The sequence below is a fragment of the Macadamia integrifolia genome, chromosome 2 (assembly GCF_013358625.1).
Source record: "Macadamia integrifolia cultivar HAES 741 chromosome 2, SCU_Mint_v3, whole genome shotgun sequence".
Classification (NCBI taxonomy): domain Eukaryota; kingdom Viridiplantae; phylum Streptophyta; class Magnoliopsida; order Proteales; family Proteaceae; genus Macadamia; species Macadamia integrifolia.
The window spans coordinates 17267999-17339825 of record NC_056558.1 but is presented as its reverse complement, the minus strand read 5'-3'; the positions used below and the strand labels follow the sequence as shown (position 1 = coordinate 17339825).

At 37.4% G+C, this 71827-nt stretch overlaps 5 protein-coding genes, 1 long non-coding RNA gene and 1 pseudogene across 10 annotated transcripts in view; 4 read left to right on the top strand and 3 right to left on the bottom strand.

Annotated features, from left to right (window-relative positions):
• LOC122088026 (putative pentatricopeptide repeat-containing protein At3g47840) overlaps window positions 1-11710 on the top strand; it is a 12203-nt gene extending 493 nt beyond the window's left edge. Inside the window, exons 1-4 of one of the 4 annotated variants that reach the window (XR_006142953.1) lie at window positions 1-2205; window positions 2966-7553; window positions 11426-11563; window positions 11655-11710. The exon at window positions 1-2205 is cut by the window's left edge and continues 493 nt beyond it. Coding sequence is in view for 1 of the 4 variants with exons in the window: in XM_042657175.1 (XP_042513109.1) it covers window positions 19-2175 (2157 nt within the window). In the remaining 3 variants the exon portion in view is untranslated. Of the gene's footprint in view, window positions 2206-2482; window positions 2867-2965; window positions 7554-11425 lie in introns of those variants that run through there. The other 3 variants (XR_006142950.1, XR_006142949.1, XM_042657175.1) reach the window with 3 other exon arrangements.
• Window positions 7199-7855, top strand: LOC122088045 (annotated as a pseudogene).
• Window positions 11711-24434: 12724 nt separating the features above from the next.
• On the top strand, window positions 24435-27566 carry LOC122072047. Its single transcript, XM_042636571.1, has 7 exons — window positions 24435-24817; window positions 25218-25893; window positions 26024-26146; window positions 26241-26312; window positions 26396-26461; window positions 27104-27136; window positions 27223-27566. Exons 1-7 carry the CDS (start codon window positions 24504-24506, stop codon window positions 27385-27387), a joined length of 1449 nt encoding a protein of 482 aa, XP_042492505.1. The 5' UTR covers window positions 24435-24503; the 3' UTR covers window positions 27388-27566.
• A 5024-nt stretch (window positions 27567-32590) lies between these two features.
• On the bottom strand, window positions 32591-33513 carry LOC122057761. Its single transcript, XM_042620013.1, has one exon. The coding sequence runs from the start codon at window positions 33341-33343 to the stop codon at window positions 32819-32821; it is 525 nt and encodes a 174-aa protein (XP_042475947.1). The 5' UTR covers window positions 33344-33513; the 3' UTR covers window positions 32591-32818.
• Window positions 33514-40897: 7384 nt separating this feature from the next.
• On the top strand, window positions 40898-64093 carry LOC122067580 (plant UBX domain-containing protein 7-like). Of its 2 annotated transcripts, none has more exons than XM_042631418.1 (10): window positions 40898-41217; window positions 45770-45897; window positions 46313-46423; window positions 48125-48320; window positions 55285-55362; window positions 55456-55524; window positions 60109-60252; window positions 60426-60528; window positions 61194-61241; window positions 61384-62971. In XM_042631418.1, exons 1-10 carry the CDS (start codon window positions 41116-41118, stop codon window positions 61530-61532), a joined length of 1128 nt encoding a protein of 375 aa, XP_042487352.1. In that variant the 5' UTR covers window positions 40898-41115; the 3' UTR covers window positions 61533-62971. The 2 variants fall into 2 exon arrangements, with proteins under 2 accessions (XP_042487352.1, XP_042487345.1); XM_042631411.1 differs by lacking the exons at window positions 61194-61241; window positions 61384-62971 and adding exons at window positions 62978-63249; window positions 63671-64093 and having other exon boundaries at window positions 40914-41217.
• Window positions 49112-51649, bottom strand: LOC122067591. Its single transcript, XR_006136792.1, has 3 exons — window positions 51536-51649; window positions 50313-50381; window positions 49112-49236 (listed from the first exon to the last, which is right to left on the bottom strand). It is a non-coding gene; the product is annotated as an uncharacterized LOC122067591 (long non-coding RNA).
• A 2801-nt stretch (window positions 64094-66894) lies between the features above and the next one.
• On the bottom strand, window positions 66895-67858 carry LOC122059029 (17.3 kDa class I heat shock protein-like). The gene has a single exon (XM_042621738.1). The coding sequence runs from the start codon at window positions 67575-67577 to the stop codon at window positions 67089-67091; it is 489 nt and encodes a 162-aa protein (XP_042477672.1). The 5' UTR covers window positions 67578-67858; the 3' UTR covers window positions 66895-67088.
• Between the last annotated feature and the right edge of the window lie 3969 nt (window positions 67859-71827).

Sequence of the window (71827 nt, the reverse complement as noted above, 5' to 3'; positions counted from 1 at the left end):
AGAACAATGCCATAAAATATGGGCACGACCTTCTTCCCCTGTATGGCAAGAAGGCCACATCTCAGGGGACTATTTACGAAAGCACGGATCTTTCCGTCTTCGTCTGATCACATTGATGTTGTGGGGATAAGCGAAGACATTTTAATCCAGGGAACCCAGGTGTTCTCTCAGGAACATATGTTTGAAACTAACACGCAATTAAAACAATTGATAAACACTGGTCATCTAAATGATGCAAGGCACATGTTCGATAAAATGCTTCAGAGAGATGAAATTTCATGGACTACTATGATCTCCGGCTATGTCAATGCGTCCAATGCCTCCGAGGCATTGATTCTTTTCTCAAGGATGTGGGTCGACAGTGCAATCAAAATGGACCCATTCATTCTCAGTCTTGCACTCAAGGCTTGTGCCCGCAATTTGGAACTGAAACATGGGATGTTGATCCATGCATACTGTGTTAAAACTGGTTTCGTGAACTCTGTCTTTGTGGGAAGTGCCCTTCTTGACATGTACACCAAAGCTGGATGCATTTCATTAGGTTGTAGAGTCTTCGACGAAATGCCTACAAGAAATGTGGTCTCGTGGACTGCTATTATTACTGGGCTTGTCCGCAATGGTTACAACAAGGAGGGTCTTTTGTACTTCTCGGAAATGTGGGGATCAGATGTTGAGTGTGATACTTACACGTTTGCTATAGCACTAAAGGCTTGTGCTGACTCGGGTGCTATAACTTATGGTAGAGCAATTCATACACAGGCAATGAAGGTGGGCTTTGATTCGAGCTCCTTTGTGGCCAATACTCTGGCCACCATGTACAACAAGTGTGGAAAATTGCATTATGGATTGCGCTTGTTTGAAAGGATGAGGATCCATGATGTTGTCTCTTGGACAACTATCATCGCTACATATGTGCAGATGTGTCAAGAGGAGGATGCAATTCAGACGTTCACACGGATGAGAGAGTCGGATATTGATCCTAATGAGTTTACCTTTGCTGCAGTTATTTCTGGCTGTGGTGCTCTTGCAAAGATAGGGTGGGGTGAACAATTACATGCCCATACTCTATGCACTGGTCATATTAATTCCTTGTCAGTTGCAAATGCCATCATGGCCATGTATTCAAAGTGTGGATGCCTAACTTCAGCTTCAAGAGTCTTTCACGAGATGAAGAGAAGAGATGTGATTTCTTGGAGTACAATAATTGCAGGTTATTCTAATGAAGGACACGGCGAGGAAGCTTTTGAGCTTTTTTCTTGGATGAGGAGTGAAGGTCTGGAACCAAACGAGTTCAGTCTAGCTAGCTTGTTGAGTGTTTGTGGAAATATGGCAATTCTAGAGCAAGGGAAGCAAGTCCATTCTCATGTCCTGTCCGTTGGTTTAGAACTTGATATCATGATAAATAGTGCTTTGATAAATATGTATTCCAAATGTGGGAGCATAGATGATGCATCATGGATTTTTTATTCTGCAGCAAATGAAGATACTGTTTCATGGACAGCTATGATTAATGGTTATGCTGAACATGGGCACAGCAGAGAAGCTCTCAATTTGTTTGAGAAGATGTCAAGGGTTGGGGTTAGGCCAGATTATGTTACCTTCATTGGTGTACTTAGTGCCTGTAGCCACGCTGGACTAGTAGACCGTGGTTTCCACTACTTCAACTCAATGAGCGTGGACTACCAGATTAATCCAGGGAAAGAACACTATGGCTGCATGATCGATCTTCTCTGCCGATCTGGACGGCTACACGAGGCAGAGTGCATGATAAAAAGCATGCCATTTGAACAGGATGATGTTGTTTGGTCAACACTGCTCAGGGCATGCAGGACCCATGGTGATTTAGAGTGCGGAAAACGAACAGCAGAGGTCATTCTTGAATCGGATCCTAATTGTGCAGGAACACACATCACGCTAGCTAACATCTACGCTTCAACAGGGAGGTGGAGGGATGCAGCGGATATGAGGAAGCTGATGAAATCAAAGGGGGTGATGAAGGAGCCAGGTTGGTCATGGATTAAGGTCAAAGACAGAGTGTCTGCCTTTGTGGCTGGTGATCGCAAACATCGTCAGGGTGAGGATATATATTCCATGTTGGATTTACTTGCATTGAAGCCTGAACTGGCTGGCTACTCCCTGGAAAGTGGTTGGTTGCTGCATGATATTGAGGATTAACACAAAGAGCTATAGATTATTGTTTACCAGGTAAGTCCCCCCCCCCCCCCCGGGTGCGGTGGGAAATCTCATTCATCTACAGATAAAATGAATTAATAAAAAATATTAAAAGAAAAAAGGGGAAAAATAACAAGAATGGATAAAACCTGGCAGAAAACAATTCTTTTTTTTCTATTAGGGAGCAGGTACTTGCATTGCACATTCTATCTTCTAGTAACAGAGATGAGATATGAGATTTCATTAGTATATAACAGATATTTGCATACATATACTAATCAAGGGAAAATGTTTTCTGAGCCAACTGCAGAGGGTACACTAGAACCATCTATGTGTGTACTGTTTTGTCGTTGCTCGCTCCATATGCTGCTTGCTCTGAGAACCATCTCCCTTAATTGAAATGAGAACTGTAAGAAAGTATATAGCAGAGACCAATTAGCGAAGTCCTTATGGTCAATTTGATGAGGTTCACCAAACACATTAGTTGTGCACTAGTGCTTTATGATTAATTCGGAAGCGGTAATCTGTCCCCTTGAAATTTTACTTACTTGTTTCTACCTTATTTAGCTTGTACTAGGCAGGGCCATATTAAAGTGGCATGATTATGTTGGCAATGCAATAGTGCTATGTCAGTGTGTCAATATTTTCAAGTTACCAGCCAATATGTATTTGACAGTGAATTTTTTTTCCTTTCTAGTCTGCTGTCATAATTTGAAATATTTTCTGTTGCTCCTTTCAGTGAGCATAACTGCTATCTTTGCTAAAAGCAATTAATGAATAAATAGAAATACAGAATTGGAGATTTTGGGGGCGGGCCTTGGCGCAAAGGTGTAAGGTTGCTCCATGGTCATGGGATCGAGTCAGGAAACTGCCTCTCCACGAATTGGGGGTAAGGCTGGTTACATATGACCCTCCCCAGACCCTGCAGTGGTGGGAGCCTCGTACACTAGGTGCACCCCTTTCTTTATATGTTATCTATGAAAAGTGCTACTATGCATTTTTTTCCTTGGACTATGAATGTTGATTCTCAAGCTATGGTAGCTTTAGCTAATTAATCATCCAAGTGACAGAATGGGTTGAATCCCTGCCACAACTGGTGGGGACCTATTTTGATAGGTGACTATTTTTCTTTTCTTTTTGGAAAGGGGGTGGGGGGGAAGAGTATATATGCGCATCTTTTCATTGTTATCTAGCTATGTATTGTGACCCTATGCAATTCAATATAGTACCTTTATTTACCCACAAAAAAAGAGGGTGGAAATCATCATAAATTAACTTTCCCTCAAAATCCTGTTTACAAATACAATACACTTCAGATTGTATTTATAGCCATTACAAAATATTGAATGATTATTATCTCTGACACTAAAAGTTTGTCATTATAGACATGGTGATGGGAATCCTTAACAACCTAACCCACCAACCTAGAGATAACTTAATAACACATCCACTAAGGGCAGTGAAAAGAAAAGAGACACTTAATACAGATTGGATTCTTATTCCAATACAAAAGTAAGCATCTCCATTGATGGTTAAATAGCTAATATGTGGAATAAAGGTATTAGATAAGACCAATTATAATCATGATTACATAACAGCTTATGGTAGACATGACACATTGACTTAGAAAAAGTACATCCTTAGTTGCAGAAGGGCAAATCAAGGTCTAAACAGCACCTGTGTTGGAACATGTATGATTCACAAATTGTCAAAATCATTTTTTAATTGTTTGCTACACAATTTCTAGATACTTTGGTAAGTTGTTAACTTTATGAGTTCAGATTACCAATCCGAAGAACTAATAGTCAAACTATAACCTCACCAGCTTGAGAATCAATCCAAGATCTACTCTGATTCACGCATTCCTACCTGACTCTGTGATCCGTCAAGTTGATTTTTTTCAGATCATTGAATTGCATAAGTTAAAGTCAACTGAAAGAAGATTCATATTTAAGTCAAGTTTCTTCTTCACACATTGACCAGAAAATACCATAGAACAATGTATATACAAGACTTGATCTAAGGAAAGTAACTTGATCTGGACCATTCAGTCAAGTGGTAACCTTTTGAATGGGTGTGAAGTACTGAAATTTCAATTATGTTAAGCTATTATGTAGCTGATAAGTTTATACTCTGGTTCCTAATATTGATCACACATTATGGTAAACAGTTAGAGGAAAAGTTTCACTGTTGGGGTCATTTTAAAGGGACTCTGCCTAATTGAACAGTTATCAGATTGATCTGTATTTTCGTTCATATTATTTATTCAAAGAAAGAAAAACTATGATGAATTTCAGATTCGAAATAGTTGATGATAGGTTTGAATAGTAACAAAACAATGTCATTGAGGTGAACAGAATTCACGAGGACATTTCAAAATAACATGCAAGGTTGGAGGAAACCACTCTCCTAAAGGATGTATAAATTAATATGAAAGTCATGATCCATAAGATAGAAGAGTAATATGGATATAAGAGTAATGATCTCTTTCTCATAAGTCATTGGCGGAGGAAGAAGAGTAATAAAGCAGTCATTGTTGTACAAAGAAAATTGTCTGCATAACAATAGATAATTGAAAGAAATTACTTTTCATAAAGAAAGAACTGGCAACTGCACTTTCTATAAATTCCTCTAGTATATATATTGACCTATATTTTGAGGAAAATTTCAATGAAAGGTGAAACTTGATCCATCTCACCTCTGGTCTTTGTCAATATCAGATGTCTTGTTCCTAGTTTTGGGAGGCATCTAGCAAAAATATTGTAATAACTCCATCTAAGTAGTCTCATGATTTCCCTAAACCATTTTTTTGAGAGTGGGAACTCATTAGTTTCTGTCAAGGTATGCACCCTTGAATCTCTGTTGCATATTCAGCTACTGTTGCTGGTTTTTTTTTTTTTTGGTGAATAAATAATTCATTACCAAAGGAGAAGAACATACATACAAACCCCAAATGAAGGGGAGGGAGAAGAGAAAGAAAAGGCAAATCACAGAGCTGGAAAGCTCTCAGGAAGCTACAATGTGACAATTTCTTGGGGAAGGGGAAGAGGAACAAGTGGAAGTAACTTTTGAGATCTTGGCTTTGACATCAAAGAAGATGGAGCTCCAAATCTTTCCGAGCTGCCGAGAGTTGGAGGTCTATTTCCTATGATTTCTCTCCATCCATATTTGATTGATAGTTGTGCAAAAGGCAAGCTTGCCCAATCGGTCAAGGAAGCTTCTCTGATTGTATGCCCCTAGGAATATCTAGTACTTTCAACTTCATGATTGTATTCTTAAAGGAGAAATTATTATTTTTGGGTGATTTTTTCCCCTACTAAATGTTTACAGATTGTAATCATAAGGCATTTCCTTGTGGACTCAATGAGCTCTAAAGTCAATGCGAGTTTGTAGAATCTGCCTTGTACTGTTTTATTTTTCTCTTCATAACTTTTCTTGATTTGATATAGAAAACTCTTCCTATGGCAAGAATAATTTTCGGCAATTTTCAACCATAACACCCCTAAAACTTCAAAGTATAGTGTCCCATTCCCAAATCCCAATAAGAAAATCTGAAAAGCATCCAAAAATTTCATTTGAATCCCTTCCCACCTTAACTGAGCTCTCAAAACTCCATCTCCCATATCCATATTTTCTTTTCCTGGCTGTAGAATCAATTTCTGTTCTTGTATTGTTTATGTTGATTGGCCTGTAGACTGTAGTTCCATTTTAAAACCCAGAATTAACCAGTAATTTTACAAAATATTCTGATTTTGTATTTTGTTGGAGTCAGTCCACTACCTTCTCGATTAATAGTTATAAAGCAGGTCTTAATTTTTTCTGTTAGTATCTAATGGAAATTTTACTGACAGAAAAGAATAAAGAATTATCCATGGAAAGAAGAGCAAAAGATTCAAAGGGGGAAGGAATTCCTGATATTTTGTGGAAATAGGTGCAAACAACAGAGAATCCTTGGAATCAGGCCTCTTGCTCTCAGAGCTATCCACTCCATGGATAATGATTCTTCTACTTCCCTTTGGCTTGACAACTAGCATCCCTCTGGGGTTCTCTTCTCTGTGCTTGGAGCTAGAGCTGTGTATTCTTCCGTGTTGCCCAAAGATTCCATTGTGGCCTTCATCATCCCCAATGGCTTTTGGACCCTCCCCCTCACCCCCCTCCCCTGACCACCGTAGTGGAGGTGATAGAACCACCCGGTCCCACTCCCCTTTTGGTACCTTCTTCTCCTCCTCTGCTTGAGATCTAATCCAGAACCGCATCCCCCCTTCCCTTGGGTACAAAATTGTCTAGTTTAAAGGTCATATTCCTTGCCATAGCTTCACTGCCTGGAAAGCGCTCTCCAGCTACCTCCCCACGCAATCCTTCCTCATTCACTGCCACATTTATGTTCCTCCTGCCTGCCACCTTTGTTAGAATGGGGTAGAAAACGCCGACCATATTTTTTTTTTTTTAGTTGCCTCTTTTCATCTTCTATTTAGAGAGAAGTCCTCGGTAGTTATTGGCCCTCTAGAAGGCACAACCTTCCCCTTTAGAGAGAGTGGTTCTGGATTGATATGACTTTTCCTGGGAACTCCATTTGTGATACTATTGGCAAGATCACCTTCTGCTCAACCATCAACCACATCTGGATGGAATGCAATTGTCGAAGATGGACATCCAACTCCTATTTTTATGATATGATTTGGAAAGTCATCTACTTTGCTATTAATTCTATGCTCCATATGCTCCCCCTAGGCCTCTTAGGGATTCCCCAAGGAACAAGCTTATTGTTGTGTCCTAGAGCCCTCCTCCACCATTCTCTCTCCTAACCCCACCCCCCCTCTTGAAAGACTGTCGTTGTTTTGTTTGTGGATTTTCTATTCCTGATTGCCTTGTGTAGGTTGTGTGTAAACCCTTGAAAAACACAATAATATGAAAGGAAAAAGTGGAAGACAAAATTGGGGTTGGGAGTTGGATTGGACCAAAGCTTTTTTTTTTTCTTTTCTCATATACAGCGTTTTCACATTGACTCTTCTCTTATTAGGTGTCAATGGCCATGGCTGATCCGTACGAGAGAGTGAAAGGAGGGAGACTGGCCTTCAAAGGTGAAGCTCTCGCCATGGTCAAATCAGTAGATAAGAAGAAGAAGAAGAAATCGAAGCAGAACCTATACGATGAAAATTCTCAAGCTTCGGAATTCGCCAGTGACGGATCCATTGCCAACATTGATGCCGTGAAATGGCCAGAGATTTTACACCATTGATGCTGCGAAGTGCTTGAAGTACGAGCAGCTCTTCCCCATCGAAGCGAAGAAGTTTGGGTATGACCCCAAATCAAATTTCAAGTCAATTGAAGAGGTTCTCGATGATCGAGTCAGAAGAAGGCCAATCGATACTGTAAATGAGGTGAGCGAATTGGGGCTAGGGCTTCTTGTTTGTTGTTATGATTCGAAGAGCGATAACTCTTTTTCTGTTTATTGATTTAAAAGCTTTATGCATTCTTTGATTTGACATATATTGTGTTCGAATTCTACAACAATGGGTTAAAGATCGGTGATTCATAGTCCATTGAATAGTTTTGCTGTTTCTGTTTCCTGGAAACTGCTTATGACAGAGTTCTTACTGATGAAAAATGATTTGATATTGGGGTTAACCTGTGAATTATATAATTTAGAATGAACTGGAATGAATGAATAAGAAAAAAAACTTAAAAAAAAAAAAAAGGATGAATCAAATCTTGTTGCAGCTCTTGGGAAATTACATTTGGGTTTTGGTCATTGTCATAAATATTTCAATCTAAAGCCATTATTCTAGTTTTGCATCTCTGTTTGATTCTTAGATGAGAAAAAATAAGATAGGGTTTCTATGCACCTGCATCTGTGATCCCTGCATTTATTTTTTTCAAGAACAGTTATTCATTCTATATATTGTAGTTCCCAGCTATACCTGGGGTACCTAAATCCTTTTCTGCCATTCTATCATCATTTATTAAATAAAGCATGTTGATTCAGCATATTTTGGAGAATAGCCTGGCATCACAATGAATTGAAATGGAATTTTGTGAAGGTTTTAACGGAAGCATGCCAACCTAATACAATCTACTTTACTTTGGGTTGCCATCAGCTGTGTAACTGTGTTTAAGTTCATGTACATATATGCATGCATCTTGAAGCAGAAGAAAAGCCATAAAATACCTTTGTATGGGGAGGAGAGAATGCCTTCTGGGAGATTATCTGATATGTTTTCAAAGATTACCAGTTTATTTAATTGCTCAGGCATTCCTTATGTAGGTTCCCATCTAGTACCACTTGAATATGCTAAAGTATTGCACATATGAGTTCCATGTACTACTTAGACTAATTCGATTAAGGAACACACCTTGATGGTCTAAATTTTCTCCTATTTAGATGCTTAGATTAAATTTTAAATACCAGAAAATGGCAATATACAAGGATAAACTGCCTCTGCTCTGCCTCTGCTTGGACCCATGTTCGCACCCCCTCCCCTCCAGTTCCGTGGCACAAACTGGTTTGGTTCAAAGGTCACATTCCCAGACACAGTTTCATCTTATGGAGATGTATGTCCAATTGTCTTCCCACCCAATCCTTCCTCATTAACCGTCTCATCCCTGTCAACCCCTCTTGTGGTCTCTGCTCTTCGGGTATGGAAGATACCCCTCATCTCTTCTTCTCTTGCCCTTTCTCTTCCCTTGTTTGGAAGAAAGTCCTATCCAATTGTTGGCCTTCCCACAGGACTATTCTCCCCACAGGACTATTCTCCCCCTTGATCAAATAATGGGTGTGGGTGAGTATGGAATTCTCGGGTCCCCATATTTGTAATACGATTGGAAAATTGGCTTTTTGTGCTACTATCAACCATCTTTGGATGGAGCGAAATATCCGTAGATGGACCCAAATCCCGATCTCAGGACCAGATTTGGAAAGCTATCTACTTTGATGTTACTTCCAAAGCCCAAGCCCTTCTCCACCGACACCAAAAAACTCCCTCATCATTAGCTCATGGAATCTTCAGGCTAATCTCTTTCAGCCTCCTTGAAGGCGTTAGTCATTGGTGTCCCCCCCCCCCCGGGTTGGTCGGGCTTGTCTCTACATTAGCTTGTTTTGTATTTTGGTTCGTTTTGTTTTTTGGTTCCCCTTGAGCTGGTTTCTCCTTGTTGGCTTAAGCCTTCCCCCCCCCCCCCCTTGTATATTCTTTCTCTCCTTGGTAATGAATTATTTATTCACCCAAAAAATAAAATATATACAAGAATAAAACTAGCCAGGCGGCTAATGGGACAGCCAAGCAACTTCTTTTTCTTCTCTTGTACTAAAACAGTAAAATTGGGCCAAAACAATATTTTAATGTGAGGAAAAGTAGAATTAAAAGCTACTATATGGTGAAAGGAATAAGCCAATTAACAAAAGTCTTTTTTCTTAGTGTTCTCTAATAAAACAGGATGGTAAAACATAATCTTACATGTGGAGCTCATATAGAACTCTACTCTTCCACCTCAAATAGAACTCATTGTATGGACAGCAGCAATAGATAAAATTTTAGCAGTAAGTCACATGATTAGTAGAGGTTGTATCTGCCAATCCATTGTACAAGCATGAATCACTGCCAACATGTTACTCATACAATGTAGTTTGGCAAGTGTATTTGGCTGCTCAACATGCGTTGGCCAATCCCTACATCTGTGATAAGCTACACTAACAGTGATATGGAAGGTGGTGCCTTTGGCTGTATTTTGGGCAATCTGATAGGCTAGAAATCTGTGAATTTTGAAGATCCAAGTGAAATGCTGATCAGGATGGACTGCAATGTACTCCTGCTCCTCCTATATTCCTGTTTTCTTGATGCATCAGTACACTTGTACCTTTCTTTAAAAGAAAAATAATCTCTATATGCAGTCATATTTTAGTTTTTGGTTATTCTTCTCCATTATGAAACATTTCTGGTTATTCTTCTCCATTATGCAGCATTTCTGAAAGAAGTTAATACTCATATGGACCTAAATTTTGCATATAAGGTACCCTTTCTTGTCTTATTGTTGATTAACTATCCACGGTGAAATAAATAGCAATATGGTTTATTAAGCTCTGATTAGCTAGAATCCAAAGAATTTAGACAACCTTAAGTAGAAACATACCTTTATCATCATTGTTCAACCCCCCCCCCCCCTTTTCTTTAAATGAATACGTGCATGTCACATTTGTTCTTCCCCATTCCAATTTGCCATGAAATTTTTTATTTTGGGGGGGGGGGGTGTGAATATGTAATTTTGGAGGGGAAGAAGAATTACAAGATGTAAAAAACATCCCAACCAACAAAACACTAAGGGCCTACATTAAATAATCAATACAAGGAAAGCCTCCCAAAAACGAACAAAAGCTGATTCAATTTTTAATCATAATCAGAACATCTTGCCAGAGCCTCTGTTATGGAATCCTTTCCATCTCTTTGAGTATATGATTACTAGATCCAATCAATCTCTTGTAAGAGTTCTGGCATATTTCTTTGAAGTTCCCAATAAATACATAGATTGTACTGATCCAATTCTACACAGCTAACCACATGAGGCCGCTTCTGGATATCTTGTACTTCTAATACCCCCACAGAATAGGCATAACCTTGGATTGTCCATTATAGCATCCAAACTGTGGATCAACATTTTTGACTGGGCCATGAACATCAGGTTCCATTGAACATTATTTTCTCTATTTTTCAGATTGACTGCTAAACAATAAATCCCAATATATGGTATATGACATGATTAAGTGCCTTTTGTGAGTGGTTTATCTGCTCCTGTTCCAGCCCAACTCATCATTTTGATATGTATTCCAGGTGCAGCAGCATTGACATTATTGCTTGAATGTTAGGCTAACAGACTTAGGCCTAGACTTTTCATTTATACAGGTAGAAAATACTCCTCGGGATAATATATACAGGCGGAAGATACTCCTCATGATACTCTGCCAAACTTGGTGTTTCTAACTCATTATAGACCATGTCAGTTTGTAAAGTAGCTGTATTGCCACTTGGTGTACTGAATTTAGTGGTAGTAAAATCAAACTTGGATCTTCTTAAATCTGGATCCTATAATCGTTCTCTCTTTCTCTACTGCTAAGTCATTCATAAGAAATATTCCCTTTGTATGTTGATAATGTAAAGCTGCAATTGCATATGAAATGTGGATTATGAAGCCACTGTGTCTCATTCTAAATCAGTTTTTTTTTCCCATGTGGTTTGGTAAAGAAAGTATATTAATGATTTTGTAGGTGCTGCAAGGACAACTCAGACTTGGAGAGTCCCCATCATCAAACAGGTTTGCCTAAACCAGTGACATGCATTTGCTTAGAGCAGAGAATTTTTAGCTCTCTCTTTTATGGTGACTTGCATGTTACCTGTCCATTTGGGTAAGGCGATGAGTGCTATTAATTCGATCTTCATTACAGTTTTCAATTTATATTTCTGACATTAGGAGTCATATATATACATATGAATCAGGTGTGACAGATCTGCTTACTGTTTTTGGTGGGATGAAAAAGCCTCTTTTGCTGCCACATTCTTTTCTGATGTTCCATTTGGGTGGTTTGGCCACCCCACCTAGCTTGACTGGATGGAACACCTAACTGTGCCGCATCGCATGTTAGATGTGGCTGAACTCTGGTGAGCAGTTAGAACGCAAGGCCTATGCTCATATGTGAAGTTCCTTTGCAAATAAATTTATGCAAGGCTGTAGCTGTCTTAAGGATGTGAATTTGTAACCAAAACCATTTACCGAAACCGAACCAATCCATTTACACCGAAACCGCAAAACCATTTAATAAATGGTGAGGTTATGGTTTCAAGTTTCAGACCAATTAGCTAAACGGGTCGTGTCGGTTTTAACCGTGGAACCCGTTGGTTTCAAACCGAATTGAAACCATTTAAACCGAATCGTTTAAAACCGTTTAAACCGTTTAAATCGATCCGATTAATCAGTATAACAATTAAATAAAGAAGGGGCAGTAATCCATATAAAAATTAACAATTAAATTAAGTGCCCATCCTGCTTTTGTATGATTTATTGCAATTCAGTTCAAGTTTAGGCTTTAGATCATGAACTTGTAATCCATATATGTTACTATGTTATTATGTTATCATAGATGGGGTATTTTGGCTGAATCACCTGTCATTTTAATATTTTATGCTGTATAAGGCTAGATTTGGACGTTGTATGATATTAGTTCTAAACGTTTGAGAATGACCATGCAAAGAAATAGCACTAAATTATCAAATTAAGACATACCATCGTTAATATAGAATCTCTTATTTGTGGTTGCCAATTTTTTTTTATAAGCTTATGATCTTCAGTTTAGAGATGGTTGCAAGTTATATCAAACCGATTGTGAACCGTTTTACAAACCGTATGGAATAAACCGAAATTGAAAACTGTTTAAAACCGTGAAACTGACACCGTTTAGAAACCGTGGAAACCGAAACCGTTTTCTAAAAGGTCACGATTTCAGAAAGTGGAACCGTTTAGTAAATGGTGCGATTATGGTTTTAGTCAAATAAATATGAATCGAACCAATTTGCACCGTTGAAACCAAAATCGAACCGATTAACACCCTTAAGCTGTCATATAGGATTTGTTGGAAATCAGTACAAATTTGTAAATGCCTAAGGTACTTCATTATTCTCCTCCGCATATAAATCAACAATATTTGAGAGTGACTTTTGAAATAGAAATCACCCCCATAAAATTTGGAAGAGCTTTTCATCTATTCCAGAATTTTAGTGAAATTTGGTTTCTATGTCACTAAAATAAGGTGCAAACCAAACAACTTTTGAAATAAAATAACCCCATGAAGTTGAAATAGAAATCATACTAAATCTGGCCTAAGACAAAACAAAATTAGATTTTTAAAAGGAAATTAATCTTCGTCACTGATACATGGAAACAGATGTTTTACTTTTCCTATCCAATCCATGGATAAGAAAAGATTAAGAATAATTAAGGGAAAAAGAACTCTGTCAGTCTTGCACAGGAAACACCCAAACTGTGCAGGGTGCGAAAAGACTGTACTACCTTCCTTGAAGTGCGCTAAATATGCTCCTGCACACCCTCCCATTGGTCCGTTAATCTGATTTTTCCTATGTTAGACGGACAGGGTTCTCACGCCCAATAAATAATTACACTTAACCACTTACTATATATATTTAAAAAAAAAAAAAAAACTCATGCCTTTTTCCAACATTCAGTTTTGCTTAGGTGAGTCACTTGGGATTCAGATCCTCTCCAGTGTGATAGTATGTGCAGTGCACATCCGATGGCTTGGAACGCCTCAGGCACTTAGGCACCTATTCCGAGGGATCAAAATCCTCTGTTTTTCTCATCCCTGTTTTTCTTTGTTTTGTTACCTGCAGAACACGACACGTGGACAATAGAGGATCCAACGGTCAAGGTTGGGTGAGGATTATTACATCTGGTGCGTTGGTCTTAAAGTTGTCCACGTGTCGTGTTCTGCAGGTAGCAAAAAAAGGAAAAACAAGGATGAGAAAAATAGAGGATTATTTTCGAAAAGGCCTTCTAGCTGTCGGATGTGCGTTGGGCTTTCTCTTATGAGGAAGAGGGTCTGGGTCCAAACTTCCAGCCAGGCAAGGGTTGTGCTGAAATCACTACCCTTTTCTCAAAACGCCCGTTAGATTTTTGCCAATGAAACAGGTTCAATTTTCATGCAATTACTGTTTGTGTAATACTTATCCATAAGTTGGGAAAGATCTTAGACATCATTCCTCATCCCTGGCTTGTTTGATTTTAACCTACTTATTGGCATCTATCATTCCTTATGCTAAAATAAGATTAAAATGAAGCAGAAAAGACGAATGCTGGCCAAAATCCATATAGCACAGAAGTCTTTTTAATCATAATAATTTAAAATGGTTTTATTAAAACAGGTGTTTTTGGTAAAATGCATGGTCGGCCTTTGAATCAAACAATAAGCTGTACGGCTACTAATTGAATCTCCTCATTGTAAAAAAGGTTTATGTACCCAAATTATGTACTTTGGTTAAACAAATTAATTAATAAGAGAACAAAAAAGATAAGACACCTACACCTACTCCACGGCCACCTAAAAAGTTAGAATATATATATTGTGAACTTTAAGTGGGTTATGACAAGGTGGATGGGTTTCCTTCCACACCCTTCGAAAGATATGCATCTCCCCATGATATGCAATTCCTCTACTAAGAGCCAAAGAGATGAGATAAGTTAATCTGGCTTGTAAGAGAGAGAGAGAGAGAGAGAGAGAGATTAGGGTTTCCTTCCATCACTTTCTTTGCATTTAGAAAATCTAATGGACATAATTAGTGGAACTTGATCAAAAGGAACCATGCATATAGGTGTCTGAATTTTGGTGGATAGGGATCCTGTAAAAACTTCTTTCGAGGAATGGGCTAGACTGGGTCATTTCTCAAGAACAATATCAAAGGGCCCTGAGACTACCACTTGGATTTGGAACCTACATGCTGATGCTCACGATTTCGATAGTCATACCAGTGATTTGGAGGAGATCTCCAGAAAAATATTGAATGCCCATTTCGGGCAAATCTCCATCATATTTCTTTGGTTGAGCGGCATGTATTTTCATGGTGCTTGTTTTTCCAATTATGAAACATGACTAAGCGATCCTAAAGTCTTGTGTGGCATGTGCCATGTCAAATAAAGCCCTTGTTTTGAATTGTCATGGCACTTTTTGGAGTCTTTACCCAAATGAGGGTCTTTAAATCTTGATGTTTGGCCAGATAAAGCCCATAACCAACACCTATAAGCTTGAAAATGAAAATGAAAGAAATAGATTAGTGAATCCAAGGAAGTGGTTTCCATTAAAGAGAACTTGGTTGTGGAGAATAAGAGTCTTGTTCACCTTTTTTTTTGGGTTAAATATCAACTTTATTGCCAAAAGAAGAGGAAAGAAGAATATACAAGAGAGGTGGCTACGACAATGATCTCATGGACCAACCCCAAGAGATCATTCACCTTTCTTATTGGAGAATTGAAGAGCTTGTATTATATTTATACATGAGATGGCTAAATTGAATAACATGGTGTAATCACGGGTATAAATACAATGAAACCTGACTTGAAGGTAGGGGAAGGAGATAGAGGGGAGGATCCAATGTTTGCAAAAGAAAAAGAGCTCTCTCAAATAAAATATATGAACAATCATAAAATATGATATAACATTGGTATCCAATATATGAATAATCATATCCAAAAAAAAAGAAAACAGACAATTGTAAGTGAAGGAATATAAGACATCGTATTCCAACATTTTTTTCTACTTTAGATCTAAAATTTTTAAAATCTGATTCCACGTCATCCGACCCAGTTCCACCCCAAATTTTGCAATGGTCCTAAACCAAGGTCCAAATCTGGTTAAAAGACAACGGGGTCGTATCATGTAGAACCAAACTGAAAACCCAAAGGGCAAAATCCCTAATTACAGCACTTCAATGCACAATCCAAACAGACCCTTAGAACATCTCACATCTCTCATCTCACATCTCACATCTCACATCCTATTGGTTTCTGAGAAGGATGGGTGTACAAAACAAAGGGCACAACCTTATTTGATTACCCTCTTTAAAGCCAATTAAAGGTCAGCAAGTCTTACCTTATTGGCCATACATCCCTGTTATTGTTGGATCAATAGGAGGGTGACAAGATTTTCTGCCTTGGCCCCATTCCCATTCCCATCTCTATCTTTCAATTATGATCATGCTGCAGGTCAAGTGGCCTGGATCATTAATTTGAGAACCTGGTTTGGTTGTGTTTGGACATGTCCTAAAAGCATTTAGCCTTAACGTTTTGACTTTTGATAGGTGATTAATTTAGGGAGGGACAGTGATGAAAACTGAATCGAATCAATAATTTTTGGAAAATTAAAAACCAAAGCCGACCTGATAAGGAAGGAGTTCAATCAGTTGATCCGATTCATTTTTATAATTGGTCCGTTCCAACTGGTTCATACTGATTTTTGACACCCCTATCATCATTAACATAACCCTTATGCAGTGCAGTATTATTAACGAGGATTAACTTTTCCTTCATTTGTGGAGAAGAGATAATCTCCTCGTTCAGTACTAGTGATGTGACTGTGATTGGTGAAAAAGTGTGAAACTACCCTTCTCGATTCTTGCTAATCAAAAGGTTCGAAATCTCCATGGTGAGGAGATCTTTCCTTCACCATGGATGAAAAACTTAATCTTTATCAACAAATAAAACAAGTATCAAAATTTTTTAAAATGACAACATGATAAGTTAATAGACTTATGTGATGAAGTTTTCTACCAATTTCATTGTCCCTTAATATTTCATCTACCGACTTGAGCCCTAGGAATTAAAATCAGGAAGAAGGAACAAAGAATTTCTCAAAATCTGTGATTTTTTTTAAATAAATTAAAAAATATATTTTAAACCTATGATGGATAACCAAAATGGATTCATGGTTCGATGTCTAATCAGGACAAGTAAAGAATGCCACTAATTCCTTAATTTAACTATAATATAGGTCTTATACAACCAAAATAAACAAGTTTTAAACATACCCAAATGCCTAAGGGCAACTTTTTTTTTAAAAAAATTAATTAAATCATTTTTATGGTTGACATAGGGTAAGCTTCCATCAAGGGGTCCACTGGTTCTAGTGGAGTTGGACTCATACACAAAAAGGTGACAAAATCCCACCACCAATCAAAACGAATTAAAATAGCTTCCTTTCATTGCTCATTTGCATAACCGAGTCAATTTGTATTATTTGAGGCTTTTATCTAATTTTTATTATGTGAGGTTGCTGGTTTGGGGTTGAAGGTAAAGAGCACTTTGCCTTTATTTCTCTTTCGTTCTTTTTTTAAAATTTATATTTAAGAGAAGGGAAAGGCTCGCGTGCAAATTGCACCATCTTAGCTTGTCTCATCTAATAACATTGAAAGGGAAAGGACCCCTCAGTGCTTTTTTTTTTTTTAACACGTGTCATAACATAGTCGCACTTGGAAGAACTTTTCCCGCCAAAAAGTAAAGTAGCCAAAAACGACAATAGAAGGGTTACCAGCCACTACACTAATGGAGCCATTAATCTTATTGGGTTCAGGCGTGCGCCTAAGAAACAATCTCTAATATATAGATTGTTGGTAGGTAGGGTTGGCAAATGGGTGGTCCGGTTGGACCAGTCCGGCCAAGTTGTTCCTGCCCATCTTTTGACACGAGCAATTTAGGTTGGGTAATCCAGGTGAACCTTTTTTTTTTTTTTTTCCTTTAATGGAAAGATACATAAGATCAAAAGAGAGAAATAAAAAATCATGATCTGGGTTACAGAAAGATAAGTTAAAGTTCCTGACCATAGCCATGTATTCTAGACGTTTGGAAAAAAAAAAAACAACCATATCATTCTTGGACTTGAGCCAAAAGGAGTGAGTGGTGAGAATGCTATAGGCATCGATAAAGAGAGGAACTATGCTTTAAGGTCATTTGGTGATTGTTAGGTCAAAAAAGATGTTCAAGATCACCAGAATTACTCTACACTTCCTTTATGCTCCAACTATTCACCTACGTTTGTTTAACCCCGAGGAGGAAGCCCCTAGTGGCCGCTTTGATGTATTTCATTGTCATCAAGTAGTCGATTATGAATGAGATACACTCCCCATTAAGAATGAAACAGTCTCCCAACCAGTTTAGGTGAACCCTTAAAATTACATACAGATATGGGTTAGGCTCTAAAGAGAATTAGATTGGGTTTAGCTAGCTAAAACCTTTAAAAAAAAAAAAAAAAAATCCAAGTGGGTTCAGGTGAATTTATGGATCAATTAAGAAACAACCAATCTACACCGACAAGCCGGGCATTGGTTGTCGAGAGATTGTCTGATTAAAGTGTACTTGATTCAGCTTCAATAACATTAACTCATAAAAATTGAGAAAGGGCAACCATTAATCCATGATGGATTAATTAATGTAGATGTGGAATTAAGGGAATGCTGGTATGGAATATAAAAATCTATGCGTACTTATATATTTTATCATTAATAAATGGCTACAATTTGTCCATGTAATCATACTTAGTCCAAGATAACTAGAGCTTTTGTATTAAACTAAGATTTTTTTGAAGTTGGATAAGAGGCTTTTAGAAGATTAATTACTAACTACCAAGTAATCAAATTTAATCGGAAAGAAAGTCATCAAAGTTATCATGTATTGTTGCCACCTTCTTAGTATCTTCCTTAACCTAATTAAAGGTAAACACATTTAACGATTGAGTTAACCCGCGTTTGGAAGTAATTAAGTGGCTAAGAGTTACCCAAATAATTAATACTAATAATAATAATAAGTGGCTAAGATAAAACCCAAAAGTATATTAACAAGTTAACACTAATGGCTTTTGAGTGTGAAAAGAAACCCTAGTGGAAGAATATGTCAAAAGGATTTAAATGACGTATAGAGTCACTTTAAAATAAACATTATTCACCTACTAAAACCATGGTTCCCTAACTTATATGCAAGCATAAGCCAAAACCTTCACCTTTAAGGGAATGAGATTATAAATTTATTAATTAAGGTCCTTTATTGAAATGGGGACTATGATTATAGTGGATCAACAAATCATCTATACCGTTTTGAGATCAATATTAATTTGTTTATTTTATAATTGAGTAGCTTAGGATATAGTGAAGTGATAAGCTGTATTATTGGCATTGATTATTAAGTAATTAGAGCGCAATAAGTTTTAAAGGTTATGAAGTTTTTGTTCTTCGGTCGCACGGTTGCCATGCAACAAGACAAATAGGAAGTGGAAAAGGAATAATTAATTTCCTCTAAAACATGTTTTGTATTTAATCATATGTAATTAAGTGGAAGGAGAATAATTAATTTCCTCTAAAATATGTTTTGTATTTAGTCATATGCAATTAAGTGGAAGGAGAATAATTAATTAAGGCAATGACAGTCCTTGGAATAATCTCTCCATGCATTCAGGAGGGAGGAAGGAGGACGGTTGGGGAAAGGGTTATTATTAATAGTTGTTTGTATGGATTGTTCATAGTTTTCATGGACCTGTCCAAAAATGAAAAGAGAGCAAATCTCTCTCTCTCTCTCTCTCTCATACATTATAAGCTCTATTTTTCTTTGTAGGATATGTATGTTTTGCTATGGATAAATAATGGCAATGTGACACTAAGATCTCATGCCTTCCAGAGTTGTATTTGCCACTAACACTAGGGACAAGATTTCTTTATTAAAGTTCAAGATTATCTTTCATAAGAATAAAATCCAAGATTATCTGTTGTGGACATAATGAGAAAAAATATTTGATGAATATTTTTTTTTAAATGTTTTTTTATTGATGGAGATATGGGAATGACAAGTCTGTTTTATTATTCAATCTTTAATTCTCGTCAACAAATAGAAGAAATTTAATTATTTGAATGGATATGCATGGGCCTTCATGAACAGTCCTTGGGTTGTAAAAACAGAATGGAAGGACTGCACTCCTAAATATGATAAAAGTCTTATAATGGTAAAAATGAACACAAAGAGGGGAAAATTGAAGTCATTTGACAAGATAGAGTAGTCTCCAATCTTAGTTGTTTTAAAAAACTATTTGCAATCTAAGTCATAATCACCAATCTCATCCAGCTATCTTCTTGCTATATTTAAGGACCTATACTTGTTCCTATCAAGTATGACTAATTAATTAAATAAATTAAATCACAAACATAGATGACTGAACTCCCAAACAACATGAACAAATCTTAAGAATTGATCTATCAAATCTAGGTACTTGCATTCATTTACAAATAGCTAAATGAGAACACAAGTCCAATTGAACAATTGATGACGTTCAACCCAAAAGCTCCAGCTTTTGCTTGGAGAGACCATTTTCCAATTGCTCTATTCTAGTTTATTTTTTAGCTTCATCAACTTGATACCAAATAAGTTTTGGTTCTTGAGCACCATAATGAGAAGAAATTTGATCATCATACTTGGACAAATATGGCCATTTCAAATTCGAGGACTAATTCTTTCAAGTGAGAATGATGACATAATCATGATGCAATGCACATTTTTGTTCATGATTCCACTCCCTTATCCCCACACCCCAAATAATAATAATAATAATGTTTTCTGAATATTGGGAACAATTAGTCCATTCTCGTTGGGTGGGGTACTCTCTAAACTGTCCACCACTGATCTTTACATGCTTTTTTATGGTGAATGAAGCTCTTTGAATTTCCTTATATTTCTGTTGTCTTTACCCTTTGAACTTACCCTACATCAATTATGAACCTAGCAATGAAGCATATAATCCTAGAGGATTAAAGCAAATTGAACAATTTCAGGGTCAGCTGTCCTCACCAAATCAGACCAAAGTAAGCATTATATACGCCTCCTTTCTTATTTTACTGCTTCTCTATTCATCTTTACCTATTATTCCAAGTCTAGAAATTAGTACTTTATAGTTGAATCACTGCATGAAAAGCAGGGGGGTGGGTGGAGTGGTATTATACAACTATAGTCTGTACAAGGCTAAAGAGGGGTAAATTAACCTTCTCTATGGCTAGTGAAGCTAAAGAATTAGAATTATTTTTTTTTTCTTCCTCCCTTCACCCTTCTTCTAATCCTCCAATCACAAACTTCTTCTTCAAAAAAAAAAAGCCTAGTAGGCAGGTTTGGCCTCTACATCCAGACACAGAAAGGGGTGAAATGCATGACCGTCTCACCCCGATGAAAAATAAAAATCCTGTCGATGTTGATGCTTTTGTATTTGCTCCATTGGTCCCTGTACTAGTGCAGCAGCCATGTTGCCCTTTAGGAAACCCTCTCCCAAAAAAAGGCAGTAAAACCTGCCGGTCTAACACAGGCAACACCATTACGCAGGACCAATGAAGAAGCATGCATGAGTATCTTTAACACACGGTAAAAGAGAACGCACAACAGTCTTTTTGTACCCACTCAATATGAGCGTTGCCTATGCTAGACCGGCAGCGATCTTTCCTAAAACTAATTACTGAAATCAGACCTGGATAGAAAATAGGAAAGTACCAAAAATAAGGAGCATTAATTGGGAGCATCACTCCCCATTTTCAACTGCCAAATCACTCCCATTATGTGTGGTCTTCCACCCATATTTCAATTGGCCTATCTCATTCCTTATTCACATAGTTGACATTGGCTCGACCACATCTGAGACACTCCTAGGTTATTTTGACTAGCCCATGATAAAGTTCTCAATTCCATTGTTGAATCTTTGCAGTGGATCCAACAGTGTAGATGCATGCTTTGATCATCCTTATACTGTTGGCCTTTCCTTTTAATCAACTCCTCATTATGTACTTTTTGCTCTTGCCCTTATGTACTATATTTCCAGTACATTGGCTTCCAAGTAGAATTTTCCAAGCTCAGGTGCCGAATTGGACTTGTAGTCCTAATTTTGTTACCTCTAAAATCAGTTAGTAAGTCTAGTATAGACTTAGATTCAGGTTCATGCATGTAGTTGAGATAGCACTTTTTTTATGTTTTTGTGTTAGAGAGTTCGCTGACGGCAATGCTGAAGGTGGTGGTCTATCCAAAATTTGAGTTTTCCTTTTCGTTAGTGATGGCTATGTCGAAAGTGAAGTTGTAGGAAACTTTTGTATTTCTTCTCAGTCTGGGTATGCATAAATTATAATCCCTTGCATCACTTTTTAATTTTTCTTTAGCATACTTTGCTGACTTTAAAAACTGAAAAATAATAAAAATAAAAATAAAAAGTCTATAACTCTATAAAAGCCCAAAATCATTTTTCTTCCTCATTATGATAAACCATTTAGAAAAACCACAAAAAAGAGGAACTAAATTCCTTGGAAGCCAAGACAAGCTAACCTTCCTTTTAAATCTTACATTATTTATAAGTTGGGAATCCTACTCAAAGTCCAGCAGTGGGAAACTTCCTAATGTGACCTCTTCAATGACGTTGAGGCAAGTGGTCACTCTCAAAGTATTTTCCTCATTGATTCATATGGTCGATCTATTTTTATGTTTATGAAAACTCATTTTTAGTACACATGTTGGGAGGGACCATTGTTTGATCATTTTGGTCTTTTGGGTTCCTCCTAGGCTAGCTTTTTTGGTTTCGTGTTGTACTTTGCTCTTTTGTTTTAATATATTTTCATTCATTTAAAAAAAAAAAAATCTTAATTCGTTTAGGGTTCTCGAAAAAAGGCCTGCATCTGAGCCTAAAACTCAAGCATAGATCATTTCCCTAAATTGACCATTAATCCAATAAGATGTGCTTTCGGTGCCATTTTATATATTTTTTTTCTTGTTTTATGTTGTAAAAAACAAAAGTATTTTGGGCTGTTTTGGTTTTACCATTCTTGCAATCAAGAAAATGTGTGTCGCAACCTAAAAGTACTTAAGTATGCTGTCCATTTACAATTGCCATTAACATCATTAGATACTTAGGTTGTGTTTGGCATGTATTCTTGAAATGCATCCTAGGTCAATAATGTATTCCAAGAAATCATATCAAAGGCAGCCTAAGTTTTCCACCCATGATCTTAAACATCTGAACTTACTATTCATCTAACATATATTTGCCATTTCATCTTCTCAATCTCATCATTTTTTTCTATCATTAAAAAAAAAAAAAAAAAAAAAAAAAAAGAATCTCAACATTTTGTGGGTCCCAAGTACCTATTCCTTCCGGATTTCATTTCTAAATCGTGGTTAAAAAGAATGAACTATACAACTATATTTTGAAAGTGATTGAAATCATTAATGTTTAAAATTAATGTTATGTATTAATATATGAAATGCGTTATCGACTTAGAATATATTCCAAGAACGAATACCAATCGCAGCAGCCTAAGTGAACCCACCTAATTTGAATGGGCCCAACAAACCTTTCAGTGATCCAAGCTGCCAAAAGCTTTGTTAGCTTCAACTCATTGACATACCCTTTGTTTTTGGCCGAGCTGGGTCTTTTCTCCTTTACCCATTTCCAATAACTGTTCAAACAATACTGTGTATGCTTACTATCATGTCACAACTGAAAAAATGATACTTGGATTCGTGAATCAAATCATTCTTTGGATTATTGTGTTGACTACAAAAGTTACAAGCAAGTATTTGAGATAAGGCTCAGTTGAGTTCAATATAATGGTAAATACCATGATAATGGAGAAGAATTTGTTACACAATGGTGTAGCATAATATGGTTGGTCATATAGAGATAATTTAGGAGATGGAGAAAGAGAAACCCTCCTCCCCCCGCTCTCCCCCCCCCCCAAAAAAAAAGCTCAAGAACGTTTGACAACTCGAGATGATTCTATTTGTTGATCACCACATCATGTACGTCATAGAAAAAAAAAATGAGAACTTAAAATGATGCAGAAAGGAATGGAAAACATAAATAAACATTTATATAATACAAATATACGAAGATTTACGTGGCTCATCAACAAGATTACCTAGTCCACGGTGAGACAAGATCTCTGCTTTACTATCAATGAAAAATAGTATTATACACACCATAGAGAAAAAACCAATGCTACAAATATATATTAACTAAACCCTATATAAGTAATTATCAAAACCCCATTAAATCTTAAACTTTCGGATCCTTGACCTCTTAATGGCCCTTTAGAAGTAATTCACTTTTGTAAATGATAGAATACAAGACATCGGCCCCCAACAATATGTTGAATTGGGCAAGGTTTAATTTACTCAAAAATTGAATAATTCTTCTTCAATCCATTCAATCAGTACAAGGCGAGATGGAGCTTATGTGGATTGGGCATTGATTACGTGAATACATGGCTAATCTAAATAATGTCGTACCGCCATCTGACCAGTAATGTTGTCTTGACACATGGCTAAAAAGAGAGAGTATTTCTCTTGACACATGGCTTAAAGGAGGGAGCATTCCAAGTGCTCATGCAAAAGATGCCCCCACCGTACCCGTCAAGTATTTCTTAATTTTTCCATTATTAAATCAATTCTCAGTTCATATAACTTAATAGTTCTTAATTCTCATCCTTATCATATAAGAGAGATCTAGAGGGAGAGAGAGAGAGAGTTTCCAACCCTAGGCTGCTATAATCCCAACCCATGATGGCCCCTCCTCCAGTATAATTATTGCCCACGACCTTAGTGGAAAAACTCAGGTTGCATTTTATATTGTCTGCCCTGAATATATATACTACAACTGTCTACAACTGTACGTCATCACCAACGGATATATACTCCTTAAATACCTAGGAGGAACCCAATAGCTTATCTCTCTCTCTCTCTCTCTCTCTCTCTCTCTCTCTCTTAGAATTCTTTTCAACCAAGTTATGGCTGAAGAAGGCTCTGAAGTCTCTGTTGCAACCCCTTCTTCCACTCCAAATTGGTGGGAGCTCCATGCTCATCACCACCACCCTCTATCTTCATGGAACAACAATACCACTCCATGGCAACCCATGAACCCTAACTCCAACTCTTCATGTGAGGAGGACATCTCAATCTCACCTTCATTCACCAATGCTTCCAATCAATCTGGCATAAGTGTTGATTCATCTCGCCAACTTGTGGAAACAGCTTCATCTTCAAGTGAAGTACTCATGGGAGAACCTTCATCAGATAATCAACTTTGGAGTGAAGTTTTATTGTAAGTTTCATTATTATTTTCACCCATCAAAAAAGAAAACAAAGAAAAAGGATTAAAATTGGATTTTTTTTTTTTTTTTTTCTTCTTAACTTTCCTTTTTATCTTAAGTTTGTCTCTATGCATATTATTGTTTAAATGGTGGATACAAAGAATCTAACAGCTCAATAGGTAGGTGCAATGGATGAATGTTCAAAAGCTAGAGTTCTCTTTCTTTCTTTTTTCCAATAACCACAATAATTGAAAAGAGAGGAGAGTGCAATAATGTCATGGAGTTTTGTTTATAATTTCTTTACAATAAATATTATGTTTCCGTTTGGGAATGCCTAGACGTTAATCTTGTACATCCTTATTCATTAATTTATTCTTTCGCCAACCTGAAGTTTTGATTTTGATTTTGCAGAAGCATTGGAAACAGTGGAGAGTTACAGAACAGTCAAGATGTAGGTGACAACGTTCTTGAAGTGCTGTCATCAAAGAATCTATCGAGAGAGATGTTCGAACCGGCCTTCGATTACTTGAAGAAAATGGATAATTGTTGGGAGCTCACCAATTCACCATCTTTAAACAACTTGGAGAAACAATTTAATGGTTATAATGGAAGCTTGTTGGAAAACCAAAGACTGAACTACAACTTGTCTAATTTATCCTTGAACAATTCTTCCATGGGCCAGTATCAAGAACCAGATTATCCTCAGATGAAGCAGAACTTTCCCAATTCATCCTTAAACTTTGTGGCAGGGAATAATAGAAGTTCTGCTTTCTTGCCATGTTATGGTCAAGATTTAAAAGTGGAAAGCCAACAAGAGATTGAATCCTTTAGGGCTTCATTTCAAGGGCCATTTAACGGTAATGGTTGTGTTGGATATCAAATGGGTCCTAAAAACAACTCAGTTATGAGAGAGAACAACAAATATTACTATGGGATTTCTAATGCACCGTTGTCTGGTACAAGGAACCTCTCATCTTTCACTGGCTCTTTAAATAAGCCACTAGTGGGTTTTCAGGCCTCTAAAGCTTGTATAAAACCCTTGAATTCGCCGAAAAGTGAGAAGCAAGGGAATGACTCATCTTCACTGGTAAGCAAAACTCTTTTCATAATTGTATTTATTTCTCTCATTCAATTTAAGATTCTGGTTTGTTGGTCACCTTTTATTTAGTCCTCTCTATTAGTGAAGTATGGCTAACTTACAAAGACCATTGATGCAGGCAAAGGGGAACGGAAGAGGAACTGGAATTACAAATGATGGGAAGAAGAAAAGAACTGATGATACTTCAGATGCTCCCTTTAAAAAACCTAAGCAAGAGAGCTCCACAACCTCATCCGCCAAGGTACTACTAGATGAAGTATTCATTAAAATATTTCAAGTCCAAGTTGTTGATGATCAATCACATACAAGATTTTTTTTTTTTTTTTTTTTGACAGACACAGGTTCCTAAAGTTAAGTTGGGAGATAAGATCACTGCACTCCAACAAATTGTGTCACCTTTTGGGAAGGTAATTAAACATGAAAATTATGAAATTTTTTATCTTAAAATGCATTCTTGATTATTATCTTTGGACTTTAATTTCTCTTCCAGACTGATACTGCATCTGTCCTGTGGGAGGCTATTGGATATATAAAGTTTCTCCAAGAGCAAGTGCAGGTAACTCTCTAATTCATCTTTCACCTACTTTATGTAATAGGAACAAGCAAATGGCTGAAAAAAAAATCCCATGTGTTCAAATTAACCCTAATGGTTCTTATCGGATTCAGCACTGTCTCCTAGATGGTTGAACCGCGATGAGAACTGATAATCCTCATCAAATGCAATTCCAACCAGTTGAACCAATATATCCAATCCCATAGATACGGTGAAAACCCATGTAAATTTTTCAATCCAAAAGTTTGAAGTGTCGGTTAAGGAAATTGTAAGCTAATTAGTAGCCGATGTGGAACTAAACTCCCAACAACCCCTGGGATTTTCACCATTGGCAAAAACAGTAACTGCAACTTGTAGGGAAAAGGAGTAATGATGATAATATTGAAAATAACAACTGTAGCTTCTCCTTCTTCTTTTGATGGCACCTTCTTGGAACAAAAGGAAAGGTGGAAATTATAGAAGTATCAGCATCAAAAACAACAGCAATAATATGCTAGTTGTAGTGTTATTAATAGAAAGAATTTTTTTTAGGTTGGTCATCTTAACACCCACATATGAATTCCCCAAGATTTAATTAGTCCAATTATATTTAGGTTATCCCCTACACAGATCAAAGATTAACAACCTTATATTTCATTTGTGCAGCTATTGAGTGACCCATACATGAAAACAAACAAGGTATGGTCAGAAATTTCATACAAAATGAATTTCTTAAGGGATAAAGAATGTCAAAATTAATTTTATTTTTGTTTTGGATTTCTCAGGACCCATGGGGAAGCTTGGAGAGGAAAGATAAAGGAGATCCAAAGATGGATTTGAACAGTAGAGGTCTTTGTTTAGTTCCTATTTCCTGTACTCCTCAAGTTTATCGCGAAAACACTGGATCAGATTACTGGACACCAACTTACAGAGGATGTTTATACAGATGAATAAAAAAAAATATGTATTATCAGATATATATGTGTTTGTTCTGAAAATCTGATTAATATAAATAAATAGGATATGGGAATGATTAAAGGACAATGCATCTCATCACAACATGCTAGATGATTCACATTCCTATATTTAGGGTTCATGTGTAGTTGTAAAACTATAATAATTGAAAGCTTTTCCACCAAGCATGCTTCAAGGCATTTCTTTTAGGGTAAGGGAAGGTTCCTAAAGGCTGTGATGACTCTGAAAGTAGGCCAACGTCATCACCGCCTTCACCGGAGAGGGTGGTGTTTGCCATAGCTTTCTAAACCATCACCATCATAACATTTGTTCATTCCTAGAATGTTCAGCCAAACTGATTTCCATATATCCTGGATGGACCACAAGCTCACTGAAGAGGGTTGATCTGTGATCCAGCTGGTTGAATAAGTATTGATTCCACTGCAACTTCCTTCCTTAAGTGCCATATACTCTGAGAGGAGAGTCCCCTAAAGTGGTCTGGACCACCACAGCTAACCTTGTTTAGGATTTGCAAAGCTATTAGCTCTAAAAGTATGGCAAGTAAAAGATTATGATAAATTATTTATATTAATTCTTGGGTTTAGCATTCCTTCTTGCACTAATTAAACCCAGAATAATCCTAACAATCCACTCATTGGGACCAAACGAATTGCTCAAGAAGATAGGGTTCTCTACAAGAACAGTTCAGAGGGCAGTCGCTTCTGAAGATTCAGGATTTGACACAGTATATAGATATATAACTCCAACCCTTTAAACACTTGCACATGATAAAGATAGAAAACGTGTTTAATTTCCATAGCTTGCTGCCACACCACAACCAGCCATTAATTCATAGCTGATTACAGATCGCAAATAGAATCTAATTCCACATTATAAGATTGTGTTTTGTGATTATAATTAGAAAGAGTATGATAAAGCAAAGGACCGAGTTTTCTGAGACCATGGGAACTGATGTCTGTTAACCGTGGCCCATCAGAAGCATGCAATAGTGGGGAGATGGGGAGATAAGGGGGACCATGTTTGTCATAAAGCAAATATATGATGTTTCTCATCTTATTTTAGGGAGGAAGAACTCTGTCCGTCCGTGTTCCCACGCTTAAATACATCTCCTGTTTTTAGGGGTAAAGATGTCTTTTCATAGCCCCAAAAAACAAGGGGTTATGTCAAGGCATGGGAACACTAGATGGGTAGCGTTTTTTAACATTTACCCTATTATTTTTATGAAATGTGCATCAGAAAATGTTTGATTTGAACCATAATAGTTTTCTACCAAAAAAATAAAAACCATAATAATTTGTTAGTCTATTCAGAATACACCTTTAGAGGTGGCTATAAAGGTTCCTTCAAACGGAACCCATTAGAGTAGGGGTGTCAAACTCAAGCTTGATTTGGTGAAATTGGATCAAATCAATTGGAAATTTTCATATGGGATTGATATGATTTATTATTAATTTTGCTTCAGATCAGGGTTTTGTGGGATCGGTAGAAAATTGGACCGCATTGAAATCATACCGTTTGTGAAAATTTGGATCAAAACCAAATCCAAACGGATAAGAAACAATATCGATTTAAAAATCTTTTTTTTTTAATTATAATAATTATGTATATACTATACATGGTAAACCAAACCCAAACTATACCGAACCAAATATCAAGCCAATAAAAGAAAGTGATAAGAAAATAAAACTAAATCGGATTGAAACCAAACCTTCCCTTATTGGTTTCGGATTCCATCAATACCAATTCAGCCCGTTTTAAACCGGACTAGAGATGGGCATATCAGCTCGAGAGTTGGCATTAAACCTTTGCTAGGGTATGAGTGAGCTCATTTGAAATGAACCCAACAACTTTTTTTTTTCTCCGCCAAAAGCTTTAAGTATTCCCTTTAATCAATGTATGATCCATGCAATCATAGCAAAAGAAAAGAGGAAAAATGAATAAGATCTCAAATCAATTCTCTTCTTTAATTGATTTGAAAACATAGACTTCAAACCTTAGCCACTATATATATACCTTAATATTTTTAAGAATTCAAAGCAAAGCTTCTGCAGAATATATGCTTAATTACTGCAACAAAGATGTCAGTCCAAACTTTTGAGTGCAATAAAGATCCAGCTCTTCTCCAGAAAACCTAGGAATCAGAGAATGATCCTAGAGCTGGGAAGACCCGGGCATATGTCCCTAGGTCACCCCAACCCTAGGATCAGTCTTTGGTTAATCCTTCGGCTCTACAGAGAAAAACCCAATTCCAAAACAATAAAGGAGAATAAAAGGATATGAGCGTGTGCAAAACAGCTTAAATGCTTTTCAACGTGGCCAGACATAAGCATAGCCTAGAAAACTTTCTCAACTTTTGAAATCGTTTCAACATGTTGAAAGGAAGAGAATGGTAGAATGGCAGAAGCAATGGTCAAAGGGGAGATGAGCAAAAAGTTGATTTTGGTGCTTCTAATGAGAGCCAAACAGACTCTTTGGGCTAGGGGTGTTAATCGGTCGATCCGGGCCGGCCTTGATTCCATCTAATCGAGTCTAGCGGTGTGAAATCCTTGCACTGTCAACGCCCGTTTACTTAAACAGGCATGAGTTTGGAGGGCATGGTACGATTTATAATCGGGTCAGTCAATGTCAAGCTTTAATCGGGCTACCTTAAACGGACCTTAAACGGGCTATGGGCCTATTTAATTCTAAACAAGCCTACCCTAAAATCATTTTTTAAGATGATTAAATTATTAGCTATAAAACTAATGGAGGATAACATTCACAATTCCGGAACCATATCCAAGGGAATCATGTTTTTAAAATGTAATATAAGTTACAAGAATTATACTCTTCTTAACAATTGAATGATCCAAGAACATTACAAACCTGATATTGGATTTTTGATTCACTGGTATACATAACACAATGAAAGAAAAAGCCTACATTGAGCAGTTGTCTTTCCCTTCAATTATTACACTACTTTGGGAGTTGTTTGACTATGTTAGTTTTTTATAGATATTCTGCACATTGTTTATGCTCAATCTTATTATTTCGATGAAAACCAAGCTGTCTGTGCCAAATGTTTATCTTTTCTTTATGTTGTCTTTCCTCACAGTGAAATCACATAGGTCACCATATTTCTCATTGAAATCCCAAATGTCCATTGTGTTGGAATCAACTATTAGTTTAGTCCTACCTATTCCTTACTCATATTTTGTAGTATTAGTGGTAGAATAGGTATTTACAATTTAAGCATTTTTCTAAAGGGGTTCGGGTTGGTCGGGCTAATTGAGTTGGTTCTAACGGGTTACTTAAGTGAGTCGGGCTAGTCGGGTACCCGACGGGCTACTACTTTGCACCGTAAACGCCTGTTTAATAAACGGATCTTTTCAGGTTGGGCCTTAAGCTAATTGGCCTGGGTCGGGCCTACCGATGCGGGCTTAATATTGACACCTCTACTTTGGGCTGTCTCTTTAAGTTGCAATAGGCTTTTTTCCATTTTTGGCATCTTAGATCCAACACTGTTCTTTGCCCCTTCATTAATTGCCATGAGGAGATTGATTATTTGTACTTTCAAACAATTAAAAAAAAAAGAAAAAAAGGTATTATTAGTGCATGAGAGTTTTCGTCATTGGGTATGGAAAGGGTCAAAACATATATGTAATCTTACCCCTTGCTTTGTGGAGAGATTGTTTTCTAACTTAAATCCACTATCACTAGATCACAATGAAGCAAATTTTACCATTGTACCAAGGCCTGCCCTCTACATCTATACTGCAGTAACTCTTAAAATTAACTCATGCAGGACACAGATCGAAATGGATCATCATTCATATTGAGTTAATGGCTGAGGATAACAGAAGTAATGACAACGGTAGGCTGAGGGAGTGAAGGAGTATTTTAGGAACTTCATCCAATAGGGAAAATAGGGAAAAGTAGTTTTTTCTAGTCAGATGGATGAATTTACATCACAATGTCTCATCATTGGTCTATTAATCAGAAGAAAAAAAAATTGCTATCAAATTAAAATATAAAGATATAAGACATATATTAAATGTTATTTAGAAAATTATATATATATATATATATAATAACTAGGTAATTCATCGGATTCACCTACTAAATCAACCAAATAATTGAGTCATTCTAACTGAGTTTACGACTCAGTAGAAGCCATTTGGCACAAAGCCAAGTAGCCAGGTTTGGACATTTTAGAAAGACTGTCTCAAGAGTCATGGCTCTCAACCGTCACACATCAACAAGGGTATTCTATTTTAACAAAGAGTCCTTAGACGCTTGATACACAACTCACCTAGCTCAACTACTAAGTCTTTTCCAAGTAATTAAATGAGAAGGGCTACAGAGAGGTTCTGTCGCCTATCCATTCATTCTCTTTGTAAAAAAACCATGTTTGTTGTCAACCCAAAGCCATTCTGAAATTTTTAAGGGTGGCTTTCTTAATGTTTTATAACTTATTATACAGAGGCTTATGAACGTAGTAGTTTACCCATCATGTTGATTACTTTTTCATTGATTGTTGTGTTGGGAGTTATAGAGTGATAGTCCCACATAAGTTTGTTCAGGTCTTTGGTATCTTCATATTTAGGTTTTGAGTTGAACCCTCCAATATTGTTTTTCACACATGTTTTTCACCTTTCCCCAAAACTCCAATGACTTCTTCCACCACAAATTGCACCTACTATTTGAGAACTTGTACCCAAAACATTTAACATGTTTTTCACCTTTCCCCAAAACTCCAATGACTTCTTCCACCACAAATTGCACCTACTATTTGAGAACTTGTACCCAAAACATTTAAGTTGCATCCACTCCAAAAAAAAAAAAAAAAAAGGCTTTAATCTAGGACTATATTGGAAGAAATATCTAACTTGGATAGATCCAATTATGGGTGACAAAAAAAGCCCGATCAGCCTGAATCCACCCTAAACCCAAATAGTAAGCCTGAAGAGGGCCTGAGCTGAGATTATAAACTTACATAGGTTGGACTAGGGTTGAGAATTTCAAATCCGAGGCTGGGTTGAGTTGGGCCTGCCTCACCCCAACCCAACCCAACCCAACCCAACCCACCAATCCTGAGTCGTTGATCCAATTTTAATATGAATAATAAGAAAAATGAAGATGTTACAAAAAAAAAAATGTAGGACAATTATTGGAGAAATTAGCAATAAGACTCTTAACTGAAGGAAGCCAAAAATTCTTGTTATTCATATAATTTATTACCACCCAAAAATTAATAATCTCAATCCACATTCAAGAATACAATATATTTTGCACCTATTGTACACGCTCAACAATTATGAAGAATAAGTAAACTTAACCTTCTCCATTACAATCAGAAGCCATATATAACAAATCAACTATTACAATAAATAAATAAATAATAACAGATCAGCACAATGACAAGTGTTACACCTTGGCACTCCTCTTCATTGCATTACCATTCACATCATCTCCTTCCACAAAAGCATAATACCTCAACATGAACGCAAGGGTTAAGACAACCCATTCAAGACAAAAGATCAACACACAAAGCCCACCTGCCAATTTCAAGATCACCACTCCATCTTTTTCCTGAACATAGGATTTCAATCCCTGTAAGAAATCCCCTGCTCTTGTAAAGATCAGCACTGAAACAGACCCTTGAAATATGGCCGTTAGGACAGTAAACACCATGTGGGCTGCGTACCATCGGTTAGTCCCTGATGAGGCAGCTGTGCAGCCAGAAATGGCGCCAAAAATGGTGAAGATGTGGAGGAGGATGAGGAAGAGACCGCAAATTGACGGCAAGAGACGGAGGGAGAGGGTGAGGAAGATGCAGCTTGAGGCTGCACCCAAGAGGAGGTAATTGCAGAGAAGGAAGACCTTGTGGACATGGTCATATGAGCTTGTAGTTGTTGAGCTTGAACCACCACCGTTCATGTAGATCCCCATTTGTTGGGTGATTGATAGATCGATCGATCACGCAGTTTGATCTCTGAAAATGGTAACTGAATTCTTCGGATTTTGAGGCAGTTGAGAGGTTTGGGAAGATGGATTTTTCAGGTGGGTTTAAGCTGCAAAGCTTGATTGAAGAAAGGATGAGAGATGAAGGACTGAGAGAAGAGGAAGAGAAGAAATAGGGAGAAGGGTAATGAGGGTAACGGTCATATTTGAGCTTTGTCGCTGGTGGTGGGTCATAAAAAATGACCGTTGGGAGGAATGATTGTAACAGCTAGTTTGTTTTAAGGAGAACTTTTAACTCTTTTATTTAAAAAAAAAAAAAAAAGTAAGAATATAGTTTTGGTTTTTGAGATGCCTGGTTCCTCTTCGAGGCACCAACTTCTATGACAATATTCTCTTTCACTTCAGCCTTTATCGTATATCATAATCAGTTACAATAGGACCCTCTTCCATCATAACCTCCCTTGGATCAAAATTTAGTATTTTACCTTTAGATTAATAAGGGTGTCAATTGTTCAGCCTTGGGTTTTCTCATTTTAGAACCTTACATTGTGATTGGCCTATTTAAGTAATCGATCCTTATATGTTAGGCATGATCCTTTTATAAACGATCGGCCGGACAACATTCTTTAATTGGGCTAAATGGGCCTGATAGCGTCTATGATCGAGCTTTAAACAGGTTCTAAATATGTCAGGCTGAACAAATGGACTCTAAATGGCTTTAAATATGTCTAGTTGAGTCGGCTATTAATCATTGGGTCTCAATCAGGCATCCGTCAAGTAGCATCCTTGCCAAAAAATAAAAAGTAGCATCCTTGCACAAAAAAAAAAAACCAATTACAATCAGGCCAGGCTAGAGCCTAGTACTAGGGGTGTCAATCGGTTGGGCCTGGCGAGTGTGATACCCTACTTTTTAAATCCGGTCTAATTACACGGTTGACCCAGTTTAACCATGCAGGACCCGAACTGGAGAGGGTTAAGGCGGGTTCCTTATGGACCATGATGGCAAGGGTAACTTTGAACACCGGTTGGCCGAACAAGTCCAAGTCAGTGCCAGAGGAGACGGGTGTACCCAAGCCGTGTACATGCACATATCATAAGGCCATGTACGGATAAAGCAGGTATGTAGCAGTGTCCTAAAACGCATACGTATAATATAACTTATGCCGAGAGTGAGATTCGTGTCGAGAGTCGAATTCCATCAAAATCTCACTTGTTGGCCAATTTTCGACCCTCAGGTGGGCAGTCACAGGTGGGCGCATCCGCCCACCTGAGTGACCCACCCATGTGATTCCTTAGTTGTTTTATAAAGTATAAATAGCATTTATGAGTTTTCCATTTTTTTTTATTTATGCCATTCGGGTGGTTGGTGAAAAGAGTAAAGAGGAGAGAGAAAAGGAGGGAGAAAAGAGAACGGAGAAGAAGAAAGGGGAGGAAGAGGAAGAAGGAATGGATTTAAGCGGCGTCAAGGTTTGATCTTCCCATTCCGATGCCGGAAGAGTGATCCCCAACGCGAGATCTGCGTTTAGAGATGAGCGAAGGCTATATTCCCTAAACTTTCACCATACCCAAGTAAAACCCTTGATTTGGGTAGTGTTTCTTGAGGTCTCGTAAATCCCCCTTGAGATGATGAATCTAAGGTTTAATAGATGGTTTATGTGTTGATTTTGAAGGATTTGAAGAAGTGTTTCCACGGTTGGAGGAGCATTGGTGATTTGAAGTGATTTTGGGATTTTTGAACGAGTTCTTGAGCAAAGAAGGTAAGATGGCTTCCATTTCTTAAATCTAACCTAGATCTAGGTTAGAACCATCTTATGACCTTGTTTCAAGGCTTGTTTCAAGGCTTGTTTGGCATTCACCAAAACTTACGCTTCTCGCACCGAATCTCATCTGTACCGGGTGTGAGTCTTTGTACACTATAGGTAAGCGGGGAGAGGACATTTGACCTTGTTTCAAGGCTTGTTTGGCATTCATTTAATTGTATCTAGACTAACCATGTCATCATGCAAATGCTATGTAGCTTAGCCATCCTCATTTTTATGCCATGCGTGTTGTGTTTATTTTCTCAATGTCAAATGGTGATGTGCTTATGTGATGAATGTTGACATCATTGTGCATAATGCATTAATAGACTAGATGCCGTAGTCGACTTGAAAACGAGTGCAATGGTGGCCCGTGGAATGGGACGCGGAGGTACTATGCAATCGTACTATGTCATATAGGAGCATGCGGTGTAGGATATCATCTTCCCATGCTACGACCCTTCCCAACAGGGGTTGAGGTGTTGGGTTATCATTTGGGGGGAAGCAGTGGTCGCGGTTGTCGGGTCACTGTGGCGGTTAGACATATGCCCGGCTGGTCATTAGGACAGTCAGCAACCCCGGTGGTATATTCAAGAGGGCCAATCGTACTGCTTTTAAATTGCTGGAGTCAGCACCTTTATTTTCTGTCATTTACTTTTATGTTGAGAGCCGGTGGTCGGCATGCTTTACTTTTTCGAGTACTCACGGTGGGCCATCTCTGACAGCCCTATGGGCGTATTGCGGGATGGAGTTCGTGGCTTGTACCCGGAGTATACGCGCACTATGGTTGTAGTAACACCAAATCAAAGACTTAGTAATGTTGTTAGGTGGATGTGATTAAAAATGAATTGCATAGCATATAGTGCATATTGATTGTGATTGTTGTGTGGACTGCTGTGTGGTCCTTCTTTTCACTTACTGAGCTAGTGAGCTCATCTCACGTGTGCATCCCTTTTAGAGGCTTTTGCTGGTCATCAACTTGAAGAGCAAGGGTCGGGCCTCACAGTTGAATTCTCTGAAGAGGATTGGTGGGTCCCCGAGGAATTAGAGCACGGCACGGATTGCTCGTGCGAGGGCTGTGCTGCGGGACCGCAGTTTTGACACCGAGCTGAGCTTTACTCTTTGATTATTTTTTTGATGATCCCTTTTGTGTACTTGATATGTAAATTGTATTCTTTTTGTGTAAATATCATGTCTACGGGCCCACATGTACTTAACTATGTATTACAATTTGGGTATCAAGTATAATGGGGATATTTACAGGTAAATTAAGTCTTCCGCTGAACTGTTGAACATTTTCTTAGTTGTGTGTATGTTGTGGTTGGATACTGTATCAGATGATCCTGACAGGTTTGGGTTAACCGGAGTTAACCCTGTCACCGGTCCGGTTCTGTGTGAACGGGGTGTGACAGCGAGCCTATGTCCTCGGACCATGACCTACCTATTTAAGGAATGGATTGGTCTCGGTTGGGCCTATCAGGCTCGATCAGGTTTCGGGCTTTAATCAGGGTTCTCCTAATCAGGCTTTAAATAGGATAATGTACCAATGAAACCTTCAATGGATTTTACTTTTTTTAGATTTAAGATACTTTAATTTATTCTGTTAAATCATCAACAATTTTGAAAAGCTATTATACTTAATTACAGTCAATAATTGATAAAAATATCTATAAATACCCTATTCTATCCAAAAAAAAATCAAAATACCTATATAAATGATTGAGCTAAACATATCGGTTCGAATTGGCTTGTAAATGGATCGGACTGATCGGGGGCCCATTGGGCTTACTCCTTGCACTGTGTACTACCTATTTATACATGGGTCAGGCTTGGGCCTGACACGTTTATTAGTCGGGCCGGTCAAGGTCATACTATAAACATGTCGGGCTTGATCAAGCCTACCGGTGCAGGCTTATAATTGACACTCGTGCCCAATAGTTGGGCCGATTCAGGCTATAAACAATTGTGCCTGCCGGGGCGGGCCGGGCCCTGGAATTAGCATTCCAATTTAGATACATCACTCCACGATTCCATACTCTTTCTAAAAAGATATTTATAGGTCAATATATTCTTTACATACATTTCGTTTTTCAACATTCATGAACTTCTCTAACAAACTTCTCTTGTTTACTTATAATCCCAAATTGTGGGGCATTGAATAATAGAATATATTTTGCACCTATTGTACATGCTAAACAATTAAGAATTAGTGTACTTGATTTTTTTTTTTTTTATCAGAAAAAATAGCAAGATTAGAATCACGAGCTACGTATAAAATATACAATTTGTCATTTACAAGTAAGGAAAATAAATTTGTTTATTAATCATAAAAATTAAATAATGGAAAAAGTTTCAACACTTGCTTCCACTCATCAATAACATTTAGAAACTGATAACTTTAGTAGCACCTTATTGCCTTCTTTAGAACATTTTCAAGCAGGGTCCTTAAATCTTCCATTCACACCTTTTTTGGGAAATAAAGTCTAATTTAATCAATAATTTTATTTAAATTACTTAAAAAAAGGTTCATTTGCATTTTTTTTTTCTTTCAAAAAAAAAGGAAAAAGATCATACCATGTCAATTAGCCTCATACTTCTTTGGTGTGATTTATTGTCTTCCTTGATATTATTCCTTTCAAAAGATTCTCTTAATAAAAGCATTATTGTAGACATCTTTCAATATTCTTAAAATATCATTGTTTCATCATGAATTAAAAAAATAAAAGATTAAATTCTTATCATATTACTCAAACCAACACCAATTCGGTTCAGTTTAATTTGACCCAACGGTTCTTATACCTTGAACCATAACCGAGATGAATACTCATATACTCAAACCGAATTTAAACTCAATCAATTAGGTTCGATTAATTTGGCTTGGTTTCAGATTCAATATTCGATTTTTGGTTACAAATTGACCCCCTAAATATATCATGTCTGGAAACCAAAATGACATTGCTAAAAGAAGGAGCCAAACACTTATGGAAATGGTCAAAGTATGACAAGTAATTAATTCGGTATTCTATTGATCATGTGGAGCAAAGCCCTAAAGACCATTAGGATAGCCTAGTGGTGGCAGCTCCAGCTTGAAGAGCTAGCACCAAGGGGAGGAGGTCGTGGGATCGAACCCTATCGTACGCATTGTGTGTGTGGGTGTGGGTGTGTGTGTAGGAGTACTCATCCATGGGTTGTCCAGATGGTTAGAGCAAATTGGAAATTGTGTATTTAGGCGTACGGTCTCAGGTTCAATTCTCTATCTATGCATCTTCGATTTAAGTGGAGACCGTGGCGATGGATTGCTGCGCTAGTCTCCTCGAGGATTAGTTGAGGTATGCGTAAGCTGACCCGAACATCTTTATTAACAAAAAAAAAAATGGTCCTAAAGACCACAGTGTATATACTAAATAGAGTACCATTAAAAATAGTTCCAAAGCCTCCTTTTGAGTTTTGGAGAGGATGGAAACCTAGCTTAAGACATATGTCTATGTTTTTTTTTTTTGTTTTTTTTACAATCCGCATGAGAGGAAGTTAGACCTAAGAATAATCAGTGGATTTTTTATTGGCTATTATCCAAATAGGTCTAAGGATTATAAGTTCTCTTGTCCCTCTAGCTCTTCTATTATTCTGGAGGATGATAGCAATAGTGGGAGTTCAGGGTTACAGACGTTCAGTTTGATGAATAATGAGTTCAACTTTCGTTTCCTACACCATAAACCGAAAGATTTATTCCTCCAATCATTGTCTATGAGGGTCATAATCAAATGAACCAGTACATTTCGATAACGAAATTGTTGAATCTGTTGTTCAAGACTAAGGGTAATGAAATTAAACAAACAAGATTAAAAAGATCCTTGAGAGTTAGAATACTAACAATATTTTCTAATTGCCATGTTTACCTCTAAGATTGTGAGGTCGATGATGGAATTAAGACAGATCCAACATCGTTCTTACAGGCCATGATCTCTAGGGATTCCATTTGTGGCTCAATGCATTGAAGAATGAAATGGATTCTAACACTCATTCCATTAGCCTATTTCAATTTAAAAAGAGTAACAATGTTATAAGAATTGAGAAGTGGGCTTTAAAATAATAAAAGGGCTGAAGCTCGTTAAAAAGAAACCTCTAAAATTAAATGATGGAGGTTTGGTATTTTCTTAATAAATAAGTGTTTTTTGTCCGAGAGCAGCCCCTACGCTTAGACATAGGGGCGTGTGCCCTTAGGAGGGGCACAATGGTCATTGTGCGCTTCTTGCATCTGTGGTGTAGGGACTGTTCTGGGATAAAACAGTCATTTTCTCAATTTTATACAATTTCCAACCATGATTTGAGCTTTGGTACACACTCATATAATAATTTTTGAATTGTCAATGATGAACTCTTCTAGCCTAGTGGCAGGTAGCTAGGCAGTGGATTCTAGCATAAGTCTAGCAAAGGTTGAAGGTTCAACCTTCCTGGTCCATTGTCTGGAAAAAAAAAATGTTTTGTGGAAAAGTGCGGCACTTGTGCTCAGATATAGAGGAGGGCAAGATGACAACCCAACCCCTATGAAAGGCATAAATACCCCCGATGTTGATGGTTCCTTACGTGCTCTCATTGACTTTCGTGCATGTATAGTAACCACGATCCCCACAAAGAAACACCAAAAAAATAAAATGTAAGAATTGCCACAATACGTTTCAATGTGGCAATTTATTTATTTATTTATTTATTACTATTAATTTTTTTTTTGGGAGGTGGGGTGATAAAAGCAATGTGGAAAAAACTAGGTGGCCACTCAAAGATGTTAGGCATTATTTTATCTAGGAATGGCAAATGGTTGGTTGAGCTTGATCTTGGTCCGGTTGAATCAGTGAAACCAATTCATTAAGGAATTTGATTTTTGATTGATTTTGGTTTCAATTCGATACAATTTCGGTTTTTCAATATTAGGTTGGAATCAATTTATTTTGGGCTTGATCCAAAATGAAATCTTACATTCATAACCTATAGTGAGTAAAGATTTGATGAAAATACTTAAAATGTGTAATAAAATCACTGTAAGAGGAAGATAATTAATATTGAAACTAATGGATAACTAATTATTAAGAAGATAACTAACTTTGAAATTACAAAATGAATCCTTCTATCAAATCATTCATTTATATCTAATTATTCATAAACTCACATTCATTGTTTTATAATAATTCCCCTTACAACAAAAAATATTATCACTAATATTGTAAAAAATAGATAATAAGTTTCATTTGGTTTGACTTCGGTTTTGATATTGGTCAGTTCGATATGGTATGATATTTAGCCGGTCCAATCATACCTCAGCCCAAAACCAATTCAATAAGGATCAATTTGGTTCAATTTGGGATTTTTGGGTTGGTTTGGTCGATTTTATAGGCTCGAGCTAGGTTTTGACAGATCATGATCCTCTCATGAGCAGTGATCGCACAAGTCTTGCCCATAACTACCCGAGTGATTGACATGTGTCCAATGGGTGATCCAATGGCTCTTGGCATAGCGCCTCTATTCTAATTAATAGAAGCACAGCTATTGGATTATTGCTTGAACATGTGTTGATCGTCCAGATAATGGGTTGACCCGGGCGTTCAAAGCCCAGGAGAGGAACCGGATCGGGTTTTGACACCCCTAATTTTATCCCATAATATGATAATAAGGGTACTTCCGTAGTTATGTGGAACAAGAACTCTATTCTAATTACGCGCACCCTCTCCATGGGAGAGAGAGGGACAGACTATAAATATCTCCAGGCCGGTCCCCTCGCTGTAAAAATCTCTCTGTTGAGATGTGCTCTCTCAGCTCTTCCTCCGAGTCTCATATTTTTCTTCTACAAACCCTAGATAAGATTATTATTCTTCTCTAAAACATCAGATTTCTGATCTCAAATCTCTCTCAGGTTATACGTTTCTCCTTCAATTTGGTTTTGAAGTTGTTAAATTATTCCTTAAGAAAATGGAGAGCGTTCTAACGGCAACGGAGAAGCAGAGTATGGTCTCATCCTTCCTCGAAATTGCGGTGGGGCAGTCGGCCGAGACAGCCAGGCAGTTCTTACAGGTCAGTTAGATTGTAGTTTTTCTTTAACTGTTAATTGTTTTGTTGTTTAATGGTACTAACCCCCTTTTTTCCTTCCATTCCATAATTGAGTTCAGAAGCTAAAGTGGTGAGTGTAAGTAGTTAGAGGATTTGGTAGTTTAATCGTTAGTTGTTAGATTTTATTAATTAGGGCATGCTCTTCTTCCAATGCTGTAGTTTTGATTGGGTCATATAGTTTGAAGTTTTTTCCCTATCAATTGATGGGCATTGAGGCGTCGCAGTGCTACTGTGGGGCATTAAGAGCCGATATTTTCTTTGGATGAGGCAAGATATGCACGGACCATGAGGGGATTCTTCATTGATTTTTTTTTCTTCTTTAAGACTTAAAACTTGAGCTGAAGTGATGTTATAAATATAGCTTGGATTAGGTACTTTCCATCTGAGAATGTGCGTGATTAGTTGTCAGTCCTTTCCCAACCTTGAAGTGCGGCTTTAATACCTCCCTTAGGAGTAATAATGGGATATATCTTATTAGATATTTTACAAATGCTTCAATCTGCAACTTACTATTGGTATGATTGGCACTACTTAAGATATAGGTGAGTGATGTAGATACGGCTGCCCTTTCTTGGTTGGACCAGCATGACCGGCTTTGGAAGCCAAGAGCCAAGAAGAACCGGTCCAGCCCAGGGTTTTGGTCCAACAAGGGTTGGAAATAAAATTAGTAGTTTACTTAGTATTTTATTTCATACTTTTATTTTCCAGACTTGAACGTAGGAGTAGGATTTATTTCCTTGCTTTGGTTTCCTTTTTATAGTTGTTTCCTAGTTTAGGCTAGTTTCCATTTCAGTTAAGTTTTTAATTTCATGTTCCTATTTTCCTATATATTGGCTGTAATCGATTGAAGATTTAGAGAGTGATTGATTATTGAGTAAAGATGTTGAGTTTGTGCACCAGTGAAGTGTGTGATTCCCCTCCCTCCCCTTCCTACTCTGATTCTCCCTTTCTTCCCTGAGGACCTCCATCAACTTGGTATCAGAGCCAAAGGATCCTATTCCTTCCCCCATCTTTCTTCTTCCTTTCCCATTCTCTGTGTTGGTTTCCATCGATACTGAGAACAAAAAAAAAAAAAAAGAACCGAGAAGAAAGAAAAGTCGAGAAGAGGGAGAGATAGAAGCTAGAAGAAGAAAGAAGATGACGAAGAAGAAGAGAGAGAGAGGAACATACCTGGTTCGATTTGGGGCTTCCGCCTTTCTCATCTGGTTCCGTCTCCAAGAAGGAGATCCCCTCCTCTCCTTTGTCAGTGAAACCCCAACCACAATCTTATTTTTCCTTCTTTTATTTTAAATTCTTTTGACTTGCCAGAAATACCCCTCCCCTTTCTCCTTTATTCCCCTTTTTGTCCCATATATTTTTATTTCCATTTAAACCCCTGTCCCACACGTGACTGACACACCCTTTTGTGGTTTAATTTGAACTTCCAAAAAAAAAAAAGTTATTTACTATTCTGCCCCTGCCCTTTAAGCCTCCAGTTATTTACTATTCTACCATTATTCTTTGAGTGCTATTTTGTTACTCATCACCATGGTAGCCAATAGTGAAGTTGTTCAACAGCTGAATTCTTATAAAGGAGAAACTTATACAAAATTTGATGCTCTCACTAACATGGTCACGTCCCTAAAAACAATGGTGGAATCTATGCAAGTTTCTATTGATCGTTTGGTGGCAGCAGATAAAGGAAAGAGTCCCATTTAGTCTGGGGATTCTTCCAACACACTCCACAGGATCTGCCAGTAACACCACCACCACCACATCACCTCCACCACCATATGGGACTGGTAGACATGATGATGCAGCAGAAAGAGCAGCAAAACTGGATGTCCTTGATTTTTATGGAGACAATAATCCAGAATTGTACCTTGACTGGATTCACAGTTTAGATACATTATTCAGATGGTACGGGTTGACTGAGGTTCAAAAGATCCTATTTGCAGAGGCCAAACTGAAAGGCACGGCTCGAGTCTGGTGGATCAAGCAACAATAGAACCGAACCCGAGGCATTGGTTTGGTCAATACTTAGGCTGAAATGTATGAAGTCATGAATCGGCGATTCTTGCCTTCTGATTACAAGCAATGTATGCATCTCAGATTTGCACAGTTGAAACAAGAGAATTTGACCGTTGAGGAGTATGTTGCTAGATTTTATTATTTGGCCACTCGTTTTGACTTTGAGTGGGATGAAGAAGTCTTAGTGGCCCAATTTCGCAATGGTTTGCACCCTCAACTTAGTGCTGCCCTTGCATGTAGTCGACTACCTACCATGGAAAACGCCGTATAAGTAGCATATCAGGTTAAGGAAAGTTTGAAACGCCCATACAATCGGAGAAATTTTTTAGATACTTTTTCTCGAGGTATTAGTTCTGTTTGGCAACAGTCTCCTACCCAAGAGAGGTCATCTAGCAAACCACAGGCAAGTGCTACATCTATGGCCTCTTCACGACCTAGTCGGCCGTATTCTCCACCTCGACATGTCTCTGAAATGTCATCTTCACGGCCTACTCACCCATACTTACCCCCTCGGCGTGGTTCAGATAAACCTTCTGATTCTTCAAAATTTACAGTTCGGAGCTACTCATGCTATGGATTTGGACATATCAGTGCCCAATGTCCCAGCCGTTTGGTTGCTTTTATTGATAAGGATTCTCCTATACCATATATTCCCGAAGAGCAACTTGGTTCTGACACAGTTGATTTAAGAGAAGAGCGTGCAACAGGTGAAGTCAATGACACTCTCAGTGACGATGACCAACATCCTTTTTATGTCATTCGTCATGTGTTGACCACTCAGAAGGCCACTGAAAATGAAGATTGGCGCCGCAGTAGTATTTTTCAGACTCGTGTGAAGTGCAATGATCAGTTGCTAACCTTGGTCATTGATGGAGGCAGTTGCACTAATGTTGTCTCTGAAGACGTTGTTCGTAAGCTGGGATTGAATACAGAACCACATCCTGATCCTTACAAGGTTGCGTGGGTGAACAACACTAATCTCAAAATCACAGATAAGTGCTTAGTCACATATTCTATTGGTGGATTTAAGGATACAGTCCAATGTGATGTTCTCCCTTTGAAGGTGTGCCATATCCTTCTTGGTCGACCTTGGTTGTTTGATAAAAAAGTACAGCATTGTGGCTATGTCAATACCTATGCCTTCAAGCATGCCAACAAGACTATGAAGTTTCATCCTGCGAAAGATCTCCCTAAAATTAAGCTCAAGAAGATGGTGGGATCGTTCCTCATTCAGCGTATTCCTTCAGACGGTCTCCTCGGTCCTTTCCCTAACTCGACGGAGTTGAGTTCTTTTCAGAGGAGGAGAGTTGATGCAGATACGACTGCCCTTTCTTGGTTGGACCAGCATGACCGGCTTTGGAAGCCAAGAGCCAAGAAGAACCGGTCCAGCCCAGGATTTTGGTCCAACAAGGGTTGGAAATAAAATTAGTAGTTTACTTAGTATTTTATTTCATGCTTTTTTTTTCCAGACTTGAACGTAGGAGTAGGATTTATTTTCTTGCTTTGATTTCCTTTTTATAGTTGTTTCCTAGTTTAGGCTAGTTTCCATTCCAGTTAAGTTTCTAATTTCATGTTCCTATTTTCCTATATATTGGTTGTAATCGATTGAAGATTTAGAGAGCAATTTGATTATTGAATGAATGTGTGAGTGTGATCCTCCTTTTCCCCCTCTCTACTCTGATTTCCCTTCCCTTCCCCAAGGGTTCTCCATCAGTGAGACAGTTCTAGTTTGCCATGAAGTTGGTTCCTGGATATTTAGTTATTCTGTACAGTCTCTTCCCCATAAAATACCACTAGCTGCACTTGTCCCCCAGATCCTAGATATCACTTATCAGTGGCTCCTCTGTCTATCTCATCTACTGACGTATTATTCGACCTTCCTCTCCATTGAACGCAGAGGTTCCATAGCTTTTAGAGTATCCAACCTGCCAATCAGATGTGAATACTCCTCAATGGGATTTAAACACATCTACTGCACGTCTTCAGTTCTGGTACTGTACAAGCTGCTATATGTATATAGACCCTGAATAGGCCTGGGTAGCATCTTCCAGATGGTTTTTAAAGGATCCTTGCTTTCCAGATTTCTTGGTTTGTCCAATGAGCCTCCTAAAAATTCAATTTGGGGGTGTCAGGCTAAGCTGAAATGAGGTTATTGAAGGTAGGTTGGCTACAGAAGTTTGGTGTTTTTCTACAGAGAACAAAAATTGGCATTTTCAACTCTTTCCCAACCTTTGGTAGTACAGATTTAGAACCTTTCTAATGGGCAGTGAGTGGTTTCATGCATGTTATTTGTGGTTGAATAATAATGTTTGATGGTAAATGATTTATGATTGATCACTATTGGGACAGCCTGGATTTATGTGTAGATAGTGTCATATGGAAATAAGGCTACTGAGGTTCAGCATTATTCTTATCTTTTACTCATTTCCAATTTTTCCCATTTGTTGTTCTTGTAGTACAAAATTTGCCATTTTTGGAGATTTATGCTGGGCCATTTTGGTGACAGGCCACGAGTTGGAAACTTGAGGAAGCTATTCAGTTGTTCTATATTGGAAATGAAGGTGGGGTTTTGCCATCCTCTTCCTTCTCTTCACCAACCGAAAATGCTTCTCCATTGCCTGGACCAAGCCTAGGGTAAGTTGAAGAATTTTTATTTTATTTTATTGAAGATTGATCTGCAAGAAATTGACTGTGATGCAGGAATTGGATTGCTTGCAGACAGATACTAGGTAACCTAGTGAAATTAGATTTAATAAAAAATTGAAATCAGAATCAGGCCACTGTTTTATTCTCAAGTTTATTTTTATTATTATTTGAATTTTTTATTTTTTTTTGGAGTTCAGCTAAGTCGACTAAGATGCTTCCCTTGTATCAGATTAGGTTTTTGCAGTTTTGATCTCAAAATATAGATATCTATTCATTCTGATCTCAATTTGTTATGAGTAAATTGTCTTAGTTGGTCCTGTAATTATTTTTAATATAATTTAACTAAAATTTTTGGCCACTTGAGAGTTCCTTTTTAAACTTTGCTTTCTGTATGTTGATTCAGTGGACCGGAAAGAAACATTGAAAATGCTGGACAAGATGATGGAAGTGAAGAAGTACGACCTGCTTTACCAGTTAAAAGAGAGGTTCTATATGATGATGCTATGTTGTATAGGTATTTCTTTCTTATACATGTTCAAATGAGAGTGATAATGATTGGGACATTTGAAGGGTGGTCAAGTAATTGCTTTTGTTTATTTTGAAATTTAATGCAATTTTTAGTATTAGATGGACAACAGTGGCAAACAATTGTAAACATCCTCTGTGCAGAGAGAGCTTGAGAGTCGGGTTTGAAAGATTGAGGTAGGTTTAGTAATGTAGTGCTAATCTTGAACCTGTGAAGTCCTGTGGGAGATCAGCTTGTGACAGGATTGCAGCTATAGAAACAACTCAGATATGCATGAAATTTCTGGTTGAATGGTCTATATGTCGAGGAGAACAAGTCTGTAAAATCTTATGTTGATCTAATGGTCAGATTTGAAGAAATGGGTAGTCTAAAAAATAGCAAGTAACCAAAATAGAAGCTCATATTTAGAAACCAATAGAAACAGTAATTAAAGTGAGGTATAGTAAGTGCATAAAAATTGGAAGTGGGGAATAGACTTAGCAACTAAGGAGATTAGTAAGTGGGCAAAGAAAATAAAAACTAGCAGGAAAGAATTAGAAAGCAACTCCAATAACGAGTCCAGATTTAGTAACTATTGGAAAATAGCAACTAGAACCCAAAATAAAAACATAGAATCGATTTAGTAACTAAGGATGACAGAAATAGCAAGTAAATCAGAATTAGAAACTAAAAGAAAAAGATAAAAAGTAATGATAGAACTGTAGACTCGGTGTTGTAAGTTGTAACAGCATCAAGGATTCAAGGGCTAAATACTGTACTGCCAATACAACTTGTGATTGATGGGAGAAGAAGATGGCAATATCAGTACTAGAACCTGATCTAAAAAATTAAATGAATGAAGGAGGAGAAGATAGAAGAACGATATGAACCAGGCTTCCCACCTAGAACTTGACTGCCATCTGTTCATTAGTAGTCTAACTTGGCATCCCACCTAGGGCTTCACTTCACAGAAAATGAGTTTTAAATCTCACAGAGAGCAAGCATAAGCTTAATAAATTGTTCAAATCATTGGTAGTGGGTATAATCTCCTACTCTTTATTTATAATTTCATGGAAATAAGAAAATAGGAAGCCCCTATGTATGGTAAGGGAGAATCCCTACAACCTAAGTTTTCTTCAAAAGAAAAACTACTCTAGAACCTTGACAAAATAAAAACTAACTACTTAACAAAATAGAAACTAACTACTTAATCCCATATAAAACTTAAACCCTAATATTTGGGCTTGTAGAATTGGCCCATTACAATAGTAAACCCAAAATATCACACCTATCACCCATATAACCCATTGGGCACTCAAAGTTAAACATATTAGTCCGTTGCTTCTGGCCTTCTTGTTCTTTGGAACTGCATCATTTAGTTTACATGTCGGTCTTAAACAGAAAATTTAATGAACAGGATTAACTGCCACAAGCCCTTTGTCCTGTGATAGCTAAGAATGAAAAAGCACCTGTATAAGATCAAAAGTTGTAAAGTAACTGAGAAGATAAAGGAACAACTGAAATGGCAACTGAAGAAAGGCAGCTAGCAGTGGTGTTCATGTTTGTTAGCGAGTGCATTATTGATGGCTTCTTATGCATAGCCATATTAATATGATATTAGAGTTATTCTGAATTATATGTTCTTAGTGCCTTGGCATTTTGTTTTAGCTCGACATGTTTGAAAATGTCACAACATGTGCTTTGCTATAGAACCTCAAGAATGGGATATCCATCACAAGATGCAAGTTCATTGGTTGCATTTCGTAATTTTGATGAGGAGATGAAACGTCCGGGTGTTTGGGAATCAGACCAAGGAGCTGCATCCTCAACAGAGATTGCCCGGGATAATCTTGCTTCATTATATCGTCCTCCTTTTGCCTTGATGCTCCAAGGACCTTTTGACAAGGTAAAATTGATTTTCTGTAATCCTCATGGAACTTCATATTCCTTGTATATAATTGATCTCTTAGTAGTTTTTGCTTCTACTTTATATTTTAATTGATAGTTTGATACTTTACTGGAAGTGAGGTTTGAAGTATCTGCAGGTTTTCTCTAATACAATAAAGAAGTGTTATGGATCTTGGTATTAATACTGACAAGAAAACTAAAAGTGTCTTTAATATTGATGGTACAAGACAATATCCAATATGTTTCAGTTTGAACCATACAATTTGATGTACAGGTTATTGTACCTACCTGGGAGGACATAATTTCCGATATTAGTATCACTGTTTCATCTGAACCTAGGATAGATAGAATAGATAGTTGTCATGGTGTCTACGCTAAGGAAGGGATTCGTGTACTGATTGCTGCCTACCTCTTTGTTTTACACATTAACACAGCAATCTTCGCTCACCTTATGGGCTATTCCACAGGAATCTTACTGATGTCTAGGCCCTACCAACGCTGTCACATCCTGCCAAAATTTAGCCAAGGTATGTGGCACTAGACACCCATATCCAGTCAGCCAAACCCTCTAGGATCACAGATGCAGTATCTTAATTTCACAAATTCCACAATACCACAACTAAAATCAGAATATGCTAATAAAGTCTCATAAATATCACTGGTGATGTACTAAAATGATAAATTACATAATACAATTTGCATTATCTGGAAACAAACACAGGCTACAATATTGCTTACTACACATCCACAAATGTATACATCAAGAAGAAGAAACTGAAATAATAGTGAAGCGCATCAAAATCCTGACATCTCGCCGACATAAGCTTCACAACCGTTGCTAAAGTCCAGTCTTACCTCAGCACCGGTTTCCATCATCTGAAAATAGTATGCCACAAAGGGCGTGGCCTCAGCATCTGGAAGGGAAAATGTTAGGGGTGAGCACGATGCTCAGTGAGGGGTGGGGGTAGGCAAGCACACACACAAACAAATAATGCAAGCAAAAGTAAATAAATAATGCAAGCGCAAGCTGATGAATAATGCCATGCATACTAAACAAACTAGAACAAATGCAACAATGCATACTCAACCATCCATATGATGCTTATGATCCAGTTTTATTATTCATTACCTGGCAACAATTACTAAGTCCAAGGTATTTGTGTTATACTGCAACATAGATCGTATCACTGGTCCCGGCAATCCCATCGGTCACCCAGCAAACCCCTAATGAGTAATCCCAATCCTACAGCCTCGGTCTCGGCAATCCCATTAGTCACCTGAGCTTCAGAACAATAACGGTCCCAGCAATCCTATCAGTCGCCCGCACTGTGAAGGTATGCAGCTACAGTCCCAGAAAACCCATCGGTCACCTGCACTGCATCACCCTCTGGGATTAGCCAGTACCTAACCCCCTATTGGCAAGGGTGTAGCACCAAGGTCTGTGAATCCTAACCATGCATTCTAAATGCACCATCAGTGGCCATCACTGTAATACCGACCTCTAAGCCCACGGTTGGCCAAGCTGTGTCTCAGACCATCGATGTTACAATCACTACCACCCATCATACATCGCACACCCTTTGACCTCTAAGCCCACGGTACCAGAATGCACCTAGGCCACACCGTGCCCTATACCGTGAGAGTCACAATCATAACTATGCTACTGACCTCTGGGCCCACGGTACCAGAAATGCACCTCGGCCACACCACACCCTAGACCGTTAATATCATAATTATAATTGTGAATCTAATCCATATAACCACATTCCATATTCACAACACACAATCACATAATCAGAATGACTTACCTCACTTACCTCTATAGTCTAGAAACCTGTCCACAGTCTTACCAATCCATATTCACAAGGTAACAGATACTAAAAGCAACAACATGCATAGCAGCAACATAACAAATCATACATACACGTAATTCATGCAAAATAGAAAATAAGGTAAAGCACTTTGTAAAATAAAGTCAGGCACCCCTCACCTTGGTAATCAAGATCAGATAAGTCACTTCCCCGAGTTGGGTAGATTCCCGCACTGTGATTCAATTTCCCTATTCCATAACAGACTTAGGTTATCAGGTATATAACTAAATTCCTATTGTTTATCTAATTTAATGGGTTATTCTTATTCCTATTCTCTTTTATAATTTTCTGTTCAAGTAGGAATCCTATTCAATTTCATCATTTTTAAGACTGAAGCCCATTGATAAACCATCAATTAAGGGCTGCACTGTCCTTATTCCATGTATGTAGTAGGTTCAGTAGGGTACAGGGCAGTACAGTGGTCTTTCCAGCCTCTGAATGCTCAACTGGCTAGAGACTTCTGGGGCCAACCGGCCTGCCTATAGTCTTCCGCCTGTTGGGTCAAAACCTGCAGAATCCGATTCTGCCAAGTTCTCTATTGTTCCTGCTGCGTTTTAACTTGGGATTTCTGTAGTTCCTGATATCCGAAGTCCACAAGGAAGGTGTATTTACCGATTCTCTCTTCAATTGACCAATTAAATTAGATTTTTGGAGTCTCATAAATTCTGTTTACATGGGTAAACTCCAATTTTCAGCAGAATTACAACAGAGGAATGAAATAACTTCAAAGTCACTCTTAAACTTTCAAATTTCTGTTCAAGGTTTTCATAATTTTCATTAGTCTTTGCAATATAGCAATAGGGCACTTTAATTACAGCTATAAAGAAATTTGAAAGCAAAATACCCTTCTCTAGGTTAGGGTTTTTATGAAATTCTGCCCATGCAACGGTTTCCCATTTGTATTTTAACCAAACCAGCAGGTACCTAGACCAATTCAGCCAATTATGTCTTCATCCAAGTTAGGATTTATGAAAATTTTAGGTGTTCTAATACTATAGGCCATGCATGGTACATGAAGCCCTAATTACTCCCATTTGATAAAAGCCCCTTCTTCTCATGTAAATTTTTCCTTTCAACCCTATCATTGTAAGAAGACTGAACTACTACTATAATTAATTACTTCAGTAGAGATGGGATACCAAGGTTTGACTTACTAATTTGGTGTTCCTTCTCCAATTCATCTTGCATGCATCAAAACTATAAAATCCCCTTTGAAATCTTACCTCAAATCATGAATTAAAATTTCTGTTTTAAGGTTTTGGTAGAACTTTTGTCTTCCCAGCCCTATTTTAATTTTTCTGCTATAACATTGATTCTAGCAGTAATTGAAGATTGCACATACCTGTGGGTACAGTCGATCCAAGGTATGTTAACTCTCTTCCTTAATTTCTCTTTCTTCTTCTTCCTCTTCTTCTTGCTGGGTTTTTAAGATGGCATTCGGTCTCTTCTCTTCTCTTTTCTTCCTCCTCTTAGTTTCTTCCCCTTCTTTGTTCTCTCTTCTTCTTTTTTCTTCTTTCTTTTCTTCCTTCTTTTCTTTTCTGGTTTCGTTCTGTTTTCAGCAGTAAAGAGAGGCTGAACCGACCTTCCCTCTATTTATATCCCCTCCACCGACTTGACTATTAGTGAATATATCTGACATTCTATATATATATATATATATATACTACAATAGGTTATTTTAAATCCTTGCTATAATATTATTAAAGTGTAAGAATAATGGGCATACAGCAGGGAAATGTGTGGGGCCCACACAACAGAAAACCAATTTCTAGGATTCTGTTACCCGAACAGGAAGGCCAGTTGGGTAGAGGCTCTCCCACCGGTTTACCCATTTTTGGTCCTTTACTGTTCAGTCTTCTGGTCAAGTTTTACCCACTTTATATAGGACCCTTTTTATCATTATGGGCACTCCCAAGCCCCTTCAAAACCTTCATTTAGATCCCCAATTCATTATCTTTCACTTATATTATAAATTTTAATTTCTTTCCACCAAGTACCCTTCTCTTACAAAATTCCATTTCTAAGACCTGGGGTCATGAAATCAGGGTGTTACAAACGCATTGGGTAGCGTAGACGCCATGACAACTATGCTTCTAGACTTCTTAAAAATAGAAACTAACTACTTAATCCTCTATAGGCCTCAAATCCCTCATATTTGGGCTTATTGAATTGGCCCATTACAATAGAAAACCCCAAAACACTAAGCCCATGACGCATATGATCGATTGGGCATCCAAAATTAAAGCTAACTTGACCCAATCTTGAACCATAGGTTCAGTTTGACCCAAGAAACTGAACCAAATCCAAAACAACAGGCCTATACATTTTGATGTACTGTTGGTTGTACCAACCTGGGAACACATACTTTCCGATATTAGTATCACTGTTTCATCTGGGCCTAGGATAGATACATCCAGTCAAAGAAATCTTATTTTTTTGTATTGTTTAGAGTTTTCTTCCTCTCTCATTATTTGCCTGCTTTGAAACACTCCAGGGTTGTAGTTGCATGGATTTCGTGGCAAAGTAGGCACCATTGATTGATATTTGCTTTATACATAGGCATTGCCCTGTGAATTTATTGTATGGGTAGCTAAAAAGTGTAACTCGTACTCTTTTTACCTTATATCTGGTTAGATATGCTTTAAAAAAATATTCACACTATTGTACAAGATCTCCACATGTTCTGAGTTGGCATATGTTTTATGTTCTTGGCATATCATAATGTATCCTTCCATATCCGCAATAAGTCTTTTAAAGTTGACTTTCTGATTCTTCCACTAATCTTATTCCATTCTGTGAGCACCTTTGCAATTCTTCTGTGTCTATTTGCTGGGTCCACAATAATTGAGAATTTGAGGTTCTTCTTTGTGATCTTATAGAGGCATATTTTTTTAGTGCTCAAGCTGCGGAAATTAGGTTGAACACATGTTACAGTATGACATATTTGTTAGTGTTAGAACCTAGAGATGTTATGATATTATAGGGAAAATAACATTTACCACCCCTAAAAAAAAGCCATATGACATGTGAGGATCACTTTTTCCTGAAATTACTCATACCACCCCTACCTGACTTAATTTATAAGAGATTTTCTGTTATTTAATTATGACAGCCAGTTGAACTTTGATAAATGTCCAAACTACCCTTGAGGAAGGGTAAAACGGTAAGTTACACCTTACATCAATCAACCCCCAAATCGCAATTGTTAGGGCTACAAACCCTTCATTCCAGACCTGCGACGACTTACCTGCTATCTGAAGAACTGCGATCGGCCATCGTGATCTGCAATCATAGCTTATCTCAAGTGTTTGGTGTGGTATCTTCTTCTTCTTCTTCTTCTTCTTCTTCTTTTTTCAAACATTCTGTAAAGAAAATCCTTGGATAGGATCTTCCTGTTCAATGGTTCTGTTTATTCAGTTTGTGTCCTTATTGTATAATTTTCATTAATTTTCTGCAGTTAATCTTCGATTCTTCATGTAGTGTACTATTTTCTGTTCTTTTCTTTTATTTTCTTGGTTTTGTTGCAAAATTGTACAATTTGATGCCCACTGAAGATGGACCAGACTTCAAAATTCAGATCATTCAGAATTGTTTGCCTTGCCCAAGCAATCAAGATACTCAGTTCGGCTACGCACAATCCTATGGAACACCTCCCTTACCTGGTGCTCCAAAGGGTAATCCTTCCTTCATTGTCTCCATTACCAGTCCCAACTCCGATGCTCCCTGCCTCACCTCCTTCTCCCATTCCTCTGTCAACTGGAACTGAACTGAATCAACCATTTCCGTCAAGTGACACACAGATTTCTCTATTGATGGACCTCCCTCAACAATCCACTTGCATTCTTTCGGTCCCTCTTCTTGGACTCCTCTGTGATCTTCTTCGATGGGGCGATTGTCTTGCAGGTCTTCAATGGAAGTATATAGGGTTTCACAATGCCAAGGGATGGGTTATAGGGATATATAAGAGGGGTAGTATTGTCTTTTCATATTTTCCAAATCTCTAAGTTGACACCGTCACAAAAAATGGAAGCAGAAGTAATTTCAGGAAAAAGTGACCCTCACATGTCATATTTTTTTTTTTTTTTTTCCAGGGGTGGTACATGTAATTTTCCCTTTAATATACTCTCATTTCAGATTCAATTTTGTTGGTGTTAGAACCCAGAGGTGTTATGATATTTTGATATACTGTCATTTATAACTGGTTTACATGATAAAATGTGATGCTCAGATATATTGCATGTTGAAAAGACGGAACAAACAGTACATAGCACCTCTCATTACTTCATCAAGTATAGAAAATGTGTAAGAGTTAAATAGCTGTAAAATAAGAGAATATATAATGTATATGATTATATTGCTGTTCTGGATTAGCATGTCAATTACTTTGACATGTAAATGGCAGAAGGTTGTTTACATTGAGACAGCACACTTGTCCTGAGGAATCTCTACTTGGTCAGTTAATGGGATGATATCTCTGCCACATGAAGTGCTGTTTTATCCAATCATAGTATCAGATAGCTAAGGAATCCCCTGGATCAACCACATGTCAAATTTTGTGTGCCATTTCAGCCATATGACCCGTCATATATTGAATCCCCGCCCTCGTATTTTCAGCCAATCAGCCATTAAACTGGTGGATGACTGATTTAACAATTCTGGCCATTGGATATACAGAGGGGACAATGTTGATTGGTGTATCTGTCAAGTCTCATGGTCATGGCACTGTTATTGGATTTTTCCTTAAATTTGTTAATCCATCCAAATGTTAAATGTTGAGCAAGATGGGCCAGTGTATTGTGCTGTGTGTTGTGTAATGTTTTTGAGCTGAAATTTAGTTTAGCACGAGTGGAGGGCAATGTGGGGAACATGCCCTCAATGCTTGTGCTCTAACTGATCAGCAATGTGGCAGAAGAAGTCCCAATGTGCCTGTGTAGAGCAAAAAATCCCTATGTAAATTATTCAGTTATTTTTCATTTAAAAAGCTTTAAAGGATGGGTTACTTATACTTCATTTCTTTCAATAGTCTGTGTTCTCTGTTCTATATTGCACCTCCTTCGTGGTCGGTAGTTTTATTACTATCTATGATTGCAGGCCAAAGTTACAGCTTCTGAACAAGACAAGTGGCTTCTGGTAAACTTGCAGTCTGCCAAGGAATTCAGCTCACATATGGTATTATCTTCTGAATTTCTTATATTCTTCAATTAATTAGAACCTCTTCTTTAGGTTTTTGGAGTTTGATTGGGAATGTATTGTTCTGTGAAGCTGAACCGGGACACATGGTCAAATGAAGCTGTGGCTCAGACCATCAGGACTAACTTTATCTTCTGGCAGGTTTGTGCTATTTTTATTTCTTTATTATTATTATTATTATTTTTTTTGTAAACCCCTTTTGTCTTGTTTGTTTTTTGTTCTTGAATCCTCCTTTTTTGGGTTTATCAACTTATTCAAACATGAAAGTAGATGAGCCATGAGCCATGAGCCAAGAGCCAAATCATGAAGTAAAAATAAGACATTCTAAAGAAAATATTTAACTGTAACTGGCCCACAAATTATTACCTCTTGGGGAAAAATGCTAAATAGAGTCAAAGATTTAAAAAATTTTCCTGTAACTATAATTTAAATTCCTGAATTGGATTTTTTTTCATATATGTACTATGGTGGTTACTGTTTTTTAAAATTTGGATAGTCTTTACCGTTTCATCCCTAGATGGTAGGCATACATATTGGTCAGTCATAGCATCTACTAGTCAATTGCACATGCAATTTTGAACAATCACTGATTGTGTTAGCCATTAGTTATGAAGTATAAACTGAGGCAGAGTTGGCTAGATTTGTTGGGATTTATTGGCTGTTTCTTCTTTCATTGTCCTTGAATGACCAATCTCTTAATTATTATTATGTTCAAATTTTAGTCACGGAAAAGGCCTGAAGAACTTGATTCTACTTACGAGCCTTGAGCTGTTCTGCTGTCATAATTTGAAACATTTTCTGCTGCCCCTTTTATTGTGAATAACTATTATCTTTGCTGAAAGCAATTAATGAATATTTAGAAATTCAGAGTTGGAGATTTTCTAGTTCGACTCCCACTAGGCACACCTTGGGCCACTCACGCGGGAGTGTTTGGTGCTCTTCACTGCTTTCACTGAAAGTTGAATGGTTCTCATTCAACCCCGGTATGACCCGGTCCATGCGGTTGTGGGGTTAGTATGGGCCCGTGGGACTAGTCAGGCCGAAGGCCTGGATACTCGCCGTCAGCAAAAAAAAAAAAATGAGTTGGAGATTTTCTAGGTTTTAATTGGTTCAAATGAGTTATCTGCTGCATGGATGCACTCTGCTGGTGATGCAGGTAATAAAATTTTTATGAGATGGATGCAATCTACTGGTGATTGTTTCACATATTCATTCTATCAAAGCAATTTTGTTTTTTGAGGCCATAATATGGGCTATACGACTGAAAAGGTATAAATTTTCCAGAAATGAAGTTATCTATAAAAAGATTGTGGGAAAAGCAAGGTCGAAAAATAAGATCATTGTAACAATATGAGCACAAATTGATGGGAAAAGCTATCTATAAGATGGCTAAAATGAGGGAAATGAAGAGAGAGATCTCGATCATGTTAGATGTATTAAAAAAGTGAAGATGGTAAAGTATTAATAAGGGATGTGCACATTAAGGAGAGATGGTGGGATTATATATACAGCCTACTAAATGAATATATTTTGAATACTAGTGTCTTGGAAGACTGTGTCATCCATTAAGACACCACATGTTGTAGATATGTACAAAATAAGTTAGCTATTCAGGACAAGTGGCATCAGTTCTTTGCCTTAGGGCAATTAGCCTGGTCTTTGAGAAAGTTGCACGATTGAAGCAGGAAAGCAGAAACCCCCTAGATCTAATTGAACCAATAGAACCAGGGGAAAAGTGCTTTGGGTGTTTGAAGTAAAAGAAGCTTTAAGGAGGATGAAAGTTTACAAGGCACTTGCTCAGATGAGGTCCCAATAGAAGTGTGGAAGAGTTTAGGAATTTGTGTTTTATTTTGGTTAACCAAGTAGTTAAATAATATTATGAGCACAAGGAAAATGCCAGATGGCCCAGATGTATAGTGGAGAAGTATTGTGGTTCGGATGTACAAAAATAAAGGTGATATTCAGAGCTGCAATAACTGTAGGGGTATAAAACTAATGAGTCATTTTATGAAATTATGGGAGAGGATTATTGAAACCCACCTAAGACAAGAAACTATTATTAGTCTGTTACAGAAGAACCAATTTGGTTTTATGCCAAAAAAGATCCTTGAAATAAGCTATTTACTTAGGAGACTCATGGAAATATTTAGAGATATCAAGAAGGGAGAACCAATTTGATTTTTTGCTTAAGATATTGTTTTGGTGGATGAGACAAAAACAGTTAACTCCAAGTTGGAGTTATGAAGATCAACGTTGGAATCAAAAGGTTTAATGATTAGTAGAACGAAGACAGAGTATATGGTGTGTAACTTTAGTTATACTATGACAGATAATGAGGTGGCAAAAACTGATGAGAGGAGATTCCTCAAAGGGATTATTTTAGGTATTTGGGCTCAATCGTAAATAAAGAAGGTGATATAGAAGATGATGTTTCACAAAGAATTAAAATAGGCTGGATGAAGTGAAGAGGTGCGTCCGAAGTGTTGTGTGATCGACATATTCCTACAAAACTCAAATGAAAATTTTATAGGACAGTCATAGGTTGCTATAATGTATGGTGCAGAATGTTGGTCAATTAAAAAGCATCATGTAGATAAATTCAGTGTAGCGGAGATGAGGATGTTGAGATAGGCATGCTGCAAAAGTTAGAAGGATAAAGTTTGAGAGTAGCTCTGATTTTAGAGCTAGTTTGGGAGTAGCTCTGATACATAATAAGTTACAAGAAATTCGTTTTAGGTGGTATGATCATGTTCAACAGAGGCCTTTGATTGCTTTAGCACTGATGAGTGATCTGATTAGATTGAAAGAACTAAAAGAGCCAAGGCAAACCTAAAATGACCTTATGAGAAGTGATGAGGAAAGACATGCCTAACTTAGGCCTTGTGTCAAATATGACCTCGAATAGAGCTGATTGGAGGGTAAGGATCCACGTAGCCGACCCCATATAGTTGAGATAAGGTTGAGTTGTTGTCATAATATGGGCTTAGGTTGGGAGTGGTACTTTTTACCCAATTCCTAGTTTCCTAGAGGCATAAACATATTGTGACAACAAAAACCATTGTTTGACTTTAGCTTAAATGTGTTATCCTCGTTTACTCATTGCTTCTTAAAGGGGTGACAACATAGTTGTCGAGGTGACTAGGCGACCTAAGGTGTTACCTAGGCAACAAGGCACCCTAGGTGTGCAGTATAAGTAATATAACAATGATAATTTTATTTAATTATGCTTATATGCAACATATAAGTCATGAACCCTAAGGGGGTAGCCGAGTTGGCAAGGGACCTTCGCTTCAAGAAACGTGTGGTTTTGAGTTCGACTCCTCTTACTTCCTTGGGGCCACTCACACAGGGGTGTTTAGTGCTTTTCGCTGCTTTCAGTGAAAGTTCAATGGTTCTCATTCAACCACGGAATGACTTGGTCCATGTTGTTGTGGGGTCAGTATAGGCCCGCAGGACTAGTCAGGTCGAAGGCTTGGATACCCGTTGTTAGCAAAAAAATAAAATAAAAATAATAATATATAAGTCGTGTCAATGCAATATGATATAATTACGCAGTGATGACCTAATATGAGATGGCCAACATAGAATAAACAAAGCATAGGATATAATATTAAGGATGTTCATAAAAAAACGAAAGCAATAAACATAAATCAACATACACCCGTGAAGTGTCAAAAAACTAATACATATATAAGACGTGCTATCACAAGGCCACAAGACCTTTCTTTCATCAAATAAGGTGCTGTCACCTTGGGGCCAAGAAGGTGCCTGTATACCTAGGCAACGCCTTGACAACTATGTGTAAAACATTTTTTGATTATACAGATCTAAAAATGATGCTGTGATGCATCTTGTTTTCCTAATTGTCAATGATTGTTATTCATTTTATGTCTGACTCTTCTCATTACTTGTCTCTACGTGCATATTTTATGGTCTTATATTTTCTGGGTTCTAAATGACGCTGCAATGGATTCTTTGTTACCTAGACATTTCGTGCACACTTGCAGCATTTGTGCCAATACAACATGACATGGGGATGGGTATAAGTATAAGATGTGTTTCTGACACAAATCCATTAGTCAAAATGCTTGGACATAGCTGTGAAGGAGAAGAGTAATCCCCTTTCTTTGATACATTAATCCCCCCCCCCCCATTTTGGCACATGTTTCCATAGTTCCCAACCCTGTACTTTGTTTCATACACATATTACTGTGTACTAAGTTTTGGGGGACCAGTGAGTAAGACACCAACACCCACACCCATACCCAAATCCATATGCATATCTGATCGCAGAACCTGAACTCATGTATCATAATGTGTTCCTGATTCTTTATTTATTTCATTTCTCGGGTTAGAAAAATAAAGACGGAACACAGAATGAATTTGCAGACTCATTCAATTTTAATATCTTTTATAGTTCAACGCTACTTGTCCTTCGGATGCATATAGGTTAAAATTATAAAGTTTTTGTAAATCATTTACAGACAAAAATATTAAAATATATTATGTTCCCAGTGAAAAAAGTTGAACATGTTTAATAATTCTTATAATTCAACTTCACTTGTGTTATTACTGTTAAAATTATGATTATTTTGTGTATGCATGTTGAATAATTCTCACAGGATTGATACTCTGATGGAGAAGATTGTTTGCTTTTATTTTTATTTTTATTTTTTTCTTAATGTATTACTTAATGTTTGTGAATGGATTTTATGATTAACATAGGTATATGATGATACTACTGAAGGCAGGAAAGTCTGCACTTATTACAACTTGGATTCCATTCCTGTGATTCTTGTTATTGATCCCATCACAGGGCAAAAAATGCGGTCATGGAATGGAATGGTCCATCCAGACCGTTTGTTGGAGGTATGGTTTGATTGATATCTTGAGATGCATACTCATGGTCATCTTGGCTTATTTTGGAGAACGTAATAATCTCGACAGAAGTTGACTGCAATTTTGCTTTCTAATTAATTAGGTTTGAGATAAAGTTTTGATTCTTCTCGATCCCCTCCAATTTCTATATGCCCTTTGTGTAGGATCTATTACCATTCATGGATGGTAGCCCCAAGAACCATCATATCACTCTTCCTCATAAACGTCCACGTGACAGTTCTCAGATTTCTACCCAAAAAGCACAAGGTAAGATAGGCTAGCATTTGATTTGTTTTGTTCTGTCATGATGCAGCCTTTTTGTCCAGAAGTATTTACACTGATAGCACGAATCCAATGAAAGAAGTGCAGTATCAACAAACTGAAGTGTTTGGCCCATGTGGAGTATTATTCCTATTTGTTTTCTATCCTGAAAATACTAGTTTCCAAGCTTAACTTTTTTTCTGCTACTGTGTACGAATTTTGGAAACAAACTACGGCTATAATGCCAAGTTGCCAACCCTCACCACATGAAGAAGAGAATATGAATATCCATGTTTGCTTGACTTTTATTTACTTTTTTTTTATCATTTTTTAACTTCCGATTGCATGCACATTAACAGAGCTGGTATCTTAAAAAGCACTACAATCGATCTTATTTGTTCTTGGATCTGGTAGCTAAACATGTCAAATTCTGGGTTCTGTAAGCAAATCTCTTTAAAGAACAGATAAAAGCAAATGTCTATTGTTGGGAAGGAGGAGACTTCATTCCCTTTCTTAAACGAAAGTCTCCTCTGAATTGTATATGGGATTCTAGGTCATAGATTTGTGATTTTTGTTGACATTTTTTAGTTTACCAAGTCTCTCATGATTGTACTTTTCAAGCAAACAAAGTTCTATTTCCTGATACTTATATTTTATTTTTTATTTTTTAGGCAAGTGGGTAAAGACAGATTTTGAAGCCAGTTCTGTAGTTTCGAAAGGTGTATCGGTTGTCATCTTACTTCCTGCTTCTATTTATTTATTTATTTATAATATTTTCGACATTATGTTATATATATATAGCTAGATAATGAGACATATATATGTTGGCTGACATGGCTATGCTAAAATTTTAACATGCAGACATGTCAGTTAGTTTACATGTCTTACGGGATTTCTCCTTCATGGCTCATGCAATACGGATAATTATCGTCTTCCTCCCAATTCTGCATGCAGTCTGTTTCCCCGTCCTCTTAATTCTTTTTTCTATTCTGAAGAAGGAAAATGAATGAAGCTTCTAGAAGTTTCATCAAAATCTGTGTTTGTGTCAGACATGTCCAGAAATAGCAAATGTGAGTGTCGTTGCATAGCATATTGATTACATTTTGTTATTTCTGATCACACACACTGAGGTGCCAATGTTTGGCTTAGCAAGAATCAAGCACTTTGAATATATAGCCAAGTTGGAGGGCAAGTAAAAAAACCATCAATAGTTGGACCTTGTTGGCCAATCATGTGTCGAATAGGATGATTTTATCACTCTTGTATTTTTTTTTTTCCTGTTATTTCTTACACTTTTTGGGGGTGAGGGTTGTTAGTTCTGATTTTTATTCAAAATTCTTTACACCGAGTAGCATCTTTCTTTCCAGCATCTAGTTCTCGCTTTCAAACATAGATCTCTCGCTTTCTGCTTCCTATTGCCCGATGAAGAGCTAACCTAGTGCAGACTGAATCCTTACACCTTTCGTCAAATAAAGTAAAGCTACCACTCCTTTTGGGGTCATGAGGTTGATCCTCGGGCCGAACAGAAACCTGTGGGCGATCATCACCAAAAAGTTTCCATGTTATGACTTCATCTGCTTACTTAAGTAGCTCTGATCATAGGATGTAAGTAGTGGTCCTGTAGTTGCTTAAGTTAGTGAGGGGTTTTTTTTTGTATCTGTTATTTTAAAAACTTTGTAATCATATTAATGCTCGCTATATGGGGTACCGTCAGAATTATTAGGTGGTTACAGATTTTAATATCTGAAATTCCAGATTCAAATCAAGAAATATCCATCCAGAATGCGAGGGATTGATGGCGTGGATTGATGAGAGAGAAAAGGGTGATCGATGTGTGGTGGAAGAAGATAAAGTAGCCAACCATACCTCATCACACCCCTCTTTCCTTATTTCAGATTCTGTTTTCCCTCCCATATTCTCTCTCCTTTAACCATCGATAAGTCTTTTCTCTCTGTTCCAACTCATGAATTTCAAATAATTATATTATCTTAAACTCTTTGGACTGCCTAAATTAGTAATTAGCATACTATGGCTTATTACCATTGCTATGAAACATTTCAATGTTACGACATTTATTTATTTTCCTTTAAGGGTGTCTATAATCCAATTCATAAGATAGCCCATCATATCTCTGTTATAATGTTGATCATTGATAATTCTAATGATTCTATGTATTTGAATATGTTTTTCAGACCAAATCTGTCCTGGCTAGCAAGATTTTGACACTTGTACCCATTTTCTGCAGCATATGTTAGATTTAAATATTTACTGGAATTTTATTTTGGAAAATTTGGTTCTTTTATCTTAAAAGTTACCAGAATTCCTAAAAATATGTTGTTGATCTTTAGTGAATTTTTCTTCTTTCAAAGCGTAAGGAATTTTCTTCCTTTTTCCTCTTTTAGATCATTTGAGGTCTTTGTATCTACTCATCATCTTCCTTTACTTGCTTTACCAGCTGCAGAGGTTGCAAATGAGGATGAAGAGTTGCAACTAGCACTGGCAGCTTCTTTGGAAAGCAAAAGCGAGGCCATCAATGCTACCTCTACAAATCCAGCAGATGATTCCAATGCGGACAAGGAAGCTGAGACCTGCTCAACCAAGAAGTATACATATCCACATCTTCCTGAAGAACCCAAGGGTGACAGAAACCTCCTTTGCAGGGTTGGAATTCGTCTTCCTGATGGTCGTAGGCTTCAGAGAAATTTCCTTCGTAAGGACCCAATAAAGGTAGGAATTTTCAGAAAGTTTTGGCCATCCATCTATACACTGTGCTAGAATTGTGACAGCCATGGCTGAGAAATGTCAAAAGGAATAATGTGTCCCAGGCTCCCAACCATCTTCAACCAGAGTTTTCCTTTTGACCAGTGGGCTTACTGGATGCAATCCATACAAATTGTTGCATGTGTGATGGTTACAATGTCATATCATAAACAGCTATGATCTTGTGGCTATCCAGACAAACTCTGAAATGGGCAAAACCATGAGATATCAGAACCATGGGGGGGGACATGCACTTGTCATATTTACTTTCATAATTATTTGAAGCTTATTTGGGTATGAGCTGATTGGCGCGGTAAATTCTCGAACTGTCTAAACCTATCAATGTCGACTAATGTGTTTCATGGTTATGTTGCTTGGTTTGTTTCAGTTGCTGTGGTCATTCTGCTACTCTCACTTTGAAGAAGCAGAGACACGCCCATTCCGGTTAACACAAGCAATCCCAGGAGCTTCAAAGTCTCTAGATTATGAGAGCGAACTAACCTTTCAGGACTCGGGCCTTGCGAACTCTATGATCTCAGTTACTTGGGAATAAAAGGGTTGTGTTAATTAATTTAAAGAAAAAAGATGAGAGAAGGAAAGGTTGGTCTTTGTGTTTGGGAACTCTGACCTTTTTGTCTTTGGCTGCTAAAACTGCTGGGAAGAGTTTTTGGTTGACCTTTTTATCCTTTTCTATTGGTCTTTGCCCTTGGGTGATTTTTTTTTTTTTTCACGGAGGAATGGGTGTTTGGATCACGGACTTTCTAGTTGTGTAAATATTTATTCTCTCTTAAGGGTAGCTTTGGAATCTTCATCAGCTTTTCAGTCATTGGACATTTCCCTTTTATTTTATTATAGCTCTCATTTTTTTTTTAATTAAAGAGGGGGGAAGGCTGAAGGGGTTTTTTTCCCTTTCCTCTTTCTATACAAGTATTGGTATTGGAAACAGCCTCAAGGGGTAAGACTGCATATACTTGTCCTTCTCAAATCCTATAGTAGCCGGAGTTTTGTGCACCAGTTTTTTTTTTTTTTTTAATTATTATAATTAATATTATCATCATCATGAGTAGCACCTTCATCATTATGGTCGTCATATTATCATCATGATCATAATGGATTTATTTTGTTTTGGAATTTTTTTTTATAGTTTTATTTCTATTATGACTCCGTCTGGTTAGATGAGAAGTGAAATTTTAAAATCTCAGAAAGAATCGTGAAATTTTAGTACCTAAAAAAAGAACTTTTATAATCGTCAGCTGACGTAAGTTATCATTAACTCTAAATTATTTTATATTTGATTATTAAATTTAATTTACTTTGTATCTAAATTCTTTACATTTGAAAAATAAAATAAAAATACAAATTATATCTGAGTATCTGATTTTTTTTTTTACTAAATATTGTGTAAGAAATTCAAATAGAACCAGAAAATTAACCACTTCACAAAAAGGGTACGGGTAAAATTGCCCTTGTGTATGCTTAGGCTGTGTTTGGTAGTTAAGAGAAAAAAAGAGAAGAAAAGAAAAAAATTCTTCGTTTTAGAATTTTTCTGTGTGTTGGGCATGTACTAATCCAAGAGAAGATTTAGTTTTTGAATTTCAAAATTTCTAAAAGTTCTCTTTTGCTCTAAAAGAAAAATCTTACCAAAAATATAAGAAAACATGAGAAAATACAAAAGTTTTTCTTTTCTTTTTTTCTCTTCTAATGATAACCAAACATATATACTTTTTTCTTTTTCTTTTTTTCTCAGCATTTCATTCCTTTGCTTCTCCTTTTCTCTTTTAGATTTTTTTTTTTCTCTTATCGACCAAACATTTAATTTTTTTTAAGAGTACTTTATTAATAATAAAAGAACAAAGTTTCTGTACAATCTACCCACAGATAATGGAAGATGGAAGGGGGAGAAAAAAACAATAAAAGGGAGGGCTGGGTAGAGGCGGCCCAAGAAGCAAGGCCATCTGCCACTGCATTCCTTTCGAATGTTGAAATGAGATAACACTGAAATTCCTAGAAAGCTGTAGTCTTCCATGATGGAAGCTAGGGGGTATAAGTTTGACCCTGATGGCTCAAATCCACCCTGGCCCACCATGAGCCCGAACTCTATCTAACCCGATTATGAGGGTCAACCCCTGACCCAGGCCCAACCTGCCCTATTTTAACCTTGATCTATTATTGTGTTCAGTAATAGTGTTCTCTCCCCCTAGGCTGGCATCATGCATTACACAAGCATTCAACAAATTGTCTGTATTTTAGAAAAAAAAAATTGTATAACTTCAACCGACATCATGTGTTACACAAGTCCCATACTTTTACCTATTGAGCTAAGACGACCAAAAGGTTAAACTATTTCCTTTTCTTTGTAGATGTTGTCTTTGTGTCTCCTATCATATATTGATATGAACTTTAGATTCAGTAGTAATCATGAAGAATTAGGCCAAAATTTAACCTCTTCAATTTCTGAGAGATGTGATGATGCTAGGTCGAAAAAATATCTAATCTTATAAGTTACAACCAAATTCAACCTCACTTGCTGCAAATTTATAGATTAGAAGAAGAAAAATATTGGTTATGGTCTTTTAACATCTCTCCACCCCTTTAGCTAAGTATAGACTTAACATTTCTAACCTTTTGTAAAAAAAAATAATAATAATAAATAAATAAGCATAGGACAAGTTAAGGTCAATCGGACCCAACCTTGAGTCCCTACAGGGTTGGGCCTGAGCGTAAATCCAACAAGATTAGATTGGGCCTGGGTTGAGTTTTAATGGGAGGTACGCCAAGTACAGCAATAACTTTTGTTCAATACATTCACAACTAGAAGAATGTCCTCTTCCATAATAAGTCAATAACAAAAGACAGGTGTTGAGTATAGTTGCTCAACAAAGAGCTTGACAGAAGGCAAGAGCTTCAGCAATAATAGTGTAGAAATACAACCCTAAAACGATGCAGAAAATAATGAAAAAATAGAACAAACAATGCACACGGATTTTACAAGGTTCGGTAAGGTTACCTACCTCCCCAGTGAGATGATATTCTGCTTCACTATCAATGGAGAATAGGATTACAATACTCGTCCTCACACCTCTCAGTATTGCTTGCATTACAGAGAAAGAAACCCTCGCTATAAATATATAACGAAAAACCCTAATCCAAAAAGTACACAATTGCCTTCAAATAAAAAAATTCGAGCTGCTATGCAGAGGGGCCTCCCGCCCGCCTTGCAACCCCACGGCCCGCTAACCAACTAGGGGACCGCCATCTTGTCTGTCAACATCGTACACCAACAAATAGCATAATTGATACCTATCCTTTGGGCAAAGTCACCAAAGGCTTGTCCATTGGAATTTCTACACACACCCTCCAAGAGCAGCTGGCCCTCAGGTTGCCTCGACTCGCTCCATCCACGTTAATTTTGAAGCTTCCTGCAGCGGCGGTATCTAGGATACAAACTGAGGCTGAATGAACTGAGAATTCAACCGGGTAGGGAAGGGAAGAACACTAGAGCATCATCAATAGGACGTCGGATCAACAATGACGGGGAAAAGCTTTCCTGACGGAAGATCCATCCCCAATAAAAAATCCAGATGTGCCAAACGGTCCAACAGAACCCTCAGATTGAAGGGACAAAAAGTGAAACACACCACCCATGTGAGGTTGTTCACAGTTACTTTATTGGAGATCTACGTATGTACATAGTAGATACCATGAGGCTTTACACAGACACCCAAAAAACAGGAAAACCCAAAACCCAGATTCCAAAACACTACAAAACCCAGATGCAATGTGAGGGTCTTAAGCTCAAATCCCATTTAACCAGAAATCTCAATGGGCTTTGCTTCAGGCTTCCTCACCTCTTCTTTAGGAACAATCACGGTAAGCACTCCATTCTCCATACATGCCTTCACCTGACCTACTTTTACATTCTCTGGTAACTTAAACCTCCTCAAGAACTTACCATAGCTGCGTTCCATTCGATGCCACGTTTCATTCTTCTCTTCTTGTTCTTTCCTTCTCTCTCCACTGATCTCAACAATATTCCCTTCTGCAACTTCAACTTTCACTTCCTCTTTATTTAGCCCTGGAAGATCGACTTTAATGATATGGGCTTCTGGGGTTTCGTTCCAATCGATACGAGGATTGACGAAAGCAGAGATTTCGGGTGAAGTGGTTGGAACGTTAGTTAGATCAGAGGAAGGGAAGCCGAAGCCGAAGCCCTGGAAGGGGTCCCATAGATCGGTCGAGAATGGGTCGTAGATCTTTGTTCTTTGGCCGCTGAAGAAGCTTGGAATGAGAGACATTTTTCTTTTCTTTCTTTCTGGGTTTTTTATTTAAGAAAGGATTGGGTTAGAGTTGGATTGCCCTAGGAAGCTGATTTTGGGAATTCTAGTGAGAGATTTTGAAGATGATGTGAGAGGAATTTGGGTTTTTATAGAGGGAAGTGGTGAGAACGTGGCTTGCCAGTATAATCAGGGTGGGTTGGGTGGCATCATCTAAAGAGGAAACTGGAAAGAGTCGTTCTTGGGGGTTTTATCTGGTTCTGTAACTTGTTGTCTTCTCTTTCATTCTCCCTTATCCTCAGGATGTTTCTTCAAGCTTCCAGCTCGTTCTTCTTTATGGGTAACTTTAATGGGTCAGGCCCAGGCCCAGCCCCAGGCCCATTTTTGAAAACTCTCTCTCTCTTCCCTATTGTTGGCAAACTAAGTTTCGATTAGAAAAATTAGGTTGAGTTTGGTCAAAAGATTAGAAACCTGGTCAAGAGTCATGAAGACTCATCCTGTATTAAAAAATAACAAGATTAAGACCAAATCATGCCGAGTCATTTAAGACTCGTTTGTTTTGCCCGAGTCATAATAAAAAGCCGATTCTTGTCAAAAGTATAAGTCGGCTTTTCTGAATAGTTTGAACTAAAATATAATCTAATGATGTTAAATGTTCAATGACTGAAGTTTTCTGTATTGAATCTAGTGATTATTGACTGTATACATCTAAATTTTAATTTAAAAAATATGATTTATGACCATAACATTTTCAAGTCCGATCTTATCACTTCCATCCAAGAGACAATGACTAATGAGCTTCATAAAAATTTTTGAAAAACAAACACTTTTATTCTATCTTGTCTCATTTAATTAATTAATTTATTATTTATTTGGATTGCTTGACAAAGACTAGTGTGGAAATAAAAGGGGAAAATTTGACATGACTCGCCTGGTTTTTTGAGACTCGCCCCGACTCACTGGGATTTAAAGAGGATGAGTCGAGTCACAAAACCTACTTTTCCAACAATGCTCTTCCCAGTGGAAAAGTTTTTATCATGGTAATTTTTTTAATTTTTATTTATTTATTTTTGCTCTTTTGGGTGAATCGTAGAATCTCTAATTTCCTCTATTTTTATATTACTAATAATTTCAGAGCGATTATTCCCTGCAGTGATGCAGTGAGCATCGGATGACTAAGAGTATTAGGGTACACGTGCCGAGATCCTCTCGGCCATCCGATACTCACTGCATCACTGCACTCACTACAGAGGATGTTTTTTCATAATTTCATCTGACTCGCTAGGGCTTTAGAGGTTGTTAGAGGCTAAGTGTAATTAGACATTTCACATCTGGTTACTAAATTCTACTTTATAATCAAATCCCTTTTATTTGAAATGTAAAATAAATATTACATCTAAAAAGTATAATTATCCAATAAAATAAAAGCTTTAGGTAGGTTACACAATTATAATTGGAAACAATATCTTGTCGGTTTGATTTAGGCAACTCTCAAATTGAGCAGGTGTGAAAAGGACCATTGTGCCCTCTCTTGGCTTTGCGCAAAAGATGCTCATGCATACTTCCTAATTTGGCCCGTGTGCTAGTATTGCCTGCACAAGACCGACAGGGTTCTTATGCAATTTGCCATTATAATTACAAGGTTTTGCTTTCTTTTGAAAAATTTATTATTCTTCTCGTTACTTGCTAGGAGACAGCTAGGGATTGATGTGGATTTGTGGAAAACCAAAATTGACAAATTGCGTATCCGAGAAATTCTATCTATCAAGTGGTCAAAATAATCAAAACACCACTCTAGTGTGGCAGTCATGATTCTATATGTTGTATTGGCTTCAAGTGATAAAAATGTTGGAATCTTTTTTTTTTTTTTTTTCCTAAGAAAACAAAGGCACAATTTTCCCATCATCGTAGGTTAATAGAATCCCACCATTATTATGGCATAGTGATTTACCGTGAAGAATAAGACGTTAAATCCAGGATTAGGAGATCATTGATAGAGAAAAGTGAAAAACTTGGTTTTGTTTTTCACAAATTATCACAAGTATGAGTATTTAAATAAGTAGAGTGAAAAACTTACCTAATAAGTCATTTAATGCAATAATTATGATGGGACACCCTATTTACTTTCAAAGTCCTATTAATTTGGCCTTCATAGAAAAGTTGTTTTGTGTTTATCTTCCTCATATTTCATCTCTTTCTTGTAGAATTTCACCTCATTTCCATTTCTTCTTTTTCCTATAGAATATCATCTTGCTAAAAATTACATAATACATTATTTCTTTATCAACCCAATCCACGACATGTGGAATCTATCCTCGTAAGTTTCTCATGCCTTTTATCTATCAACAAATAGGGCCTATACATCTTTTCTACGTGTTCAGAATAAGGAAGATAGGGAACCCAATTCCTATATGCCTATATATATATATATATTATTTTTTTTTTTTTTTTTTTTTTTTTTTTTTTTGATTAACCAAAGATATTCGGGCCAGCTTACGCGTACCTCGACTAATCCTCGGGGAGACTAGCATAGCAACCCACATCCATGATCTCCACTTAAATCGCAGATACACAGATGGGGAATCGAACATGAGACCGTATGCCTAATTCACACAATCCCTAATTCTCCCTAACCATCTGGGCAATCCACGGGTGGATACAGAATTAAATAAGAAAATACACACGCACACACACTCACACAATGCATACGATAGGGTTCGCACGACCTCCTCCCTTGGGTGCGGCTCCACAAGCCGAAGCTACCACCACTAGGCTATCCTAGTGTTCATTCCTATATGCCTACATTACCAACAACTACCACGAGTATATTTGATGAGACCCTGATTTCGTAGATAGGTGAACCCCTAGGACCCCTGCCCATGTCAATTTTCAGCTCTATTGATTTTTTTTATATGACCTAAATATTCAATAGTCGAATTACTGACACCAGTTTTCCATGTGGCAAAGTGTGTGGAAAATATTCCTACAAGGGGTGGTGTAGGAACCTTCTTTTCAAAAAATATGAAGTGAGGCTGGGCAAGCTGCTGGGGTCCCCAACTTGGGTTACTCTCTCTCCCAATCCTTTGAAATGACTTCCATGCCCATTCAACTCAGCCCCCATTGGTTGAATCGCTAGCTTTGGGAAAACTAACGGCGTGCCTATCCCTCTGTTATAAGATATATATATTACATATTTTTAACATATAACCTTACCCTACCTCCCAATTCTAGGTCCCCAAAATTCAACCTAGACCCAAACCCTGTTAGGCTCATGCCAACCCAACTCGACCCTAATTGACTCTGATTGGGCCAAGTTGGGGCAGGTTAGCCCTGATTTTTGTCAGGGTCGAGTTAACCATATTTTTTTCATTTGTGTCCTATACATTAAAAAACTAGTAATAAATTAATAAAAAAAAATGCCAATAAATCAAATTATCAATACACAATTAAAATTATGAATTGCAACGTAATAATAGATTCATTACACTTGACCATAATTCAAGAAGAATCATTCAAGATTTCATTATTATGAATAGAAGGATAGGATGACAACCACAAATTATATTATATAAATCAAGGTTAAAAAAATCAGGATCGGGTTGGACTGGACCAAAGCCTCAACCCATGCTCTGCCCAAACTTGGCCCATGGTCAATGTTTTTCAACCCTAACCTACCTTCAAAATTAAAAAACTTAACCTAGTCTTTATTCGAGCACAGGGCGAGAGAGTGAATTCAAGCTATCAGACAAAAATTACAACCTCTATCCCGACCCAACTCATTGAAACTAAGATTTGATCCCAAGACCTTGCTACAACCAAGTAAAATGGAACCAGCTGGCATCTTCCATTCCCTCGATAATCTACAGATTCCAATCAAAACCTGTAGATCCAATTCCAGTAAACCTTTTGTCTTAGACAAATGATGAAAACAACACAAAATGAATCCCGTTTCTATTAAGAAACAGTCCGGCCCTCTTCTTTTTAATTTCTGGTTCTCTACAATATAGAAACGGACCATCATCCATTAAGAACTTCATATGCATCCCCTGTAATCATCCAAACTCATCCCTCCTCTCCTTTCTTCCCAATTGGGCCAGGTTCAGCTCTGGTTGGGGCAGACCCCACACCGTAACCAATCGAAACCCATTACACAACAATTGGATCTGGACTCTGAAGACTCTGGACAGAATGCATTTTCGCTAACGACACCACTGACACACACTGAATTAAAACTTCTCAGTGGACCCCACAACTCATTCAATGCCCTCTTC

Bases quoted from the DNA above. Each gene is read 5' to 3' on its own strand.
- LOC122057761 (XM_042620013.1), bottom strand. From the start codon at position 33,343: ATGGGGATCTACATGAACGGTGGTGGTTCAAGCTCAACAACTACAAGC.
- LOC122059029 (XM_042621738.1), bottom strand. From the start codon at position 67,577: ATGTCTCTCATTCCAAGCTTCTTCAGCGGCCAAAGAACAAAGATCTAC.
- LOC122067580 (XM_042631411.1), top strand. From the start codon at position 41,116: ATGGAGAGCGTTCTAACGGCAACGGAGAAGCAGAGTATGGTCTCATCC. The intron at 48,321-55,284 runs GTAAAATTGATT...CTATGATTGCAG, and splicing joins TCCAAGGACCTTTTGACAAG to GCCAAAGTTACAGCTTCTGA. The intron at 55,363-55,455 runs GTATTATCTTCT...TGTTCTGTGAAG, and splicing joins AGGAATTCAGCTCACATATG to CTGAACCGGGACACATGGTC.
- LOC122072047 (XM_042636571.1), top strand. From the start codon at position 24,504: ATGGCTGAAGAAGGCTCTGAAGTCTCTGTTGCAACCCCTTCTTCCACT. The intron at 25,894-26,023 runs GTAAGCAAAACT...CCATTGATGCAG, and splicing joins GGAATGACTCATCTTCACTG to GCAAAGGGGAACGGAAGAGG. The intron at 26,462-27,103 runs GTAACTCTCTAA...TCATTTGTGCAG, and splicing joins TTCTCCAAGAGCAAGTGCAG to CTATTGAGTGACCCATACAT.